This window comes from Salvia splendens, chromosome 10 (genome assembly GCF_004379255.2).
Source record: "Salvia splendens isolate huo1 chromosome 10, SspV2, whole genome shotgun sequence".
Lineage (NCBI taxonomy): Eukaryota > Viridiplantae > Streptophyta > Magnoliopsida > Lamiales > Lamiaceae > Salvia > Salvia splendens.
This window is the reverse complement of record NC_056041.1, coordinates 15,658,268-15,728,669: the sequence shown is the minus strand read 5'-3', so window position 1 is coordinate 15,728,669 and position 70,402 is coordinate 15,658,268. Positions and strand designations below refer to the sequence as shown.

At 38.0% G+C, this 70,402-nt stretch overlaps 7 protein-coding genes and 2 long non-coding RNA genes across 12 annotated transcripts in view; 2 read left to right on the top strand and 7 right to left on the bottom strand.

Moving 5' to 3' along the window:
• Positions 1 to 405: 405 nt before the first annotated feature.
• Positions 406 to 1,517, bottom strand: LOC121752930. 2 transcript variants are annotated; one of them, XR_006040325.1, is made up of 2 exons: positions 884 to 1,517; positions 406 to 793 (listed from the first exon to the last, which is right to left on the bottom strand). XR_006040325.1 is itself a non-coding variant. In XM_042148034.1 (2 exons), the coding sequence occupies exons 1-2, from the start codon at positions 1,323 to 1,325 to the stop codon at positions 694 to 696; spliced, it is 537 nt and encodes a 178-aa protein (XP_042003968.1). In that variant the 5' UTR covers positions 1,326 to 1,517; the 3' UTR covers positions 406 to 693. The 2 variants fall into 2 exon arrangements, 1 of the variants encoding a protein (XP_042003968.1); XM_042148034.1 differs by having other exon boundaries at positions 889 to 1,517.
• An 840-nt stretch (positions 1,518 to 2,357) lies between these two features.
• On the top strand, positions 2,358 to 3,114 carry LOC121751652. Its single transcript, XR_006040138.1, has 2 exons — positions 2,358 to 2,432; positions 2,888 to 3,114. It is a non-coding gene; the product is annotated as an uncharacterized LOC121751652 (long non-coding RNA).
• Positions 3,115 to 5,768: 2,654 nt separating this feature from the next.
• Positions 5,769 to 10,025, bottom strand: LOC121752466. The gene is made up of 3 exons (XM_042147554.1): positions 9,090 to 10,025; positions 8,258 to 8,957; positions 5,769 to 6,956 (listed from the first exon to the last, which is right to left on the bottom strand). Exons 1-3 carry the CDS (start codon positions 9,659 to 9,661, stop codon positions 5,913 to 5,915), a joined length of 2,316 nt encoding a protein of 771 aa, XP_042003488.1. The 5' UTR covers positions 9,662 to 10,025; the 3' UTR covers positions 5,769 to 5,912.
• Positions 10,026 to 27,051: 17,026 nt separating this feature from the next.
• LOC121753174 (enoyl-[acyl-carrier-protein] reductase [NADH] 1, chloroplastic-like) lies at positions 27,052 to 30,352 on the bottom strand. The gene is made up of 13 exons (XM_042148374.1): positions 30,192 to 30,352; positions 29,188 to 29,484; positions 28,947 to 29,056; positions 28,802 to 28,857; positions 28,631 to 28,715; positions 28,499 to 28,546; positions 28,208 to 28,282; positions 28,010 to 28,121; positions 27,886 to 27,937; positions 27,752 to 27,803; positions 27,610 to 27,667; positions 27,420 to 27,518; positions 27,052 to 27,340 (listed from the first exon to the last, which is right to left on the bottom strand). The coding sequence occupies exons 2-13, from the start codon at positions 29,462 to 29,464 to the stop codon at positions 27,183 to 27,185; spliced, it is 1,182 nt and encodes a 393-aa protein (XP_042004308.1). The 5' UTR covers positions 29,465 to 29,484; positions 30,192 to 30,352; the 3' UTR covers positions 27,052 to 27,182.
• An 11,778-nt stretch (positions 30,353 to 42,130) lies between these two features.
• On the bottom strand, positions 42,131 to 43,365 carry LOC121752682. Its single transcript, XM_042147789.1, has 3 exons — positions 43,131 to 43,365; positions 42,657 to 43,003; positions 42,131 to 42,580 (listed from the first exon to the last, which is right to left on the bottom strand). Exons 1-3 carry the CDS (start codon positions 43,363 to 43,365, stop codon positions 42,131 to 42,133), a joined length of 1,032 nt encoding a protein of 343 aa, XP_042003723.1.
• A 999-nt stretch (positions 43,366 to 44,364) lies between these two features.
• Positions 44,365 to 46,884, bottom strand: LOC121750210 (probable plastid-lipid-associated protein 13, chloroplastic). The gene is made up of 7 exons (XM_042144700.1): positions 46,594 to 46,884; positions 45,990 to 46,111; positions 45,821 to 45,904; positions 45,612 to 45,708; positions 45,176 to 45,392; positions 44,950 to 45,002; positions 44,365 to 44,752 (listed from the first exon to the last, which is right to left on the bottom strand). Exons 1-7 carry the CDS (start codon positions 46,837 to 46,839, stop codon positions 44,657 to 44,659), a joined length of 915 nt encoding a protein of 304 aa, XP_042000634.1. The 5' UTR covers positions 46,840 to 46,884; the 3' UTR covers positions 44,365 to 44,656.
• Positions 46,885 to 49,800: 2,916 nt separating this feature from the next.
• LOC121750506 (nudix hydrolase 23, chloroplastic-like) lies at positions 49,801 to 52,245 on the bottom strand. Its single transcript, XM_042145052.1, has 7 exons — positions 51,909 to 52,245; positions 51,171 to 51,302; positions 50,872 to 50,948; positions 50,656 to 50,791; positions 50,405 to 50,545; positions 50,258 to 50,316; positions 49,801 to 50,064 (listed from the first exon to the last, which is right to left on the bottom strand). The coding sequence occupies exons 1-7, from the start codon at positions 52,170 to 52,172 to the stop codon at positions 50,004 to 50,006; spliced, it is 870 nt and encodes a 289-aa protein (XP_042000986.1). The 5' UTR covers positions 52,173 to 52,245; the 3' UTR covers positions 49,801 to 50,003.
• Positions 52,246 to 52,466: 221 nt separating this feature from the next.
• On the bottom strand, positions 52,467 to 54,152 carry LOC121753348. Its single transcript, XR_006040390.1, has 2 exons — positions 53,950 to 54,152; positions 52,467 to 53,478 (listed from the first exon to the last, which is right to left on the bottom strand). It is a non-coding gene; the product is annotated as an uncharacterized LOC121753348 (long non-coding RNA).
• Positions 54,153 to 64,932: 10,780 nt separating this feature from the next.
• Positions 64,933 to 70,402, top strand: part of LOC121752008 (actin-like) — a 6,254-nt gene continuing 784 nt past the window's right edge. Inside the window, exons 1-4 of one of the 3 annotated variants that reach the window (XM_042146870.1) lie at positions 64,933 to 65,083; positions 69,315 to 69,385; positions 69,480 to 69,873; positions 70,227 to 70,402. The exon at positions 70,227 to 70,402 is cut by the window's right edge and continues 438 nt beyond it. In XM_042146870.1, the coding sequence (XP_042002804.1) occupies positions 69,326 to 69,385; positions 69,480 to 69,873; positions 70,227 to 70,402 (630 nt within the window). In that variant the 5' untranslated portion in view covers positions 64,933 to 65,083; positions 69,315 to 69,325. Of the gene's footprint in view, positions 65,084 to 65,115; positions 67,847 to 68,561; positions 68,746 to 69,314; positions 69,386 to 69,479; positions 69,874 to 70,226 lie in introns of those variants that run through there. The other 2 variants (XM_042146871.1, XM_042146872.1) reach the window with 2 other exon arrangements.

Genomic DNA, 70,402 nt, shown 5'->3' with positions numbered 1-70,402 from the left:
ATAGAAAGACACCATGCCAAAAGAGGCAAAGGCAGCCTGCATTCTCCTCTTCCCTCCACACCTGTAAAACCAACAAATAACATAAATGCAATAGTCCTTATCTCCCAGTACACTACCAAATTGCAGTTAAAGTTGCTGCAGGATAAAAAAAAGGAGGATTTGATGCAGGAAGAGAACAAAGTAATACAACAGCCCCAATTAAGGCCTCACGAGTACACACTCTTGCCTATAAAAATCCCCTCCACACCACCTATGAACACTTCCACGCACCTTAAGATTTTCCAGCAACATAACAAGTTTGAGAAGTAAAGAGGGCTGAGGTTTAGGGACTGATTTCAAAACAACTGCAGCTTTCAGCAGGTAATTTCTCCAATAATCTAAATTCATGCCCATATAGCATATAGATTCATATATATACCGCAAGCATAATTAGAACACCACCATCTCAGAACGTAACAACATGATAACATAATGGAAGAACAAGTAAACACACTAGCACACCCCCTGCCTCGTTGTGAACATCATGCTTAGGATAAGGAATTTACAGCTTTAGTACATTTCTTTTATGCAACACCAAAACACAACGCAACATACTAGAGTCCTAAATTACACCAACAAGTAAGATAATTACTCAAAGTCTTCAAATCTATGTAATAGACAAACTAAAGAAAGCACAAGTTAGGGAAACTTATCTCATGGGTATGAATCTGCCGGAAACAGATTCACGGCAGCCCAGAGACGAGGAGGGCAGCCCCACACCCTAGCGACTGACAATATCACAACCTTGACCAATCTACAATTAAAAACACCAAACTCTTAAATCCAAGATTTAATCTTTTGAAAATAACAAAGGGGAAAAGTGATAAATATAAAATTGGCCTACCTTACCTGTCGGAGAATGGCGAGTCGCGGAGGAGAGGCGGCGAAGCCGCTGCCTGTGCATGCACAGCAGCGACAGTCAGCCGCCGCGCACGCACAGCAGCGGTGTTGGCGCGCCTCGAATCACGCCCGGACAACAACATCGACAAGGGAGACGCGGAGCAAGGATGGCTCCCCGCTGGACTTCGGCGGCGGCTACTAGTCGAGCGTCTGGAAACGGTCTCGCCGGAGAAGAAGAGAAAACAGGCGCTAGTGACGGCGGTTCCACCGTAAGGGCGACGCCCCCTTCTCTGCTTCGATGGTGCCGAGACGGCAAGGGAGGCGGCAAACGGAGGCGTCGGCGGGGATTGGCCAACTCCGAGTCTAGCTCGACGGAGGGAGACCCGACGGAGGCGGCTACACAGTCGCGGCGTCGGTTGGAGACGGAGGCAGCACCGGCTTCGCATTAGCAGGCCGCACCCAACGCGAGACGCCGAGGGGAAGAATCGGAGAAAGGTAGGGAGAGAGATGGCGGCCGTGCAGCGGCGAAGTGCGCCGAGGAAGGAGGGAGAGGGGCTAGGGTTTGGTAAATTCTCAATTTGGGGATTTGTTTGATGAAGAAAAGTGAGAGAGAGGGGCCGACGATTTGGTGGGAGGGGGGTTTCTTTCTTGAATAATGCTATGCGGCCACATTATGGCCAGCCATAAATTAATTAATTAACAAAAAAATTAATTTTTTTTTCAATTTTTTGATTTAATACTACTTGATTTTACTTTTATATCATCTTCATTATATGTTGCTCAACATGTTAGTGTTGCTCTTTCGTAGTTTTTACTCAACTTATTACTACTGTCAAAGATAAGTATCAACTCACAAGTCCATTCACACACATATAAGTTTATATCGGTAATTCTAATTTTTTTATACATGTAAATGGACTAAATTAACTCTTTATGGCCGGCCACATTATGGCCATTTAGCATCACTCTTCTTTCTTTTTGTTTTGTTTTTCTTTAATTGGGCCTAGTTCATTCTTTTTCATTTGGGCCTTGTTCTTTCTTTCCTTTTTGCTTGGGCCTAGAGGAATTTTGGGGAAGAAAAGAATAATAAATCATTTGGGCTGGCTGGTTGAAGACATTTTGGGCTATGAATTAGTTGGAGAAATGGACTGCCTTATAGAGATTTAATCATGGAGTGGGCTGCCAATTAAAATACTAGTATGACAAAAAAATAATTCTAATTTAGTTAATTGGCACTCCTAATGTTTTACCGATTAAATAATGGATAGCCGCTACGGACATTAAATTTAAATTTCCAGAATGTAACTAATTCTAGAATAATTTTGCAAATTCCCAAATAAATTAAATCGTTTGATTTAATAAATACTTAAGGACTTTCTATGGATAAAGAAACGGAAAATAAAAAAAATGATCACACGCTTAGGAATGCATACACGTTAAGTATTTAGCTTCTTAAGCCCAATCTAAGTATACTTTATTTTCTATAGGGGGCGTCGTCGCACGTCAAGTAAGACCAAGTCGAGGGACTTTCAACTAAGGAATTATGCTCTGAGGTGGGCATTCTTTTCAAAACGCGATTTTTACATGAATATGTGAATCTTTTCTAATATGTTTGTCATGCCATGTTTTGCTTTTATGATGACCTATCTGCTTGGCTATGCTAATCATGTTAAATCGAATTCGGGTCCCAGTAGGGCCGCAAACCCTACTTGGACTAGTGTACACCTATGGGGACCGTGTGCTAGCTTTCAAGTTGGTCGGTCCAGTGACCGTCGTGGAATGTGGCCACATTCCCGATTCACATACGTTCAGATATGGTATTTATGTATGTATGTGATTGCGCAATCAATTTTACGAAATGAAGGGAATTTAGTGACTCGGGCCTTTTTAAATAAAAACCCCGTGTTCACTCAACTATGACTGACAAATTAAAAATAACTGTTTTTGTCACTGTGCTCACTGAGTATATCAAGTACTCAGCCCTGCATGTTTCTTTTCTAACGTGCAGGTTGAACGTGATTGAGGCGACGAAGGTGTTGGGAAGAGGCTGTTAATAAGTAGTTAGGTAGCCCAAAGTAGTATGTCTTCATACATACTATTTTGTCTTGGAACCTTCCGCTGCATTTAAATGTTGTTCTTGGAAAACTATGAATTTGGTTTCGATACTCTGATTATGACTTGACTTTGTACTCATTCGCCTTGGAGACTATTCCCTCGAGTTAATTATTTCTTTTATGATGAGTTTAGAGCATCCGCAATGGGGAGGATGATAGGCCGCCCGATGCCTCAAGCACGCCATCGTCCGACCACTGTGAGTGCGCGGACGATGCCCGATGCATCGTCCGCGGACGATAGGGCATCGTCCGCCCACTGTGGGCGACGAGGACGATGCAAGGCGTTTTATTTTTTTTATATTTTAATTCTAAAAAATTTATTTATATAAATACCCCCTACCCCACCTTCATTTGTAACCTTTCCATTCACTTTTTCACACTCAAATTACACTATAAAATGGATTCCGGTGAATATCCAAGTCCGAATAGTCCGATGTTTTGGGGTGGTGCACGTTGGCCGGGTACAGACCCTGGTGAATATCGGTCGTTTTTGTAGAGTAGTCAAATTTTTTTTCATTTCTAACTCGTGTAAAATGTTTTTTAATCAATGTCGGATTTGTCGTTTTTAATTAATCGTGGTATTTTTTAATTATTTTGCATTAACATATTTGAAACATTTAAATTAATTAACAAAACAATAGTGAAACCTATAGGGCGGCCTTTAGGGCGGCTTCCTTAGGGCGCCCCACTGCTAATGCTCTCATGATTGATGAGATTATTTTAATTGCGAAATAGCTACGCTCATTAGTACTAGGAAGTTGTGGTCGTGACAGAATATCAAGTTGGGACATATAAAACTCGATACTCATTTCGACATTCCTACCTACATTTAGAAATGACTAAGGGGATATGATATAAGTACGATAGTATCACACTCCTAAGTCTTAATTATAAGTATTTGATAAAATTTACTAGCTCATTAACCAACAAAGAAAATTTATGAATGAAAAATAGATTAAAATTAAATGTTTATTGGGTTAAAACATAGTTCAAACTTCAAATTCATTGTAAAATTTGGCACACCTCTTAGTAGGGATGCTAGTGCAGCCCGCAACCAGTGGGCTGGCCCGAATAACCCGTCAAATTTACAGGGTTATGGCTGTAAATTTCTAGCCCGATAAAATTACAACCCGACTAACCTGCAACCCGTTAGGGCCAGAGCCGAAAACCCGAGGGGCTGGCCCGAAGACCCGATAAAAATTCTATAATTCTATTTGTTTGACTTATAATTCAACACTTCATTGATTATTTTTATAATATAGATAACTAAAAAACATATCTTTCAATTTTGTATTAAATATACAAATTATATATTAAAATTTTATTAATATAATAATAGATTAATAAGTTAGAAACCTCAAATTCATTAAAAAATATTTAAATTTCGATAACATTCTTTAAAATTTCTTGAAATATGTTTATATTTCATTTTGCATAAATCTCAAATATTAGGATTATGTTTGAGTTTAAACATATATCTCAAATTTATCATAATTAAATATTTTACCTCTATAAATATAACTAATTTTCATAATTATTGATTAGATTGATCACATGTGAATTTCATCGACAGCAACCCGATTAACCCGTTGGGCTAGCCCGAAACCCGAGTTTTCAGGTGAATTTTCACAACACGAAAAAAATTCACAGCCCGATTAGCCCGCACCCGATTGACCCATAACCCGAGCAGGGTTGGCCCGGATTGACATCCCTACCTCTTAGTAGGTATGATATTTTGACTATTTTCTTTTCTAATCTATATACTTATATAAAATATATATTTAATTGTTTAAAATTGTGTAAAAAATGATTTGATATAAAGTTTGTTCAAAAAATATACTACCTTAAAAATAGACTAATTCTATTTAAAATATAAAAAAATTGTTAGGTCCATTATCCACTAATAAACTTTTCATCACTTTTTCTTTCTATTTCTATTTTATTCTACCAATTGTGCATTAAAACTCGTGTTGTTTCAAATGTTGTCTATTTATTAGGGACGGAGAGAGTATTTATATTTATTATATATAGAGAGAGAATTCTTTAAATTTATATTGGTATTTAAAAATATAATCTCTCTCTAAAATTTATATTGGTACTTAAATACGCGTGAGGGCCATTTTATTACTAATTTCTTATAAGTGGAGTACTATTATTGTTAACAATATTGACCAAAGTGCTACAGTTGCTAGCAACATTGTGGGCACCAAGCATTATAGTTATACTAGCAAATTTAAATCCTGGCTTTTGCAACATTCAAATATTAAAATATACACCCTTGATTAATGTGTTATATACACCCTTGATTAATGTGTTATATACACCCCCTTCATTCAATAGCATGACATTCCAGTCGGTGGGCGTGTATATGGTTTATCACACTAAAAAACAATACACTTCTTACCTCCACATGAAGCGTTTATTCTTTGTTTTTTTCTTTTTTTAAGAATATTAAGATAGTAAGTTGAATAATAATACTCCAGAGAGATTAAATATGTTGGATTTTGTAAAAAATAGAAATAACTCATATATAATGAAACAGAGAAAATATTAATTATATTTAGAGTCCCCTCTTGTAAATATACTAGCCGAAATCCTTTTAGGATAAACATTGGAGCAGTTCAATAAATAGATTTCGATACTTGACCTAATGATAAACAAATTCAGTTTAGCCGAGTATCGTATTCTACATTCGATGAATACCCCCCCTACTTTGGTATATGTAAATTAAGAATTTGAACTATAGTCTATCACGTTTGCCTTAAATAGAAGTCATTGAAACCTCCTCTAACTTTGGCCTAGCTTTCCATTAGACAAAATACAAACACACTTGCCGCAAAAGTGAAAACAGAGGGAGATCTATAAAAACAAAGAACCAAGAATCCTTACCGCTACGTACAAATGTGCCCTATCCCTTACCTACAACTTCCTCGCCCTTTTCTTGGGCTGTTTTGAAGCTTCCGGCTCACCTCTGTCCCTACCGCGTTTCCCGGCAGCCGGGGGTGCTGCAGCCGCTGCCCTCTTTGGCGGCCGTCCCACGTTCCTCTTTCCCGGGCTGCTCTTCTCCTTCGTTTGCCTCCTCTCCGCGCCCCTCCTAGTAGCCACCGGCTCCTTCTTTTCTCCTCTCTTCGCAGTCTCGCTCTTCTTCCCGGCGGCGCTCTCGCTAGTCAACGGCGTGTTCTTCAACGCATCAAGCAACAAGCCATTGTTTGACGACGGCGTGCCTTGCTTCATCCTACTCAAGAAGCCAGCCGCGCCTCGTTTCTTAGAGTCTGACATCGACTGGGTCTTCTTGCCGTCGCTCTTCCCCTCCGCTTGCGAGGAAGACGAGCCTCCTCCTTTCCCCTGCTTCACTGTTTCAGCCGGGGAGGTCTTGCTGACATTGGCGTTGGCTTGACTCTTGCCGTTTTTCTTCGAGTTGGCTGAGGACGCTGCAGGAAACCGATCCCGTGTTCGTTTCTTGGTGATTTTGGGCTCTTCAGCATCACCAGACCGCTGCTGTTTAGAGTCCTTGTCATCAGCCGGCGACTGAACCAGCTCTTTCTTCTTGTCCGTCCCCGAGGATGAGGCCGTGGCCGTGGCCTTGGTAATGGAGCTGCGTTTTCGACAAACGATCAATGAGCCGGATAGTCTCTGCTTCAAGATCAACGAGGGCGAAGGGGAAGCCTCGGCATCGTCTTTCTTGGGCATGGACAGAGACTGCAAAGAGACCTGCTTTCCAGACGAAGAATCGGACTTGGCGTGTTTGTGAGAGAACTCCTTGGAGATGAGGCGTCGGATCTCAAGGGCAGCAGTCGCCTCGGAGGAGTTGTTGGTGAAGAAGACGAGGGCGTTGTTGACGAGCAGCAAGAGATCGCGGTAGAACTTGGTGCGGGACCTTGTGTAGAAGCCTTCCTTCAATCTGGTTTCGATTGTTTCGAGATCCATGTGCTGATGGATCAGTTTCTGATACTTGGGCGTCTCCTGCGAAAACGAAACACATTTATTTACCATTACTTGCAAAAAAAAGAGTTGATTTATATGCGGCTTAGATGTATCTACGAAATGATGAGTAAAGTCGACAGATTCTTGTGCGAATATGCTACAAGTAACCGTAGCCAATTCAGCGATGCACCAAAGAATCACTCCTCAATTAATCAGTCAAACAAGGGATATAAATCAACTTTTTTTGTAAAAAGAAGTGTCTTTAAAGAAATAACTTCAGACTGAATGCGTTTTTCAAAAAAAGATTCATAATTAGGAACAAAATATGATTAAACCTTTAATCAATGTAACCAAATTAGGCAGACCGTATTTATCACGTTAATAAGCTGTCCGACAGCAAAACACAACTCAAATAATATTAAGAAAATCATAAATTTCAAAAATAAGGTCATCGTTCCACTTATGAAAATAATAGTCAAATAATAAAATGTTTGGGAAAAAAAACCACCCTTACTTTATTTTAGGGGATGTGAGTGGGTTTCCTTTTTAGCCATTCTTGATTTGTTTTATCAAAAGAAAACAAAAATTGTGGGATTGGCCAACTCAATATAATAATAAAATAATTAAATAATATAATAATAATAATAATAATAATAATAATATAATAATAAGATAATAATAAATAATAATAATAATAATAATAATAATAAGTAATAATAATAATAATAATAATAATAATAATAATAATAATAATAATAATAATAATAATAATAATAATAATATATAATAATAATAATAATAATAATAATAATAATAATAATAATAATAATAATATAATAATAATAATATAATAATAATAATAATAATAATAATAATAAGTAATAATAATAATAATAATAATAATAATAATAATAATAATAATAATAATAATAATAATAAAATAATAATAATAATAAAATAATATATTAATAATAATAATAATAATAATAATAATAATAATAATAATAATAATAATAATAATAATAATAATAATAATAATAATAAATGACAATTGGAGAATTGACTGATTGATAAAAAAAGAGTTTCTAAATAAGCCTTAAAATAAACAGATAACAGAAAACCGAGGATCTAATTCGATTCAAATAAGAATATTTTGATTCATTTGTTCATATTTGAATAAATTCGACATTGAATAATTTAGTATATATTCTAGTAATCTGTTTAAGTAAAAGGAACTTACCAAAAATTTATTTAATAAATAAAATTCGACGCCTTAAAATCGTCGAAAATATTAAAAGAGAGCAATAAATCGGAAAAAGAAAAATTAAAATATTAATCACCTGGCTCCGAAGCCGCCGTTCGAAGATGGAGCCGATCTTCGGCGCGCGAATAGATTGTAGAAAGTCAACCAACGGCTGCGATTCGGCGGACAATTCTTTCACGGCACGAGATTGATCCTCGTGTTCACGCTCATCGCCACTCATGCTCCCGCGCCGCACCTTATCACTTCCCTCCTCCTTTCTCGATCTGCTTGCGGAGCTCTGCACATCCGAGTTCTCCTTCATCGCACCCGCGCCTCCGCCGTCGGACTCGGCCTCCGACTCGGCCAGCTCGGTCGACCTGACCACCGGTTCGGCTTTCGCCTTCCGGTCTGGCTCATCTATACTATTCGAACTCCCGTTGCACGAATCCTCCCGCACCGATTTGTGATCCGGTTCTGGTTTCATCTCAGCCGGCTCGCCGCTAGTCTGTCCGGGTCGATTGTTTCTCACCTCATCTCCTCCGGTTCCGGCCGGTTCACAAGCCTCCTCGCCGGCTCTCAACTTTTCCGCTCCCGGATCTGTCGAGTTCGATTCGTTCACCGACAACCGATCCTTCTCCACATCTCCAATAACCGCCGGTTCTCCTCCGGCAGCCGGCGCCGCCACCGGTTCGCAATCTCCCTCCTTGGCGTTATTCTCTAGATCCGCCTCGCTCTCCTCTCTCCTGACGCCTTTTTCCCTCTCCTCTTCCATCCTCTTCATCTTCAACTCCAGCGACCTGCACAAACACACCAGATCAGGGAACACGAAATCGCCTCGCCTCATTCAAACAAATAAAATTACAAATCCGCGACGTTCAGATCTCTCAACAATTCATTCAATCGTGTATACGAAAACCATAAAGGAGTACTCGATGTTGAGATCGTAACGTTGCACTTCTCGCCGGAGCTCCGCGACGCGCAATTTCCTGAGCTCCTCCAGCAACGGCGCGGACTCCTCGACGTTGGATTTTTCCTCCCCCTCCAAATCGCCATTTCTGACGACAAAACGCCGCTTTAGGTCGAGATACCTTGACCTGCAGTTATGCGCGGTGAGGCATAGGTTAGGGTCCGATGTCCTCTTCTGAAGTTCGGAAGCTATGGAATCCCAGGCGGCGGTGCCGTGGCGGTTGACGGCGAAGGCGAGGAGGAGCTCCTCCCAAGTCCCCCAGGCGGCGGGGGAAACGTCGTCGTTTGTCGTTTCCGGCGCGAGGCCGTCCGGTTTGGTCATGAGAGAAGGTGGGTGTGGTAGGGTACGGTGCGGTGCGTACAGTTTGAATTTAGTTTCCCGTAAATTTATGACTTTATTCCATAAATTTTTAAATAAAATTTCATCAAAGAATGGTGTTACAGATTTATATTTATACAGGCGATACCAAAGGTCTAGGGTTGTTATTTCAAAGAGAAAAAACACACACACACACACCACACCAAAATGTTTCATTTCCTAAATATTTATTATGAATCCAATTTATAGTTTTTGTCGTCGTGGGCTTCTTCTTGGCTCGTCGTTGTAGCGGCGTTGCCTCTTTCGGCTCAATGTATTTTATTTTTATTTTTATTTTTATTTTTATTTTCTTTTTCTATTTAACTTTTTTGGATTTCATAATTAGCCACGTTTAGGGTTTCTTAATTGGGCCTCTTTCCATGTTCGATTTTGTGTATGTCGATAATTCTAATGTTTTGGTTGTGAATTAATGTGTTTTGACTGTTTCTTTTTAATATTGGAATTGTTTGTAGGATCATCTACTGTTTATTCTTTAAGGAATAGTTACCGTGAATATCATTTTGAAATTAATTGTATTATAAACGGAATTCGTAGTAAATATTTGTGATAGTAGAGATCTAATTTATGATTGAGACACTTAACTTATCATTATTTAAGCATATAGGAAATACTCCTATATACGAACTTTTTTTTCTTTTAAGTAATTTATCATAATGATTTATGCATAGTATATACAAACATTTTTTTCTTTTTCTTGCGGTTTTCCTCTCAATTATTTAAATATTTTTTTACTTGAATTTAATATTTTCTTCTTATAGTCTGGGTATTGTTTAAATTCATAAATTATACTATATCATGTCTAGAAATATGTTTTATGTGGACATCGTTCTCGTTCAAAAGCAAAGCCACCTTATTATATTAGGTGCCGCAAATAACCCTCCTTATATATCTTGACATATGAGTATTAATTTATTTTACAGTTCTGCAAAATTTCCCTAATCGAATTCTCAAATTCTTCTCACATAGTATAATTTGCCACTTTTCATTTATGTTCATGGCTACGCACATGTTCTTGTTTAGTAATAGTACTGTAAATTAAGATTAGAGCATCCACAACCGTGCTCTTGCCAGCGGCACGGTTGTGGGCCCAACCCCACTTTTTCTGCCTGCTCTCTGGCAAGAGCACAACACCCACAGTTGTGTTCTTCTGCAAGGACGAACACAATTCAATTTAAAATTCAATTAAACAAAAACATTTCCATAATATGAAAATTTATTAAAAAAACCGAAATAACATTACAAATAAATTTAAAAAGACATAATTAAAAGCCTAAAATTAAAAATTACATAATTAAAATCCTAAAAATTAAAAAACCACTACTCGTTGCCGAATAATATTACAAATTATAAAAATAATAAAAATTGCATAATTAAACTCCTAAAAAATAAAAATTACATAATTAGACTCCTAAAATTTTAAAATTACATAATTAAAATCCTAAAATTTGAGACTGAGAGAGTTGTTTGGTATAGTGTCATTTTTTGTGTTTGAAATGAGAGTATTTATAGATGAAAGTGTGAATTTTGGGGTAAAAATAATGAAAAAAAATAAATTAAAAGTGTGGAAAAAATGGATATATTTTATTAGGAAGTGGGAAAATATTTTTTTTTATTAATTTTGAAATTTTCAGATTTTTTAGATTTAAAAAAAATAATAAAAAATAATAAATCAACGGGCCAATTAGAGCATGCCACGTCGCCTCCCAAGCGGCAAGAGCGCAGCGGCGGCGGAGCGTGTCCTTGCCAGTGGCACGGACGGACGGTGAGCACAAGCTCACCATTGTGGATGCTCTTAATACCATTAAATATTATTGGTGTCATTAGTTTTATAAATTACATACAAGAGCAAATTGAGTTTTGATTTTGATGAAACTTGTAAAATTAACGGCGACAATAATTATTGATAAGATATAAAAATCAAACTAAGTTTATATAGGCTGAGCCTCTTTTTCAAAGAAATATGGAATAACACGAATATCTAAATATGTTTGATTTTTCATTAGCATCCACAATAGCGCCTAGCGCACCGCCTAGCCGAGCGCCGGCGCTAGGCGGTGCGCTAGGCGATCTATTGCAACCGCCTAGCGGATTTCGCGATAAAATACCGCCTAGCGCTCGGCGGTTCCGCGGCGCTTGGCGGTGCGCTAGGCGATCCGCTATGCGCTATTGCAGCGTCCGGATCGCCTAGCGCACCGCCTAGCGCGAATTTTTATTTTTTTATTTTTTATTCCGAAACACTATATATACGCGACTTGCCTGTCATTTTCATTCGCACCACTTGTATTAACGAGTACTCTCTCTATCTAAATTTCTAAACAAGATCAACAACGGTAAATGGATCTCAACAACGAGCCTACTTCAGGGAGTAGCGGATCTCAAACTCCCCCGATCCCCGTGGGAGGTGGATGGAGTCAGATGCACCCGAGTCAGATACACCCATACTACAACATGAACCTGTGGCAGCAGATGATGCCCAGGATACCAGCGGGGGGGAGTCCGCCGGGGGCGTTTCCGGCGATGTCGGGGTGGGCACCCAGTGTCCAGATGCCGGGGTGGGCACCCGGAATGCAGATGATGCCCGGGGGGTACCGGCGACGCAGGGGACGTCTATCGCCCCAGTGTTGATTTTTCGACTGGTTCGTCGCACACATCGACGCCAACGGAGGCTGCGCCTCCGGCCCAGTTTGACACTTTCTCCTTCGATGACTTGGGGATAGATCTTTCCGGTATTCCGGATGCTCCCGTTCAAACGGGGGGCGCAGGGCGGGGTCGGGGCGCCCCAAAGAAGAAAGGCAAGGGGAAAAGGGTCGGTGAGTCCTCACAGTCGGGTGAGGACGACAACACGGTACGGAGGAGGTGGACGGACGCGGAGAACGTCGCGCTATCCAAGGCGTGGGTGAGTGTTTGCGACGATCCTCTCGTTTCGAACAACCAGAGGATCGTCAACTTGTGGGGCAAGATAGCAGCAGCCTACCAGAGGTTTTGCCCGGAGGGGAGGCCACGCAATGGGGAGGATTGCCGGAACCCGGAAGGCGTGGGACCGAATCAGGGTTGCGGTCTCCCGATTTTCGGGCTTGTACACCAACGCCCTCCGCATGATGAGCAATGGGCAAACTGAGGACGACTGCAGGAGGATAGCGGAGAAAGCCTTCCCCCAGAAGGGGGTGTACAAGGACTTCACCTACTGGAACTGCTATCTTGTGCTGAACGACTCCGAGAAGTTCCGAGTAGGTGTCGACTCTGGCTGGCCGAAGAAGCAACGGCTGAACTATTCCGGTGATTTCAGCGGCAGTAGCGGTGGTTCCCACGACCTCCCTGAGACGGCCCAGGAGGTCCCGACCCCTCGTTCGTTTGCTCGCCGTACTCGCCCGGTTGGGCACATGCGGGCTCAACGGGAGGCGATGGGGGTCGCCGGGGGTTCACAGGAGGTCCAGTCGGCATCCCCCCTTGGCCAATCCACAGCGGATCTCAAATTCTTCGCGCGAAAACAAACGCGCGCTCAGATGGTAAAGACGATGGCCGAATGGCGGGCGGCGGTGGACCCCGTGGAGAAGAGTTTGCTTCAAACATTGCTCCTGAGCATGCAGGAGGATTTGGATGCGGCACAGAGGGAAGCTGACGGGAGTAGAGGCGGCGGCGACGGAGGCGGAGGCGATGGTGCAGGAGACGACGACGGCGACGAGGAGTGAATTATTGTACTTTTTAAAAAATTATTGTACTTTTTTTTATTTATTGTAATATTTTTAAATTATTGTACTTTTTAAATTTTTCATAGTATTATTAATGTTTCCCGTATATGTCTCGTAAATTAAATTCCGTATATTGTGTGATTGTTAATTATTTCATTTTATATAATTGTTATTAGTGATGTGGCTATTGATGTGGCTGGGCTATTTATGATGTGGCTAGGCTATGGCTGGCCTATTTATGATGTGACAGGAGGATTTTTAGTGCTGATGATGTGGCAGTGGCTAGGCTATGGCTGGGCTATTGCTGAGCATCTCCAGTGGGCGGACATCCCACTAGGACATCCACTAGGACATCCCAAAAACACCTCCTGCCACGTCACTAGGACTTCCCATCCCACTGCCACGTCACTAGGACATCCCCTCCTATGTCCGCCCTTCCCACTAGGACATCCCGCAATAAAAAAAATCACAATAATTTAATTACGTAAAAACGGAAATATAATTTTGACACGGAATACGGGACGTCCGACCCTTGCCACAGTGGCGGACGTCCGCCCGCCCGTCGCAGGGACGTCCGAGGACACCCGACGTCCTCACGGGACGTCCGTATCCGACCCCAAACGCCACAATGGCGGACGTCCGGGTCGCCCGTCGCGACGTCCGACCGGATGTCCGACCGGACGTCCGCCACTGGAGATGCTCTTAGGCCAACTTTTCTAATTGTAAAATGAAAACACTAATTCTAACATAAACAAAATAGGAACGTTAGTCCCATATAATGCTTACACATGAATAACATGAATGTGAACAACTCTAGTCTATCTATATAAACCTCATTTATTTCATTTTATATACTTAGTTTAGTAATAATATCTTAAAATTTATATTTGGCATTATATTTGTACAAATACATAAATTCCAAAGTTCATTTTTTTTCTTTTAATGGTTTGTTTAAAGTTATAGAGATGTACGTAATTTGTAAAATTAATGGTGTCGAGTTGTTTGAATCAACATAAATATATAAAATAAACAAATAATGCTAATATGACCTAAACTAAAACGATGAAGTTTGAGATTACCCCATGACTGACTGTATACTAGGTTCTGTTTTCAGGTTTCAATACCTTTTCTTATTAGTATTTTAATTTTCAAAAATAGCTTTATAAAAGAAAGGTGCCCACGTAAACCGGCGGTTCCGATTTTTAGAAAGGCGGAACCGGAACCGAACCGTGAGGCTATTTCACAGTTCCGGTTCCGGTTCACGTTCGAAAACCGGCGGTTCCGATTCCGGTTCCGAACCGCCGGTTTTCGGACGGTTTTCACGGTTCCGGTTCGAAAACCTGCGGTTTTCGCGGTTCTTTTTTTTTGCTATGTAATTTGAAATTTGGACTTATACAATAAATTGGAACAAGATAATAGATAATTTAAATTGAAATAAGACGAATAAGGTGAAAATTATATCAATTTTATTGAATTTGAGTTGTAACGGACAACGATACATAACAATTTACAATACATATACAACATACAACAATCGTATCCACAATTTTATTGAGGAATCAAAGCTCACGTAGTTCTCTTACCTTGCTTACCTTTTTGGTCGGCCGTGCTCGCCATTCACCGCCCCCCGTCATTGTTATTGTTGAGCGCCCTCGCTTCCGACCTCGTCATCGCCATCGGTGGAAAAGTCACTCTCTACACGGAAGTCGAAATCCGGCTCTTGTGCTCTCATGTCTGCCTTTGCTCAATCATCAAGTAACATAGTGGCTTCCATGTTTTTGGCGGAGAGATTGCTCCTTTTGTCGCCTAGGACACAACCGCCGACACTAAAAGCTTGCTCAACGGCGACGGTGGAAGCGGGAACGACGAAAATCTCCTTAGCCATTATCGAGAGTATCGGAAACTCTTTGCCATTTGTTCCCCACCAATTAAGGACGTCAATTTGTTGAGTAGGAGGACCTGCATCTTGAAAAATAGAGCGCGATTCCAAATATATATCTAACTCACTAGTAGCTCTAGTCCTATTGGTTGTAGCACCGTTTATATCTTGCAATTGTGATACTACGTCTGGATCAATCATGACATTGCTATAGTTCCCGCCACCAAAATCAAATGTAGAAGGACTAGGAGGAGCACGTACCTGGTGAGTGGTGTTATACTGCATTTCATATTCCTCGTAGAGAGCACGAAGTGCAATATCTAACCTTAGTTTGATTTCATCAACATTCGAAAGACTTAGTTTGAAGCATTCTCCTCTTGTCAAGCCCATTTCGCGAAGTTGAGAAAAATCCAAATCGTGCAAACAACCATAGTACATGTCTAAAATTTTATGAACACCATGCAACTTCCACTTTGGATCCAAGCATTTTGCAATCAAAAACACATTTGGAATACGCGCAAAATATTTTAACCATTTTTCAACCATATAAAACATAATAGCCTTCAACTCTATGAATTGAGTATTTTTCATACATGTCTTAAAACCAATTGCCACATACATGCAATGCTCCAAAACACGCACAGAAGTAGGATAATAAACACCGAATAACTCAACAGTGGCATTTTTGAAAGCTTGGAATAATTGAAACAAATCCATGTTGTGGTCCCAACAAGAGGGTATCAAAAGCAAATCAAAAGGAACATGTGGGCAAGTTCTAAAAAATCACATAAATATTCAATGTGGTTCAAGGTCGACTTCAACATATCGTACATCGAGTTCCAACGAGTTGAAACATCCAAACGAAAATTGGTGTACCTGCACTGCTTGCTATGACAATATTTCTTCCAAGCTCTACCAATAGGAGCTTTGTTATGAATCAACTTAACAGCAGTTCTAATAGGATCAACATACTTTTGCCACAAATCGATCGCATCTTGAACACACAAATTCAAAATATGGGCAATACATCGCACATGAAAATATTTGACATCAATAACAGGAAAACATGCACTAATGAGTTCATCTATACTAGCAGTGTTAGCGTTTGCATTATCAAAACCAACGGAAAAAAATTTATTGATCAATTGAAATTCATTCAAAACTTGAATGATCAATTGAGCAATTGCTTGTGCAGTGTGTGGTGCGGAAAATTCTCGAAATGCAATCAAACGTTTGTTTAAAGTCCAACTGTGATCAACGAAATGCACAGTGAGGCCCATATATGAATTTTTGCAAAAACAATCAGTTCACACATCAGAGCAAATCGAAACTTTATGACCCAAGTTAACAATAAACGTACCTAATTGCGCCTTCTTTTCCATGCATTGTCTAACAACAGCTCGAGTCATAGAAGTTCGACTCAATTTTCTTGCAGCGGCATTATAAACTTGTCGCATGCTCGACTCAAACGCATCGTTATCAAAAGCATTGAATGGAAAATATTTCATCACGGCAAATCTAGACATCACATTAAGAGCATTTTTGTGATCATATTTTAAAAGAGTATTGCTACACATACCTGATGTTTGGGATGAACCGGTCCCACTCCCGGTCCCGACTCCATGTTGAAAGTTGAGTTGAGTTTGGGTTGGAGCGATACCAAACTCGACCGGATGCGCTTTCTCCATGTGACGGGTAAATGTACCATATCCTCCACCCTTTCGGAATGTATATACGTTTTCGCAATAGTTGCAATACACATTATAAGTGTCCGGATCGGTACTATCTCGTACCTTCTTGAAATGTTTCACCGTGATGTTTGAGGTTAAAGACCTTTCAATTGGTTTAGGAGGTTGAGGAGGGTGTCCACGACCACGACCACGACCACGACGACTCCGTGGTGGTGGTGGTAATTTGTTGAGAATAGGAGTTTGTTGAGAATAGGCACCGGGACCGGGAGCACCACTACCGGTACCAAAATAAGCATCGCCGCCACCACCATATCTGTAGGAAAAACATGTGGGAAATTAGAAGGGTCTCAAAACCTTTCATTTTCCTAAGTCTTTTGGCTTTTCAACCTCCAAGTGTTTATGAGGTGCCTTAATGCCGAGACCTCTCATGTGGCCACTCCTATCCTATAAATAGGTGTGGATTTGAGAGATATATATACAAACACCAACAATCATTCTCCCTTTCTCTAGTCTCAAGCATTCTAGTGTGCATCTTAGGAGCATTGTCTAGCTCGATTCTCGGAACTCCATCAAGTTCGCCGGTGCCTAGCGGGTTTGAGGTGCTTCTACACGCTAGGAGGAAGTCGTTTTATCTTTGGGGGCAGTACGCCATTCCGTGAGCACTAGCCGGGGCGTAATTTGTCTTGCAGAAAGAGGGCTTTCCTCGACTCGACTTATAAATTTAGTTTGCTTTATTTCCGTTGTAATTTTCATTACTCTTTTTGTTGCAAGTTTCCTTTTGATTGTAATAGTTAGAGTACCGCCTGTACACGGCTTGGGAATTTCTTCCCACTATTTCTAACAATCGCAAGACAAATTACGCCCCGACTAGTGCTCACGGAATGGCGTATTGCCCCCAAAGATAAAACGACTTCCTCCTAGCGTGTAGAAGCACCTCAAACCCGCTAGGCACCGGCGAACTTGATGGAGTTCCGAGAATCGAGCTAGACAATGCTCCTAAGATGCACACTAGAATGCTTGAGACTAGAGAAAGGGAGAATGATTGTTGGTGTTTGTATATATATCTCTCAAATCCACACCTATTTATAGGATAGGAGTGGCCACATGAGAGGTCTCGGCATTAAGGCACCTCATAAACACTTGGAGGTTGAAAAGCCAAAAGACTTAGGAAAATGAAAGGTTTTGAGACCTTTCTAATTTCCCACATGTTTTTCCTACAATCTTTGGTGCTCATGTTTCCTCCAACTTCAATTGGTATTGAGAGCGAGAGAGAGCAATAGCATTGGCCATATCTTGCTCTTCTCGAATCTACAAAATAATATTTGTATTGTAAATATCAAATAGAATTATGAACAATAATGTAATGTAATTCATAATTAATAATATTAGTAGATAATAATTATTAACTTGTCACACATCCATGTTCATTTGAGAAATCTCATCAACAACGGATTTTCGACTTGGCCTCTTGGACTTTCCCTTTCCCTTATCAACACGACCTTCTCGGGATGAAGACATCTTGATAGTAACAAATTATTTAGTAGAAATATGGAATAATGTATATATTTTTTGTTTTAGCAATTGAGAAAGACAACTTATAGAAATAGAACTACGGAACAAGTATAAGTGTATAAGTATAACAATGCGTAATATAAGAGTAGCACTTGAATAATTCAAATGTAAGCACAATAGCACAAATGAGAAATGAGAGACAAAGAGAGAGAATTGGGAGATAGAAGAGAGAAACTCTTGTTAACACAAGAATGGGGTGAATGTAAGTGAGGATAGAAGGGGGTATTTATAGATAAAAATGGGGGGAAATAGATTAATTTGAATTCAAAATCAGAATTAAATTTTTTTTTTGAAAATCCGACGAAATCGGCGGTTTTGGTGTAAAACCGCCTGAAAAAGCTGCCACCACCTGACGCATCGGATGTCTCGCCGGAACCATGAAACCGCCGGTTAACCGGTGGTTCGGAACCGTCCGGAACCGGCGGTTCGGTGACGGTTTCGGTTCGAAAAATCTTGAACTGGAACCGGAACCGGACCGCGGTTCCAAATAAGACGGTTCCGGTTCAAAAAAATTGTCGCGGTTTCGGTTCGGCGATTAACTGCCGGAACCGGAAACCGTGGGCATGTCTAGGTACAATACATGGACTTTCATTATTAGAATTTTTTTAATTGAGGTAATCTGTCGTTGTTTTTAATATGTTGCAATGGGGAAACAACTGGACTTTTATGTGTTTTTCTACAAGTCATGATATTATTGTAAGAAATATTAAAAATTAAACCATAGAATAATAAAAATCATGTATCCGAGATTATTGACAGAAAATTGAATATTTCATAACATTGATTAATAGTACTACTAACTACTAGCAGTGAAGATTTTGAAGGAGAAAAGGTGAACAACAGCTATGAACACACCAGAATAATGATTATCTTATTTGAATTTCTAGGGCCAATTGAGAGGTAGAAAACAAACAAAAAGTATGTTGTCGTTTCTAATTTAATTTGAAGGTTTTATGAGTTTCATAGAAATTATATAAAATGATTTAGTGTTACATGGTACAAAGCGTTTGCACAATTTAATTATTGGAACATATGACCTGAATTATAATATTGCTAATGTTAGTGAGTTTATTAACTGATTAGCTTGTTTTTTTAGCATGGAGTACTACAAGTTTAATCTTGAATAAAAGCTTCATTATTCTCCTTTAAAACATCATGATCGAATGTTGGAGTTATTTATAAGGGCAAATTGTCAGTCACTATATTTGGTTAAATTTAGGTCAATTTTAAAATTTTAAAAATACTATTAAGCTAATTATACTATAACTTTTATATCAATAGTCCCACTTGTTTATATTTAAAGGAAAATATGTATAACGTGGATGTTGAAATCCATAGTTTTTTTTTACAATTTTGTTACTCAAAAATCAATTTATTTCGATATGAAAATATAGAAAACTAAATATTAGGCTTAAATAATTTCGCTTCCAAATAATACAAAATTTCCCCATAAGTAATTGGCTATGTTTTAAAATTGTGGGATTAACTATAATTTGATCGAAGTTTGTAATTTTTCTGACAATTTACCATATTTATTATGCTTAATGTGGAATTAAAAAAAATAAACATAAGAATTGGAGTGACGATCATGTGAATCTGTGAAAGAAGAAAACAAAATTAAATTTCACCATAACTGGATGTTTTGTCACACTTCCATGGGAATCGTTCACAGATTTAATATTTCACCATATTGTCTATATCGAGATGTAACATCAATATTTGAATCGAGTGGATTAGAATATGAATTGTGTAAACTTGTCAAGGCTAGTCATCACCTACATTAATCTATACAGAGTAGTATTTTTTTAGTAATTATTGAAGACTAGGAACCTGCTTTTTTATCATAGAAAAAGTCCCATAAAAAATTGTCTAAATTGTTTGGTTGGTTCAACCTGCTTTATCATAGAAGATGAGTGCAAGCAAAAGGTTTTGCTCTCAAAAGTCTTTCATTATCCACGTGGAAATTATAAACAATTACCACCAAAAGAAATGCATTGAAAGTGCATAATATATGCATGAAACTTTTATTTTTTTAGATTTAGTGCAAATGTGCAATGAACGTTGCAGCTCATTATATATAGAGCATGCGTTACATGCCTACATAGAAACCATAAGTGGGCAAAACATTTAATGCAATAGCATTTTCTTAATTTTTAAAATGGACCAATCTAGCTTCGAAAATCCAATAAAATGAGGAATTTCTTAATTTACTAATATTCCCTCGCTCCAATTTAACATTGTTCATTGCTGGCTGCGCTTATTAAGAAATTTAGGTTTTATGATTATAAATTAAAAAGGTCATCACTTAGTTTAGTTATAAGTCACTTTTTAGATACCTTTTTTGATTTTGGAGCTATTATAAATGGAATAATTCGAAATAAATTTTAAAATATGTACTATGGAGAATAGTATCCCTTATTTTCGTTTTTCTAAGTAAGAACTCATGTGTATCCACACTCAACGCACCGAATAAACACGTCCAAAATCATACACATTAAATGACAGAAATAGATAGAGCGATAATGGTCTTACTAATTAAATTCCACACACTATCACAAAATATTGTTGAATACATAATCACTCAAAATAAGCCATTATTTTTCCATTTTTCCAATACTACTTCTTATGTTGTCCATCAATAAAAAATTCATTTCAGTTTTACTATAACATAAAAGTAAGTATCACACTATCACATTTCTATTTACTCACAACGCTCATATTTCTTTATAAAAAAGTAAGACTTATATCTCAGCAAAAAATTTCAAATCACATTTCTTCAAAACTATTTTTATAGGAGTATTAGTTTAATTATAAAATGAATTTTGAAGAAATGTGATTTGGAATGGGAAGGAAACTCAAACACCATATACAATAAGATGCGCGAAAATTGAACCAAAATCATTCTCAAAGCATAGAAATTTACACAATCACATACCACCACAAAAAAAAACTAGCACGCTGGCACGGACGTAAGAGCACGTCCGTGCCAGCGAGCAGGGCGACGTGGCGCGTTTCTATTGGCCGTTGGTATTTTATTTTTTCTTTTTTTTAAAAATTGAAAATAATACCAAAAATTAAAATATATATATTTTCGGATTCCCAAAAATATACAGATTTTATTACCATTTTTTGGAATTTTTTTTGAAATTTTTTTTAAAAACTTTAATCTCAAAATCATCTATAAATACACACATTCATCATCCATTTGTGCGAAATTCGGCCACGAGTAGTGTGTTTTTTTAATTTTATGAATTTAATTATGTAATTTTTAATTTTTAAGACTTTAATTATGTAATTTCTAGGATTTTAATTATGTAATTTTTATTTTTTTTAGTAATTTATAATATTATTTCGGTTATTTTTAATGAATTTTAATTTTGTGGAAATGTTTTTATTTAAATTGAATAATGGAATGGTGAGGCCCTTGTGCTCGTCCTTGCGGAAGAGCACAGCTGTGGGTGTTGTGCTCTTGCCTAAGAGCAGGCAGAAAAAGTGGGGCCGGGCCCACAACCGTGCTCATTGGCAAGAGCACGGTTTAGGATGCTCTTATGATTTTTTCAATAAAAGTGAAAATACAATGAACAACCTTAATCAAACCAAACACCACATCTAACAAGATTATGCAACCTTCAATCCTTCATAGACTTCACCAAAACCCTTCCCCTCCGGCGATCTCTTATCGCCTCTCCGATCAGCCCCGCCACCCGAGATCATTGAACTCCGGTTGCTTTCGGGCTCGATTTCCATTTTCCCGGCGGCTAAATCCGATCTCAAATCGGTCAACGCCTTATTCAACGACCCATTCTCCGCGTGATTCACATCTAGCTGTCTCTTCACCTCCAAACACGCCCCTGCCAGCTGGCCGAACTAGTCCGATTTCTCCGCCTTGGAATCCGCTTTCGCCACGTGTTCGATCCCAATTTTGTCCATCACCAGCTGCGGCACCCTATACCCACCCGCCGCCCGGTCAGTCTGTTGCCGCCGTGTCGTAATCACCCGCCGCCGCACCGCTTTTTGGAACCCTAAGCCCCCACCAGAAATTAACCAACGCGCAATCTCGCAGCGGGAGCGCCGTTGTGGCGGTCAGGTCCGTGCCCCTGACTATTCCGTTCACCATCCACCCCGCCCTCGATTCTAGCTTGCAGCAGTGGCTTCCGCTCCTCCCTAAATTTTATTGCTCTCTCTCTCTCCCCCTCCCCTGACTATAACGGGAATGACTGCTTTGCCCTTGCGATTTATGTCATTGATTATAAGAGTTTTGGGGCGAAGTTGGAATTTCAGGACCTTAATCTTTAAATATTGGATAAACTGTCTCTAAAATCGTCAACTTTCACCATTCAAAGTTTTTTTTAAATGAACTCCTATATAAGAGAGGAAATTACAAATAAACTCATATACTATAGATAAGAGGAAATTAAAACAAATAAACTCATATACTATAGATAAGAGGAAATTAAAACTGATGTCAAGAGGGCTCAAACTCGGCACCTCATGCAATAATGTCTAAGCTCCTTACCGCTAGGACAAAGGCTATACCATTCAAAGTTGAAATGACTATTGTTTCAGTTTTCATGTGCCTACCTTACAATACTAGCTTAAGCAGCACAGAACTAAGATGATTCAGAGCAACTTATCAAACTTATAGCAACTTTATAGATGGAATTGAAAATTTCACAGCAAAAACTTTTCTAAAAATTTCCCCCTAAATAAATGCAAGAACAAGAATAAACATACAAATCGAATAGAACCTTACATCGATTTCAGTCAAGTGACAAATTGAATAGAACCCTAAATCGATTTGAACTCACAATTCGAATAGATTCCTAAATCGATTTGAACCCACAATTCGAAATAGAACCCTAAATCGATTTCCATAAAAGTAGAATCAATGCAATTCGAAATAAACCCTAAATCGAATCAATGCAATTCGAAATAAACCCTAAATCGAATCTGACTTTCAAGAAATCTAACCTCGTTTTTGTCGAAATTGTTTGGATGGTGATGTTCGGATGGTGATGTTCGATTTAGTTCGGATGGTGATGTTCTCTCGATGCAGATTCAGAGAGATTAGCGCGAAGCGATTTTCTCTCTAGGCAGATAGAAATTTTAATTTTTTTCCCTCAAGAGGGAAACATATACGTAGTGAAATCTGAGTTTTTTTAATCATTTTTTTTAGCATAACACAAAACGACGTAGTTTTGTGTTCCGACTGCCTAGTCACGTTTCCGGTTGCCACATAAGATAAGTTTATGCCGGAAAATTTCAGGATCGGGTCATTAGGGAAATTTGCACAAACCCGCAAAGTTCATGATTTTTTACACAACTTTTGTGAAAATTGATGATTTTAGACACAGTTTACCTTAAATATTTATAGGTATAAAATTTTGAATTTGTTTGATTGAGCCAATTCCGATTCAAAATATTTTGGATCCATTTGATCTAGTATATGGTTAAATTTTAAAAATTGTAACATACACTATATAAATTATAGTACCTTGTATGCCGCTTATTGTTTGAATTTCTTGGATAAATTTTGAAATGCACACGGAAAAGATTATTTCCATCCTTCCAAAAGTGCAAAGATAAATTATTTATGCTCAATTTTTAGATTTTTTTTAGGAAATATGTCGTACACTTTTTAGTTTAGTATCATATGGTAGTAATTTCTAAGAAAATAAATATAGTTAAACTTGTATAGAGTATACCCGTATTGTACTCTTGTACTCCATATTTCAAAAATAAAATAAAATAGCGTAAATTTAACACTCCGTAAGTCGTAATGGTAGTATAACTGGTTAAAATTTGAAAATTTGTAACATTACATATTTTTATTATACATACCTTGTATGCCACTTATTGTTCGAATTTTTTATTAAGATTTGAAATGCATATGAAACGATTACTTCCATTCTTCCGAAACTGCAAAAATAAATTATTTATTCTCAGTTCCGAAAATAAAATAAGAAAAACATGTCTGTTAGCTCACATAATCCATCTCACACTGTTTAGTTGAGGAGTATCATATAGCAAGCAGTCATTTTAAAGAAAAAATGTAGTGAAAAATCTTGTATAAAAAGTATGTACTATCGTGGTAGTATAAGGCCATCTACATCCGTGTCTCAATACCGTCTCTTAACCGTCTCATCCCTTCATTATTAATGGGCTCCACTGCACTTTTTTCTCAATCTCTTAACTAAGAGACAACACATGCATCCCTCCATCTCTTAACTATCTCATCCCTTAACTTTTCATTCAATTCCATTTTTAATTTTTATTTCCAACAAATTCAATTAATAAAAACACACTTCATTAAATAAAAGGAAATTATAATTTAAAATCCTAAAAAAATAAAAAAGACATAATTTAAAATACTAGAAATTAAAAATTGCACCCTTCAATTATAAAAACTACTCCGCCGGCGAATCATCCCCCGAAGGCGGTGGCGGTGCCCTCAAGCTAGGTGGAGGCAGAATACCAAGTTGATTTGTCTGATACTCAATGCCGGCAAGATGTGCTTGATATTGGGGAGGCGTAATGCGGGAAGTGTAAGCCATCGTGGAGGTGAAGTACATGGACATTAGGGAGGACGGCGGCCCTTGGGAGCCCGCCTGGCTTGATTCGTCTCGGCCCCTCCCCCTCCCTCTAGCCGCCTTCGCCGCCTTGTTCCCTTGCGGCCGACGTATTGTACTGGAGGAGCCCCCTGCATCGGATGTCGAGAACTCAACCTCTTGTGAGCAGTGGCGGATCCATGATTTTTTATTCGGGGGGTACGACAAATAATTAGTAGTTTTGAAATCCTTACATTCTTTTTCATTCGCTTGGTTACGTTATGAATTTTTATATAGAATGCAAACATAATGACTAACGAGAAATCATATAGTGTAAAAATATCTATTGTGGAATAACTTTTAATTATTTGAAAACAAAACATGAAAAAAGATAAACAAATTGTTTTAACAAAATAAAACAGAAAAATATTAAATAAAAATATCTATCGTGGAGTAACTTTTAATTGTTTGATAAAACTAAACATGAAAAAAGTTAAACAAATTTAATTGTTTTATAAAACTGAACATGAAAAGAGTTAAACAAATTGTTTTAACAAAATAAAGCAGAAAAAAAATTAAAATAATATAGTAGAATTTTCAATTGTTAGAACATAATAAAAGCTTCAAAATAGACAAAGGAACCAAAAATGTAGTGAAAGGGGTTCGAACTCGGAACCTCCGTGTTAAAAGCAACTCATAAAACCATCATGCCAATGATACTTATTTGTAAGCAAATCTCTATAACATGTATTTAGCCGTTTTTTTGGGGGTACAATGGTACCCCCTTGTTATGAGTTGGCTCCGCCAGTGCTTATGAGGCGTTGGCTTCCCCGCCCTGACTAGACGAGTATTGGCCACTAGCCGTATGCTTGGTGCGTTTCGAGCTCGAGCCCGTGGAGGAATCGACACCGCCAGCCCACCTATCAAGATGTTTGACCGTCTCCCAAACATCGGGAAATTTGAAATCTTTGCCGGTGTCGGATTTGAAGATTCGCAAAGCCGCTCTCAGAATGTCGGATCAACTGGCTCCGCTTTGGTATTGCTCCGCTTTCCTCTTTAGATCCCACAAAATCTTTTGACATCTCTATCGGCTCACTCAAAATGAGCGCGAAGCATCTTCAGGTTGCAGCAGAAGGCCCCCTCGGCTTATTTGCATTGTATACGATGGTGACCTTATCCCAAAAAACCTTGCGGTTTTGTTGATTCCCGAGGATGGGATCGTTCGACATACTGATCCAAGCGTCGAACATAGCCATCGTCTCCGCTTGTGTGCATGGATGACGGCCGCCGTCGTCTCCGCTTGTATGTATGGATGACGGCCGCCGTCGTGTCCGTCCGGCACCGCCTCCGGAGTGGGTTCCTCTGGAATATCCTCCCTAATTTGGGATAATCTCTGCGTTTGCTAGCTCCTCAGACCCAAAGGAGGGGGAGGACGATAGTATGCATCAACTAGAAAAGATGGTGTTTGGCGACGAACCGGAACCGGAAGCACCCAAAACATTGTACATGCCCCCGCAATCGGCAAACGCGTTCAAGTCTTAGCCGCCGCCCTCGTCGTCGGAGTTTCCGTCATCGGACATTTTTGCAGAAATTGGAGAGGAAAGAGAGATGGTGTTTGTGAGGGTATAGTGTTAGTGTGTGGAAAAAATGGTGGGGGAATTGTGTGTGTGTAGTGTTATTTATACATGAATGTGGGGGGAAACGGTAAAAAAAACGGGTAGAAAAAAATGGTAAATTTTTTGTATTCAGAATTTTAAAAAAAAAAATAAAAAAATATCAAAAAATCGACACCCACACGCGTGCCAGAGCTCGCCAGTGGCGCCGGCGCGTGGCGGGCTGTCCCAACATCCCTCCCCCTCCCCACGAGACCCAGCCCGCACGATACCCAGCCCGCAACGAGACGCCGCTGCGAATGCTCTAAGGTATATTCCATAGCTAAAATTTCAAAAAATCTAATGTAAATTTAATGTGTCGAAATGGTATTATAATTGGTAGGTTTTTTTTTATTTTTTATTTTTTATTTTTAATTGGTAGGTTATTGGAATATATATTACCAGAGACGTTTATTTTTCTTTTCATTCAATTGCATTAACATTTTGGATTTCTCAATATTTTTATTAGTACTATGTTATTGTGTTTCCATATCTTGTCTCTCTATAACACTATCTGAAGACTGAAACAGTGAAACTGACAATAAAGTTGAAGCCCCCTACAGTTATTTGAAGATCAAAAGTCAAAAATAAAAATCAAGTCGTTTTAATGTCACAGTGCTGAATGAATGTAGGTCTCTCACTCTCTTCAATTCTTTGGGGCTCTTGGAATATCAAGATCCCGGAAGACGGGGCTGTCGACTCCAACACCCATCGCGTTAAGTCCATTGTCGACATAGACAACAGCTCCAGTGATGGCCGATGCCAGAGGAGACGACAGAAAAGCAGCAGTGTTTCCGACCTCATCTGTTCCATTCAAACCAAACACAAGAATTAGAGGCCTGACGCCATGTCTCTCGTTTCTCGGTACAAGAAAGTAACTCACCGGCAGTAAGCTCCTTCTGCAAGGGCGCGTTCTCTAATGAGTAGTTGATCATCATGTCAATAAAACCGATGGCTTTTGCAGCCCGGCTTCCTAATGGGCCTGAAACATCTCAATAACAACGAGTAAGTATACAATGCACCAACAGATTGCGACACTCCTCGACAAAATCAGATAGATCTCAATTCAATACCTGCGGATATGGTGTTCACTCTCACGTTGTGTTTTCTCCCAGCTTCAAAAGCAAGTACCTAATCCAAGTGAATGGTTGTCATGAAATCATGATGCTGTAAGTCGAAACGAATAAGACAAGATTAGGAGTTTGGAGAACTAACTTGTGTGTCACTCTCGAGAGCAGCCTTAGCAGAGCTCATGCCACCGCCGTATCTGTAAGAAAGGCACAATGTAATCCAACAATCCGAGTCATTGAGAGACCATGTTACAGTCGGAAGTCAAGGGTTATACTTACCCTGGTATTATCCTCTCAGATGCAATGTAAGTCAAAGAAATCGTGGCGCCACCTGCCAACGGGATAAAAATCAGTAACAGTAATGAAACAAGTCAAAGAAATATGGGCTAAAGATGTGGCATACCCGGATTTATGATGGAAAGAAAATGTTTGAGAAGGGAAACAAAGGAATAACTAGATGCAGATATGGCCGCAAGATAGCCGTTTCTTGATGTCTCAAGAAGAGGCTTAGTAACCTACACGACGTATTAAGATAAACAGTAATTTCAAGAAAGGAAAAATAGAATAAAAGACGGAAAAAGGAGGGCTAAGAGATAATCACCTCGGGGCCATTGGCAAGCGAATGCACAAGAATATCAATGGAGCCGAAATCCTGTTTCACTGACTCGGCAACTTCCTGCAAGACAATTCCAATTTAATCGAGTGAACTAAGCAACTCATAAAATGAGACAAAACTCGAACTTCTTGTTAATAGTATCGAGAACCATGACAAAAAGGTCACGAGGTAAGGACAAAGAGTACAGGTTCAAAATAGCACCAAATAAATAATTGTTAGTGATACGTAATTATTTATGGTAAAACCAAAGATGAAGAAAATGCAATGGAGCTAAACCTTCACGGTCCAATTAGAAGAGCCAGCATAGCGCTTATTTGCTTTGATCTGCACCATGGTAGAACTATATTAGTACATACGAGAATTCCATCACGTTTAACTCAAAAGTACCACAGATAAAATTATTCTTACATCTTCAGGAACATCCTCAGGAGAGTCAAAGACAGCATCCAGTGGGTAGACTTTAGCAATTTCCATCAGAGAACCATCCGGCAGCCTAAAATAAAATATCCCCGAAAGGGTCAATAGACAAAGCAAAGGAAGATAAGCATTTCTTGACCGACATAGGAGATCATTTCTTACACGCGCGATTCATCAAACTTTCCACGCCGTAGGCTGGTCTCAAAAATATTTAGTGCCTAAAATATTCAGTGATCATTAGTAGTAGTAATAAACTTTAATTTCAGAGAGTAAAAACAACGCTGAAACACTAAGTCGAAATACTTACTGGAACCCATGTCCCGACAAGAATTTCAGCACCTGCAGCAGCAAGAGATTTTGCAATCGCCCATCCATACCCGTTATCATCAGCTATGCCAGCAATAAACGCCCTCTTCCCTGCAAACAATGCAACATATGTTAGCAACTAACCTAATTTGCTAGCTTGAATCATTCGTAGATGAATACAAAGAGAATCCATCAATATGAGACCCCAAAGGGAAAACAGTCGATTCAAAACAAGGTTCAACCTCTCAGATCAATGGGCAATCCTGGCAAAGATTGTTTATCACCTCCAGCAGCCATTGCTTTTACAGCATGCCTTTTGGAATTTGAAGCATTGCTGTGGCAGGTTTGGTAGAAGGTGTGTGTAGCAGGTAAAAACGACGAACTCCTAAGCTTTGTCCAAGACGCGCCCTTGGTCTCATTGCCAAAACATGGTATGCTCGATCTAGAAGTTTGGTGGGAAGCGGAAACGCAGGGCTTTGCAACCAAAAGTTGCGTGATCCGAGTTGCTGCTGCAGCCATGTCCTTCTAAGTTAGAGATGCTGCAAATGATTTTCACAAAGTCAGCTTAACTTTGCATTACGTCAACATCAATGTCGACAGCAAAACCAAACTGAGGGTAAGCTTTCTAATGTAATCAAATCTCATCAGCAATACATTCATAGCTCATTTCAGACAACATCTTGTAGCATTTTTTTTTGACAATACAAAATTACCTTTCTATAAACAATATCAACCTCAAAATCAAATTGAGAGTAGGATTTCTAATCTCATTAAATTTCATCAAAAATACATCCATAGCTCATTTAGGATACAAAAAACATCTTATAGCATTTTATAATCTTCAAAATTTCCCAAATTAAATTAATCTATCAATATCCTTACTTTCCACAAACAAAACCTCGCCCTTCAACTGAAACTTCATAAACGAATTGAACTCTGGATTATTGCATCGATCAATCAGAAAAAAAAAAAAAAAAAAAAACTCACACATTCGCGGATTCAACGGCCAAATCACAGCACACATTTTGTACTAAAATCAACAAATAGCTAGTCTTCCTCAGTTAACCTTTAACATTAGGCAAAAAAACACAAAAAACTATCACTAACAATCAATGAAAGAAACGAGAGATGTCCAAAAAAAGACAGAAAACAAACAAAGTCCAAGAAATGCAGATTCACAGTGCGAAAAAACAGATCAATTTTACAGAGCATAAGCCACATTCTACGAGCCCATTTTCTCACTCACCTCTCTTGAAATGCAATGGGAGAGGGAAAAAAAATCCTTTCTTGCGCTGCGCGATGTGTGAAATGTGTTGGTAATTAAGCGTGAGGGTTCGATGAAAACTATGTAGTATAGTTGAGGCTGTTGAGAAGCTTTGACAGTGCCGCCGCTGAGTGTGAGTAAGTGAGTGAGCTGTCTCACTTCTCCTGACCTCTTGAATTACCATTCTACCCTTGCTCATAATAATACTCCCTCAGTCATCCAAAGAGTATGAGTTCTGTTACATAGAAATAAATCACCTGGGCAATGTCCGGTTGACAGGAAAATAAAGTTGGAAAATATCTTTACTTTCTTGTGTTTGGAAAATATCAAGATTTGAAAATATATATTAGATTTAAGCACTTTACTAAAAATATACTTATCATTTTTTATTTATAAAAAATAATAATACATATTATTTAATAAATTATTAATTACAAATGATAATAATTATATTATTTTATTTATTATTACGATGGATAGTTTAAATATGGATTATACATCATAATATATAATAATATAATAATAAATAAGATTATTATTATTATTATCATTATATTTACTTAATTTTTAATTGAATAAATTTTATAATTTAAAATTTCACTACAATTTTATTGTTAATTAATAATTTATAAATTAATAATTATTATATTTTTATATAATTATAATTATATTTAATTATTAAGTAAATTATTATTATTATTATGATAATAAAAATAAAAATAAATATTAATAATATAGTTATAATTATGATAATTTGAATTATAGTTATTTATTATCCTGAAATTAAGTATGGTTTATACTTTTAAATTATTTTTAAAACATTGTAATAAATAATAACAATAATAATGATGATGATAATGATAATAATAATAATAATAATAATAATAATAATAATAACAATAATAATAATAATAATAATAATAATAAACTGTACTATATTGCATTAAATATGTAAGAATCCTAAAACTGGGAAAATGAATACCTAAGAAAAATTAGGATTCAGAATCTTGGAAAGTTGTACTAACTTTCCTTGTTTCATGATTTTGATTACTTTCCCAGTTTGATTAAAAACGGAAACAAACACAGGAATTTAAAATTTAAGGAATCAGATTACTTTCCCAGACAGAATCCTGGCAACCAAACATGGTCTTGAGGATAACATAGTTTTAATCAATGTTTTAAAAACCAGACCGGCCGGTGAACCGGCGAGGCTACTGGTTCACGGTTCAACCGATCCGACCGGTTCAATTACTGGTCGAACCGTTTTACCTTGCAAATATAAAATTAAATATACTCTTACAAAATATAATTAAATTTAGTGAGTAATATATTATAATTAATAGTAACATATAACAAAAACATATATTAAACATTTTAAGTAAATTAAATATTAAGAGTATTTAAAATAAGTGAATGGTAAAATTTAAATAATTATTAAATACATAAATTTATAATTAGTGTAACCAAAAAAATATATATTTTACATATATAAATAGATAAAATTCATATTATCTCAAAAACATTTATGTGGTGACATAATATTATAGACAATATATAAAACTAAACATGAATTTTTAGTTAATTTGGATAAATATATGCTATAATAGTATTATTAGTTAATACATAAAATTAAACTTGAATTATTAGTAAGTTTGGAGTAATATTTAATAAATATGGAGTAATAAACTATATTAATAATATATATAATATTAAACCTTAGGTAAAATTATTTATATATATATATATATTATACTAATAAAAATAAAATTTAGTGGCTGATAATTAAAATTAAACATATCACAACTAACAATCATTTAAAAGTATAAAACTAAACACAAATTATTAATTTGTGTGGACAAAAAATTATAGATTTAATGTATAACAATAATTAATGTTCACAATATTTCATTCAAGATCATGTGGTGGAGTGGCAGAGATGTTGGTATTTTACCTAGAGGTCTAGGGTTCAATCCCCTCTAGTCTCGCATTTTAAACATAAAAATCGGTTCCCGGTTTCTGGTTCAACTGGTCTGACCGGCCAGTTCCGACGGTTCAAGGCGGCCTAACATACTAACGGTTTTTGGGCCGAACCGAACTGGACCAGGTGCCGATTCGCTGTCCGACCGGTCGAACCGGCTGGTCCGATCCGGTTTTTAAAACACTGGTTTAATGCTACTATTTGTTAAGTAAGAGAGAATAAAAATAGTTGAAATAATATAGTAGATGATGAAATCAGAAATAATAGAGTAAAAAATGAGGAAATATTTGCATAAATAAATATAGACTGTTTTTGTGGGACAGATGAAAAATGAAATTAATCTATTTTAATAGGACGAAGGGAGTACTACTACGTGACTCCATCCGTCATTTATAATCTTATTTTGACTTATCATGGTTTTAAGAACTTGTTTGACTTTATTAAAAAAAATGGAGAAATGAGTTATTCGGTGCTCTCTCTGTTGGCGATTAGGGTTTTCTCCCCTTCTATCTAGAACACCTTCGCTCTCTATTCTCCGAGCGTCATCTCCGACCGTTCTTCTCTTCTTTTGTGAGTTCAGAACAATGATATCTCTAGCAGAGGGAACCTCTTCAGTTTCTTTGCAAAGTCCGGTGCTGGATTGGACTATTTGTTTGTCTGATCTGCTATATAAGTCGGAGGAGATCTAGTCGTTTTCTTCTGAGATTCTAGCATCTATGAGTTTGATTGTAGTTTCCAAGCAATCTAGTGTTTAGTTTTTCTCCATCAGCGGTAATCATTGAAACTAGGTTTCTGGGTTCGGGCACTTCCGAGTTACTCATCTTGTAATTGTCTTTGTTGGATGAGGATCTTGGCACTGTTGCAGTTGTTGTGCAACCTTAACAATTGTTTCTTCAATATTACTAACTTTGTTGTGTTCTATATCTTTTGTACAAACTCCATCATTTATGATATGGTATTTTATGTTACTAATGTCTCTATTGAGTGCGCAAGTGATACACAGTGAACGGTGAGGACTTGAATTGGTCAAGATTCAAGTATAGTTATGGTTCCTTTTGTATCTTATTGTACTCGAGTTAAGGTGTAACTGGTACTCTCTCCCCGTGCATAGGATTCCCGTTTTTTCATTCTGGTCCGTCAATAAATAGAAGTCCTGATTTATAATTATCATAAGGGATATTGGCCTCTAATATCATGGAACTTTCAAAAAGTTGGGTTTTCCCACAAACATTTAATTTGGCAAATAATATCACGAACTAAGGGTGAGCAAAAAAACCGGAAACCGAATATCCGACGGTGGTAGAATGACGAGTACGACGTGTCTCTATCGTCGGACTCGGACAACAATGATGATTGATCTCATTCTCATATTTCGTCTAGCACCGGCAAAAATGAGGACATGCCTCCCCCTCCACCCACTAAAAAAACATTGAAATCTGATATTTTTGTTAAACACTACAAGAAGGTCCCGATGGTAATTCCGAGTCCTAATGATCCGCTCTCTCAAGAAGAGACATCGGCGTTTCATGCATATTGTAACTATTGTGATAAAGTCTACAAATTTGCGAGTGGTGGGGGATATGGCACCCTCCGTCGTCGTTTGGTGACAAAGCATCCGGTAGAATGTGGCACTGCCTCTACCCAAACCCAACTAAACTTCTAACCCGGTGGCTCAGGTTCGTCAGGTACGCCTCTTTTAAAATATGATCCTAAAAATTTTGCTGACGTTATGACTAGATGGGCTGCAATGAAGCATTTTCCTTTTAATGTTAATGATTACAAAAAATTTAAGGTCACTATGCAAAGTGGTTTGAACGTAGCTGTCAAAAGAGTATGTCGAATGATCGTTCAACGATCTACCTTTCGACAATGTTTGGAGAAAAAAGTTAAATTATCTCGTTATTTACTCAACTTGGGACACAAAGTGAACATTTGCTCAGATTTATGGATTGATTATTTTAATAGACATTCATACATGGGCATTACGGTTCACTTTGTGGACAATAGTTGGACTTTGAACTAGCGTTTGATTGGTTTTAAAGAATTTGAGACACCACACACTGCACCCGAAATTGCTTCTTTAATTATTCAAGTTTTGAATGAATTTCAATTATGCAATAAGATATTTTCTGTTGGTTTTGATAATACAACTGCTAACACTGCAAGTATTAATGACTTGATTGCGGCTTGTGCTCTGGTTATTGATAGTAAGTATTTTAATCAAAGATGCATATGCCATATTTTGAATTTATGTGTACAAGATGCGTTTGAATTATGGCAAAAGCATGTTAGTCCTATTAGAACTGCAGTTAGATTAATTCATCAAAAGCCGCCTACTGCCAAAGCTTGGAAGAAGTATTGCCATCAAAAGAAGGTAAGATATACGAATTTTACCATGGATGTGTCTCATAGATGGAATTCGACATATGATTGTCTGAATTCTACTTTGACGCATAAAGATTCTTTGTGTGATTTTTTAGAACCTATCCCATTTCTGATTTATATCTGTCGCATAGTTATTGGGATCATAGCGTGACTTTATTTAAATTGTTCAAATATTTCAAAAATGCGACTGTTGAATTATCGGGTATTTATTATTGCACTGATGTTCGTGTTTTAGAGCAAGGCATGTATATATCACTTGGTTTTAAAACTGCGATGAAAAATGCTTCCTCTTCTCCTGAATAGATGTGTGTTTTATATTATATGATTGAAAAATGGCTTAAGTATTTCAGTGAGATTCCAACGGTGTTTTTGATTGCAAAGGTCTTGGATCCAAAATGGAAATTAGCCGGTACCTCCAGGATTTTATATTTTTATTATAACAATTTGAGTTCTATTGATCTTGTTCCACTTCAAGCATTGCAAGTGGATACCAATGACCAATGGGGAGTAAACCTAACCGAAACATTTCAAATAAACCTCCCGGACCGGTCAATTATCCAACAAACCTTCGAGTTTAACTTGCGTGCTCTCTACACCGAATATGAAACCAAGTATAACAGTACCCACCAAGTCAGAAGACCTACCCCTCCTCAACAACAGAACTTTGGCTTCGTATTTCAATCCGATTATGATGACCCCGACGCGCAATCCCAATTAGCCGACCTATACAGCTACAGCACCGGCGGAAGGTCGTCCTCAGGTATGGTAAGTGAGTTAGATTTATATTTCGATTCACTCTTTTCCTTTGGTGATGAAGTTCCTACTCCTCCCGCCCAAATAGACGTCCTCGATTGGTGGGGAACACACGAGAAAGATTTTCTCATACTTGCGTCAATGGCCAAGGAGATTTTTTCGGTTCCGGCTTCCACTGTCGCCGTCGAGTCCGCTTTCAGTGTTGGATCACGTGTGTTGGATGAATCAAGAAGTAAGCTCTCCGTGAAAAATATGGAAGTCGCGATGTCACTTGATGATTGGGCCAAAGCTGACGTCAGAGAACAAGAAAACGATTGGGATGATCGTCAGGAGGAATCACAAGAAGAATTCACCGGGGATGAATCGTAGGCCAACCGTCAACCGCCGGCCAACCCAAATAGGTAAGTAAGGTAAGAGAACTATGTGGGCTTTGATTCCCTAATGCAAATGAGCATTTGGGATACGTGGGCACCTCAACTTAAATTTTAAATTTAAGTTGAGCTCAAGTCCTTTTTCCTTTATTTCTTTTTTTTCATTTGTTTCTACTTTAAAAATATGCAAATACAATTAAATAATTGTATTTGTATATACTCTAGTCGGTGAAATAGATTTCTCTATAAGGCTAAATCTGGGAAACTTTTGACTATTCTACTATAATTGTTGATTGTTAGACTAAACACAACATTTAAGGTTGAATTGCTAAAGGTGTCCTCAATTTAGTTATGTAGAAACATCTCCTTCGCCGACTAAGAGTATATATACTTATAAATTTATTGTTCAAAACTTCAAGTCTTTTTTGTAATTTGTAATTAGCTTCGTTGTAGGCTAGTAGTCTCGTTGTATTAATTTGTAATTAGCTTCGTTGTAAACTAGTAGTCTCGTTGTATTTAAATTTTTTGTTTAAGACTTCAAGACTTCAAGTTTTTTGTGATTTGTAATTGTTATAACTTGTAATCTCAATAAAATTGTTATTTTCATCTATTTACGCACATTTCATAGATAAATAAATAAAAAATATAAAAAATAAAAAATTACGAACCGCCGAACCGGCAGTTTTGAACCGCCGCCGAAACCGCCGGTTTTTTAACCGGAACCGGAACCGGAACCGCCGGGGACCTTGGCGGGCCGGTTCAGGTTCAAGGAAATCTTGAGCCGTGAACCGCCGGTTCCGGTTCGGATCCGGCAGTTTTCGAACCGTGTGCATGCCTAGCTCCAGCCATCCACGCCTCCAGAAGAGGGTAATAACTCAAACCCATATAAAACCGGATATGGCGGTTTTCGAACCGTGTGCATGCCTAGCTCCAGCCATCTACGCCTCCAGAAGAGGGTAATAACTCAAACCCATATATTTTCCATCACTAACTCTCAAGTAATAACTCAAACCCATATATTTTCCATCACTAACTCTCAATTATTGTTCAAATTTATAATATTTCCGAAGTGTTTGTGTTTAGGCATTAGTGTGCAAGTTAGTATTATTCTTGATATAATGAGCTTATATATTCGGTTAAATTTCTAAAGTGTTTGTGATTGTTCAGTATCCCGCCTACAATGCCAGTTCGTTTTGAAATCACAATTACATCTCTAACTTGGTTGGTGTTGCGATATTTGATATGTAAATTAGAACATGTATTTTAATATAAAAATTATTCGAGATCTATAGTGTAATAATAATATTATAACTATTTTGCTAATTTTATTTGTAGTGATAAAAGTGTTTGTAAAGAGGAACACATGATCGATTATGTAATTTGGTACTCCATCCGTCTCAAAAAAATAAGAATATTTAGAATGACACGAGAATTAATGCATAATTGGTAAAGTAAGAGAGATTGAGAGAATAATAGTAAAATAGTATTAGTGGATAGTAAGACTCATATTATTATTAGTGTTTAATAGTGAGTCTTAATGGTATAAGTTGTAAATAAATTGATTTATATGTGTAACGAGTTTTGAAAAACTTTCTATAAATGAAAATGAGATAATTTGATGGGAATGGAAGAAAAAGGAGATTGTGTGCTTATTTTTATGGGACGGATGGAGTACGTTATTTTAATCCGTACAATCTAATCTCAAATTAAAGAGATATTGGGATAATATTAAGAATTCCCCGCAAAAATGTAAAGGAAATTAAACCATAAAACTGGTTGATTACAATCATCGGAATGGAAAAGAAATTAAACTATAGTAATAACCCATTCTCTATGTTCAAGGTTCAACACACAAGAAATTAAAAATTTCAATCCAGTTTAATTGAGGATTTGGGGCAGGCCAATTTATCACGAGTGAGCCCATTTGTCAAATATCAAGCCTAGTTATAGCCCATCTATATAAGCCTGAATCCTGATGGGGAGCACGTGTTCATTCGGTGAGAAATGCCAATGTTCCTGCTCTCCAAATCTCAAAGCTTGAATCGATGAAGCCAGCGAAAATTCATAGCAACTCCAACAACTCATCTTGTGTTAATGCATCATTCTCTTCAGTAACGTTACAAACACACCACTTGTTAACATGTCGCTATAATTTTAATTTTAAATCACCTTAAAACATTCTCTAATTTTTTTCATTGCATTTGCTATGTTCTCTCTCCGCAATTTGAGTATCAAATACTATTACTTTTTTAAATCATATTCCAACACAGAGCCCTCAACCTCAACTACTAACTACGACTACGAGTATATAAGTACTAATTAATTTGTTTGATACAGGATTATTTGATGTTGAACCGGCTAAATTTTAAAAATTAAAAGTTAAATGAAACAAAAATAAAATAAAAATACTCCATAAGAAAGAGAAATAAATTTTGTTTCTTTTGTAGTCGGCGGAGCAGATCCCCAGGCCTATTCGACGTCGGACATTTGTCCGCCGCGAACACGCCGTATCTCACGAACGCCTATTTGCAGACTATTTTGCCGAGCAACCACGGTGGGGCACGACTGTTTTTCACCGCCGGTTTAGAATGCATCGTTATCTTTTTCTCAGCATTGTCCAGACGTTGGAAACACGTGATGAATACTTCCAGTATCAGGAAGATGGCCTCGGTAGACCCGGACTTACGCCGTTGCAGAAGTGCACGGTTGCACTCCGGCAGTTGGCCTACGGCACCACGGCGGACATGTTCGACGAGTACCTTCACGTCGGGGAGACAACTGGCCGCGAGTGCCTGAAGAGATTTTGTAGGGGAGTTGTGGAGGCTTACAGCGACACATATTTGTGAAAGCCGACTGCTGTGGATTGCCAGGGCCTGATGAAGATGCACGAGATGGCGCACGGCTTTCCTGGGATGCTAGGGAGCATCGACTGTATGCACTGGGAGTGGAAGAATTGTCCAAGGGCGTGGAGAGGCCAATTTACTAGTGGATACAATGCCAGCCACCCGATGATGATCCTCGAAGCCGTCGCTGACTATCGGCTCTGGATCTGGCATGCTTACTTCGGTGTAGCGGGGTCGAACAACAACATCAACGTCCTCAACTCATCCACCCTCTTCACCGAGCAATGCAATGGCAACGGCCCGGCCATCGAGTTCACTGCCAACATGCGCCAATATCACATGGGATACTACTTGGCCGATGACATATACCCAAGGTGGCCTGTTTTTCTGAAGACGATCAGCTGTCCAATTGGTGAGAAGAGAGTTTTATTTGCGCAAAAGCAGGAGGCGGCGCGGAAGGATATGGAACGGGCATTTGGTGTGCTCCAATCACGGTGGGCAATAGTGAAAGGGTCGGCGCATCTCTGGTTCAAGGAAGTCATCGCCGATGTCATGTATGCGTGCATAATCTTGTACAACATGATAGTCGAACACGAAGGTGGAAACGTCACTGATTTGGCCGATGATAAAGGTGGATCTAGCTCCAGCACGGCGACCGCGCCCCACGCTCGAGGATTACCGACGGGCTTCAATGGGGTTCTGTCTAGACATGCCTCAATGCGCAACCAACAAAACCATGCTCAGCTCATGAACGACATGGTTGAAGAAGTTTGGGCCCGTAATCGCCGTCGTTGAGAATGCGTATTTTTTTTTAATTCGTATTGTAATGTATTAATTTTAAATGAATGAAGGGTTTTTTTCCAATTTTTGTAGTTATTTAAATATTCAAATAAAGAAAATGCTTAGAGCAGCCTTTAGGGCGGCTTATAGGGCTCCCCACTGCAGGTGGAAGGGTAGGAGGATAAAATGCTGACGTGGCGGTGCATAGGGCGGGCTTTAGGGCGTCCCTTAGGGCGTCCCTTAGGGCGTCCCATTGCTAATGCTCTAAGTTTCTTTCATCGACAACAAAGTGACGACCAAACCCCTATTTACTTTCTTTTTGGCATCTATATTTCTTACTCACGGATTTCTACAAAAACGGCCTGGAGGTCCCATCAAAACAAATTTCAATCCTATGTCGATTTCATAAATTCTTTCTCACGTACTAGTAAATATTTAGTCCTCACAAATTCTTCCTACTCGCATTAAATCTACCGCTATGCCTATTAGATAGGAGTATCATATTTATAATATCTTACTATATCTCAGCATGGTTTGCAGTTTTGTTACACTAATTCAACTAATCCAGATGAAAAAATGGCACCAGATGAGAATGGAGCATAAATATATAAAATGGAAGGGAGAATTCATTGCAAATCAACATACATCGAAAATACAAGGAGTGTGTTGAGATAGACACATTCACCCATTTATTACAAGATAGATGTACAATACTACTACTAGTATTTAATAAGTGTTGCCGGTTCCAAAGCCAGTCCCAGTGGTGTCAGCGCCAGTGTTGCAGTGCTGAGCCTGGGCTTCGCGCTTGCGGAGCTCAGCCTCATCGATCCTCGCATCTTTCTTCTCTGTCGCCATCTCCTTCTAGAGCGGATCGCGGGTCGTCATCCTCTCACCCTATACGTATAATTCATACTCATTCTTATCCAACTCTTAATTCTGTAACATATCATCAAAAGAGAGACATGTCATACCTTTTCTTGGAGTGTGGCCTTGGTTTTCTCCATGCCAACTTTGGCTGAGGCTGCCATGTCCTTTGCAGATTGCATCTTTTCTTCTCTTTCCTTTTTGGTTTCTGATTACTTTTGGTTTTGGTTTGAGATTGAGATTGAGGTGTTGGAAGGGAAGGTGGCTTTGATTTAAAAGGTGGCTTTGGCGGTTAAAGGTAGTTGAGTAGCCAACACGTAGCGCCCTTAGCTACTTTAGGCTAACACGTGTCACCTAGGTATCACATTTATTCTTAATATCACCATTTTTCGATCATTATTACTCCATCTGTCCGACAATAGGAGTCCCGTTTTTCCATTTCGTGACGTTCGCGAATAGGAGTCCCGGTTCCCTTACCAATTTGGAAATAATACAAATTAATATACTATCCACCCCACCAAACCCACCCCTATCGAATACACCTCACTCTCACTCTCTCTATCCTCTCACTCTCTCAAACCCTAATCGCCGTCGATTCCTCATCCTCAAACCCTAATCGTCGTCGCCTAGATCTGTCAATGGACTCGTATTCCCAACCAGTTTCTACTATCTCTCTCTCGGAGACCCCTAATCCCCTTCCATTTCCTCCTCCACAAATCCTAATCATCGCCGCCTCGCCTCACTCCCAGGAATGGGAAATCGACCTCTCAGAGGCGTCGATTCTGACCCCAATCGTGACCCACTACTCTCCAATCCCAACATACTCGTGGGAGAACACCGCCTACATGTATGCAACCGTTGTTCCTGAGACGTCGATGGATGAAGACCTACTCCCTGAAACTCTGGTGACTATGTCGCCTGAGTTTAATTGCATGTCTACTGTTGTCCCTTAGACGCTGATGGACGAAGCCCTACTCCCTGAAACTTCGGTGACTGAGTTTGATTGCATGTCTACTTTTGTCCCTCAAACGCCAGCGGTCAGGCGAGCAAGAAAACGCCCCATTGAGGAGAAGGAGTGGTTCAAGGAAATTTTGGTGATACTCTTGCCAGACATGGCAGATCTACTCTAAATATGTGAGTCTTTCTGTCAATTTTGCCTTAGAACCACCCCCTACATTCATAGGATTTGGAGGTTCATAGGGTTGGGGATTTATGGGTTTCCGAGGGGGTTGGGGATATCTGACTCTATGATGAAGGGTTTAGAATTGTTGGGTTTAGCCACCCCCGATGTTGGGTTTGGAGGTTGAGTATAGACTGCCCTATGATGATATTTTTCCGAGGGTAATTGGGGTCCTTTGATTGGTTACTGCATTCTGCTATGTCTGTGGATTGATGGTTCTGATTGGTTCTAATGGTGTTGCTATTGTGTTGGTGGTGCTTGGCTTGTCTCTGCCTTGTTGTTAAATTGAGTTCAGCCACCCCTTTAGAGGTTTGGAGGCTGAGTATAGACTTCCCTATGTTGATATTTTTCTGAGGGTAATTGGGGTTCCTTGATTGGTTACTGCTTCATGCTATGTCTGTGGATTGATTGTTCTGATTGGTTCTAATGGTATTGTTGGTTGTGTTGGTGGTGATTGGTTTGTCTCTGACTTCTTGTTAAATTGAGTTCAGCCACCCCTTTAGAGGTTTGGAGGCTGATATGTCCTGCCCCATAATGATATTTTTTGAGGGCTTTGAAATAAACTTCAGTAAATATGTGCATTACATGTTCTTTGCACTACATAAAAAAAAACAAAATATCAAACCTTACTGACCAAAAACATGAAGGCCTTACTACCAAAACACTTCCACTATCTATCTAGAATCCAAAAGCAGTAGCCAAAGCCCAAATGTCATATCCACAACCTGCATTGTTCTCCGGTTGCTGTAAGTACTCCAACACATCTCTCACAAGCTCCTCATCCACATCCAGTGCATTGGGTAGTCCCACAGTTCTTTCCAATTGTCCTTGTTAATGTGAGGGACCTTGTAATTGTTCCCACCCCTAAATGCCATGATCTGTGTGAGGCAAGCCTGCAATGAGAGGAATACCCTGTTTAGGGTTTGTGGTGACAACTCTGCATAAGAGCTACACACATTCTCCAACAATGTGTCAACACTATTGTATGGTTTCTCATGCTGCAGTGTTTGAATAGCCCTGAAAAATCCTAGGTCTAAAATGTTGGTGTCAGGTGAATTGAGTGGTTGACAATTCAGATGGATTTTAAATCCATCTGATTTGGCAACAGCCTCAAATTCAGTATCCAAGCCATTTATGTGGGGTGTGGCATTGTCTTGCTGGATGTAGATCTCTTTGCTTGCCCACTCAGGCCACTTGGCCTTAATTGCTGGTACAATCTGTAAAGCACAAAAAAAACCTACATGATGATGTTTATAAACAATATGATCTGATAGGTTGAGAAAAATAGCATACCCTGTGGATAATGGAGTCCCTCATCACACTCTTATTGACTGACTGGATTGGTTTAGTCTCAAGTGTGCTTTTAAGCCTATTCTTGGATTTCCTTTTTGCTGCAACCACTTCTGTAAAAGGGAAAATGCCCAACTTTCCATCAAATTTGGTTTGGCCATCCAAGCCAAACACAGGCCTACTTACAACACACATGAACATCACTTTGGTGATGAACCTCTTTGACTTGCATGCCCTATATGGCTCATCCTCATCCGGCAAGAGGTAATACCTGTCTGATGACTTGGTCATATAGAACCATTTTTCATCAACATGCACAACATTGTGCATGCTTTCAAACTGAACTCTACCTGCATTTATAGTTGGCTGAAGTTTACTAAGGCACCATTTCAACCTAGCTAACTTAATTCGCATCAGTTAGGGTAGGTTTGATAGCATTTGTATGTGGCCTTAATTTGTTCTCCTTAATCCACTGACCAAGTGTGCTTTTGCTAACAGACAATTTGTGTGCAATTTTTCTAATTGAAGACCTTTCAAGTGTGGATAAAATTCCGACCTTTTCTTCATCTAGAATTAACTTGTCTGAATGATTATAGCCTTTAATCTTGCCTTCCATGATTGCAGGTTCTCCCATTTGCATCTGCTGTTTTGCTTTCTTCCACAGCCTATAAACTGTTTTCTTGATTATGTCATACTCCTCTGTTGCCTCCATTACTGCCCCTCTTGTGAGCACTCCATCGATGATGTGCTTCAGTAGGAACTGCACCACCAAGTTCTTCCTCCTGCTGCTTAAGAACAGTGTTGTTCTTGGCTCTTCCTCTATCCCAATGATGAACTTTTTCTGAGGGAGTATGAAAATTTTCTTCCCACTGTTGTTGGATTTTTTGTTTTTTTTGGGAGGTTGGTGGAGGTGTGTTAAATGCAGTCTGTTAGTGTATTTATAGGAGGCTACAAAATCTGAATTTTAAGTGCCAATTTGTGTTTAAATTTCCCTCTAAAATGTTTAAGTGGGAAACATTAAATTTTTTGGTCACCTCTTGTACTATGTGAACAGATTTCGGTCAATTTATGAATGGAAGGCAGATTTGGGATTCACTTTTTGGTCAATTTATGCTTATTTCAATTTTTTTGAAATTTAAATTAGGAATACTAAAATCCAATGCTTAAATCAGTAATTAAATTCAAAATAAAAAATAATCTTTCTTCCACACTCAAATTATTAAAATTTGGTCATCTATGTCTTTTATGAATTCAACCAACATTTTAAGTGGGATCCAAATTTCACTATCACACTCCATTTATTACACACTCAAACTCTTTCTTAAAACTCGCGCCACTTGTGAATGGGACTGCTATTGTTGGACGGAAGGGAGTATCTATTAACGGATAGAACAACTGCTTCATTTTATACAAATAAATACATTTCTGTTTTGAACTTCAAACCAATCGTAATTAAGGGGGTGAGGGGGCTCTTGAAACTTGTGTTCTTTTTATTAAAATATCGTTAATGTAACTTATAAATAGATTGTTCTCATAATAGAAGTAATAGTTTGCTTTGTTTATAATATAATGTAATGAAAATATATGTTTTGTGTAGCATTTTTATAGTTTTATACTCCACTTCGTTTATTTTTAATAGTATAAAAATTTCAGGTAAGATCACAGTGCGAAGATATGGGCTTGATCCTACTGCAGCCCATTAAAGTTATAGTAGTTCGTAAATATGACATGAAGCTAGAAAATGTAGCACAATTATATCTAAAAAAAGTAACAACAACATATGAACTAATGTGTTTAACAAAAAGGTTTTGAATACTATCTATTCACTTAATGTCAACAAATGGGCAAGTGTACATGGTGCTCACTTCATCATTTACATCAGCAAGGAAACGAGACGAGAGAGGCGTCGCTTGAGCTTCGTTCATTCTTGTCATGTCGTTAGGGTGCAACTGTCGGAGTTTGTAGTGTACAGAAAATATAGCAACAGTTGAGGCTACTTCATTTCAACTCTCGTATTCGGTTGTTGGCTCAGCCAATGGCGATGGACCGGGATCTAATCTTGTGAGAACTTCGGGAACTCCACCAGCATCCCGTATTATCTGCATATATAGATGCAAAACGCGACTCAAGAACTTGTGTAAGCAGTTTCACTGGTCAAATAATCAGATTCAAGCTCGTACTCAATGGCATATTTGTAAATTTTTTCGGGTTCTATAGCGATTGGACTCTGTTCATGGACCATCTATAACAAGAACTCAACTCAAAAGGGACGCATTTAGTAGCTGGGAGCACTTACCAGGATTTCATCATCGAGATACGAGATCATGAAGAACCTCTCGAAAGATCCACCTGCAATTGTAAGCAAACGAGATAGTGATTCCAGCAACCAAGATTTGATATAAAACCATGTACGTATAGATCCAAATGTAGAACGGGAAAAGATCAAACGGGCTTTGCTGCCTCTAGTGTTCGTATTGATTAACTATTTGAATGCATAGTTTCACGAAACTAGAAATGCTCACCGAGAGGAATCCTGATTCCACCGGACACAGTATCCCTAATAAGAGCAGGAAGCTGTTGAGCAGCGTTCGTTGCCTGGGCAAGAGCGCCTCTTAGCTGCTGAGGAATAGATTCTTCATTAACTTTTGGGGACTCTAACAATCCTTCAAGGAATTCCTGCTTCATCCGGAGCGGCCCCTCCACAGTTAACTTGCTCGAGATAATGAACTTGCTTTCTATCTGCATTTTAGGAACATAGATGACAAGAAAATGAGAAAAAAACAAGACTAGCAGCAAAAGTGTTTTAAAAACGCATCTTTCACAATTTCTCTATGTATTGTATAACAACGAGACACTTCCGAACAAGACTATGTATCTGTGTCGACATCTCTTGATCAGAAAAACATGAAGGAGAATCATGTAGTGTGGCGATACAAGATTCAATTTTGAGTGCATTACCGAATTAAGGAATTTCAAACTTGCTGAATTTTTTGCATACAAATCCTTGATCACCACATCAAGTCTCGACAAATTTGCCAGCTCCGGGGGGAACCTCCTGCAAGATCACCACAACTACCATCAACATCAAATTGTATCGAGCATCACAAATAGGCTAAACAAAAGAGCTATATATCATAGTTACGACACGAAAATGAGACGAAACTCACTCAAACAAAGACCTAGCAGCAACGAGTCCTGAGCTTCCCGATCCAAACCACTCGAAATTCCATTTTCCTTCCAAATAAGGAGACCTGAAATCTGGCAAAAAAGAAATGAAAACCTCAAACAGAAACTGATCTCATAATCAACTTCACTTCAACAAAATAGAGACATTACGTTGTTGGCCTAGGCGTAGGATTCAGCCGTTCAAGGCTAACAATTCTCTCGTTCACATCAATGCTTTGCAAAGTCTTCGTTTTTCCAGTAACCAGTGCCTCAAATCCTCCAGCATCTTTGAACTGAAACACCATCCAAGCACTATCATTCAGTTAACAATAATCAAGAACTTTCATATGTAGTGCTTCTGTCTAGATTCATACAAGAACTCTTTGACTTTTCAAGATTTGATATGCATCATTATTAACACTAATAAGATAGCTAATCAATTACTATTAATGGGAACATAACAGAATCAACAATAACAATTAGCACATTCTTCGAAATCAAGGTACAATCCTTCAAGCAGCTAGTGCACCTGAAAATGATTAGCTTTAAAATGGCATAAAAACAAACTAACTTCTTCAGCAGGCAACTAATAAAGCAAATAAATCCCTCATTTTGGGCTAATTACGTTAACAATTTGGCTAATCACGACCATAAACCTTAGATTAAAAGTAAACAAATCAAACCCATCACAGAGAATATCCCCAAGGAATCACCAAACAGCTGACAAATTCACAAAAAAAGGGAAAATTTAAGCAAGTTAGAATCATAATCGTACTGAAAGAAGAAGAGATTCTTTAGCAGATAATCTCTCGATTTCCTTGGCATAAGCAGCTGAAGGCCCTTGCACGGTTTGCTGCATAGCCACTCTGAAATTTTTCCTTTTCCCGATTTGAAACTTCGCAGAGCTCTCATTTTTGCAGCTATTTTCGAGAAAATAAGATTCTGTAGAAGATGGGAAATATGAAGACTGGAATTTACAAGACAATATTGGGCTCCGTACTGAAATTGATGAAGCCATCATTGAAACTATTTCGGAAGCTATGAAATGATTTGACGATTAAAAGTATTTTTTTGTTGCCTCCCAAATTTGAGAAATTTATTTAATTTAATGTTTTTGCGCAAAAAATAAGTGGTTAGCTAGCTTTGGCGAAACATCATTGTTCATTTGATATTCTTTTATATTCCTGATATATTTAGTGTAATGTATTTAAAATAGTTCTACAAAATATAGCATCTTCGTGCTAAATAGAACATAGTGAACTACAAAATTAGCCCATGTGTATAGCTAATCGAACGCAGAAGGTACTCATGTTTAAAAAAATGCATCAGACGCCTCTACGTATAGGTATAATATCATTTGAAGTCATTTTTCACTATTTATGGTCTTTCATGCCCTTCTCACTCTCATTTCTTTTTTCAAAATGTCACCCAAGGGCATTCCGGTATTTCCATTATTTAACACTTTTGAGAAGTTGAAAATAGTTTGAAAATGGGGATTGTTGCAATCTTCTCCCTCTTGCCGTTAGCCATTTTTAGTGATGATAATATTATAATAATAAGAATTTTTATATATTCCTAGTATAAATTAGTTTTAAAAGAGTGTGGGGAAAATAATTTTTGTACTCCCTCCGTCCCATGCTACTCGCACTTTTCATTTTAGGCCGTAAATTTGGGATTGTTTTTTTTGTGTAATTAACAAAGAATTTTAGGTGTAATGAGACATCACTTAATAAAAGAGCTCTTAACTTAAACTAACATATTAATTAAATGCATTAATTCTAACTTAAATTATAAATAGTGTAAGGACTTTGTGACGAGCCGAAAAGCAAACGTGCGAGTAGCACGGGACGGAGGGAGTATATTAGTAGTATGAGTTGTGATCAATGTCGAACCCTTCTTAAAGACCGAACTACAGACCAAATCTCATCCACCTATTAATCACATCTAATGGTTATTAATAATCACATAATATCTGATTTTTTATTGATAAAAGGGTAATTTTGGAAGATCAAATCTCTCTGTCTCCATCCTTCCTTCATCTCACCGCTGCCTTCCCTTTGCGACGTCGCTGCTGTCTCGGAGAAGGTCTCGCTGCCGCTGCTGTTGGCGTTCAGTCGCCATCGCTGTTCAGTTTGTGGAACATCCAACAGTCTGTACTCCGTCGCCTCGCTCCAGGCTGTTCGTCACTGAGCAGCACTCAGCGCCACTGCTGTCACGGTGTAGTCAGCGGTGTTGCTGCCAGTTACCTTAGCGGCTCAACCTGCTACTTCCAGTGCCGCCGTCCAGGCTGTCAGGTTCACGCTGCTGCCAACGAAACCCACCGCTGTTGTTGTTGTGATCTTGATCAGCCGCTGCCGTCGATTCTTGCTGCTGCCGGAGGGGCGCTGTTGTTTCCCGCATGCGCCTCTGTCATTGGGTATTGCTATGCTGCCACTTTGGTGATTGAATTATGCAATTCCCTTGGTGTACAAAATAGGTAGTTGTCTCTTCCTTGGTGATTGCTATGCAGTTATTTTATTCAACTTGTACTATTATTGGCTACAAATTTGGAGAAGAAAAAGTATAAAAATCATGGTTATTTAGATTTCTATATTACTTCATTTAACTAGACTATTACTTCATTCAATTACATTATTATTTCATTCACCAAGATTATTACTACTTCATTATTTAACTATCTATATTACTTCATTTGACTAGATCACTACTTCATTTTATTCTCTTCTATTACTTCACTCAAATAGTTTTATCACTTCATTCGACTAGGTTATTACTTTAAAGGATTATTGAGCATATGGGGAAGAGTGATCACTACTTCATTCATATGTGCATTTATTTCATTCAACAAGTATACTGCATCACAATAGGATTTTACTTCATTGAACTTCAATTGGGTTATTACTTCAGTCCATTACCTTATTAAATGAGGTTATAACTTCATCAACATTGACATACATCATAATAAAGAATAAATACTTCATTTTGAATTCGTTTTAAATTTTGTAAAAAGGTTAAACAAATTCAAATTCAAAGTGGAATGAAGTAATAATCTACTGCAATGAAGTAATTAACTATTGGAATGAAGTAATAAAGAATAAATACTTCAATTTGAAAACACTTCACACAGTCTATTCGCTTTAAATTTTGTAAAAAGGTTAAACAAATTCAAATTCAAAGTGGAATGAAGTAATAATCTACTGGATGAAGTAATAGATTATAAATATAATTTGACAAAAATACCATCGGTTGAAGTAATTTGGCTACCTAATGAATGCGAAAATTTTCACTACATCATCTCATCTCATCTCATCCATTAAAAACTAAATCTAAGGGCCTTAATTTGGTCTCTAGTTCGATCTTTAAGACTAAATTTGTGAATAATGAGAATCTTAGTAGTATACTTTAATCTTTATTATTATTTCTTAAGGAAAATAATTTGGGAATAAAATATATTTAATTACCATTAAATCATTCGATTAATGTGTATTATATTTCTAGTATTTATAATTTATTGGTATTATGTTTATATAAAAATTAATATTTTAATAATTTATTTTATAATATTCTTATAATTCATATTTATTTATATTAATGAAATGTAATGATGAATGATTGGAAATGCCAAAATGCCCTTAGTGGCATTTTGAAAAAAAAGGAGGATGAGAAGGACATGGAAGACCATAAATAGTGAAAAGGGACTTCAAATGATATTATACCCACACGTAGAGACGTCTGGTGCATGTTTTGAAACATGAGTACCTCCAGCGTTCGATCAGCCATACGTAGGGGCTAATTTTGTAGTTCACTCAATTGAATAACCCGAGCCACAAATTTTGAACAATTTAAGGAAACTTGCATTGTTTTTTCATCATTTAAAAAAGAACATATCATGTTATTTATAATTCGTATAGCTAATTAGCATTTTCTGAAACGTATTAATAACCATATTTCGATAAATATTTCCCAATATTTACTAGAGTGGTTGAATAGATAATCCACTTGATTGTAATTGATATTCATCAATCAAACACATGAGGAACAAAGTGACAAAAAATGTGAAGAATACAAATCATCAAACAGGAAGATCGTCTGTGCACTAGACAAGCATACATGATATACAAGAATGAACTAAGTACCTTCCTACAATAAACTTTACATTCCACCCTTCTCTGCACGGGCCCGTTTTCAACACCTCATATGGCTATCCAGAGTGTACTCACGAATCTCAGACGGGCTCGTACCAGGCCTGTCGACAATCATCTGCCGGTTAGGGATGACAATTTTCAAGACAAGAGTGATATGTGAATTTATTTGAGAATGGTTGTTTCTTGGAGGAAATGAAGACAAGGACATTGAGACTTTTCTGCGTAAGAGCCCATGAATAGTGAAGGGAAAAGATGAATAAGACGGCTTTGTTGCATAGGCTTAAAGGGTATTACCGTTTGTTTATGATGCCGTAGTGAAACTTGGCTCGGCCCATTTTCTTATCTTCCATGTACTGTAAAAACCATCATAGATGAATCAAGTATTAGGTAATTTAGAAGGGATGATGGTGGTTCTTCGAGATAATCTGTAGGCGTACGCACCAAGTTTAAGGTGACCAGCATCGAAGAAAATGCCAGAGAATCGAATGGAATATCCTCAAATGCGAAAAGCTTGCATTCTGATGACTCTGGACCCGGTGAGAAGTGAGGTCTCTTCAACTTCGCCAGGAATATAACATAAGTCTGTCAACACAACCATAAACACGAAGAATGCAGATAAGTAGCATAGCACGCGCTATAGACACAAAGAATAAGTGATGTACATAATTCATAGTATCAAGAATACTCCTTACCTGGCCAATAAGAGGGATGTCCAGCTGGGCGAACGGTGAAAGGATCTCGACTTCTGCATTCGCCTCCTCCCACGTTTCCCTAATTGCCCCTTCAGCGGCAGACTCCCCAATCTCCATGTAACCAGCAGGAAGAGTCCTTCATGTGCAGTAAACATAGCACCTTGACATAATCTATGATGATACGTTAAAAGGGAAATTTCGTGCTGAAAAGCATACCAGAGGCCATGAGACGGTTGGATATTCCGTTTACACAACAGTATCTTGTTTTCATGCTCAATGAGGCAACCCACAACCTATTAATCCAGAAAAAGGATACTACTGTGATCAAGAAAAATTCTCAGCTCTCAATTTCCACATCAGATAATCAATATAGATGGTGTTGCCATCCTAAACACGAAAGCTAAACAAGGGCTATAGCAATCTGGAATTTCACTAGTCAATGGAATCGAAGGAAATAACACATTTTCACATCGACTATCTGTTTAATGTATTGCCAAACATTCGTTTCTTCTTACCATTTTGGGATTCTCATAGGAAATTTTCCCACACCGTGTGCAGATAGCTCTCATCTTTTCCTCTCCATCAGGCACCTCGTGCTTGGTTGGGCCACCGCACAATTGACAGAAATTGATCTTCTTAGTAAAGCCCTGCTAATGTGAAGAACCAATATTAGCTCAAATCTACCTCGTTCCTCAATATGCCAATCGAAGTCATTAGTCAGCAGCACGACCAATCATTTTCCAACCGAGTTGAGTAAAATATATTGCCAAAAAGGTAAAAACTAAGAGCCCACAGCTCACCAAGCACTTAAAGATCAGTATGCCATTCAACTTATTCCACATTTACTCTATATTGAATATTCTATTGAATTCTTGTAGCAACCATCGGCATTTATCTTATACGCCCCGATCAATTAATTGAAGTACAAACTAAACTAGATGCATCAATCTTCACATCAAAACCAAGTGTATACAGCTTAAGCTAAGCCAATGCAGCATCATAAGATAGGATTAAACAAAGTATAATGCCCTGGACTGTTATCACCACCTAACTAATTCAACAAACAAAATCACCAAAATTAAAACTTACAACTGTGGATTAGCAAAATTAAAAAACAACAACTGGAAATTCCCCAATTTACAAAACATGGTAGAAGCAGTGGTGTAACCAAAAACCCACCAAATAACAAGAAAACTATCCATAAAAGGAAAAATCAATTGAAAATAAAAGAAATACTAACAATGAAAACTCACAGCTGAGTGAACTGCAGTAGACGGTGAGGATGAAGGGGGCGATGGCCCCCCATCTGGGGTCGACTCGGAATGAGTGTGCGACATTTCAAAAGCTCTAAAAAAGCGACCTTTTCGAATTTGGAAAGCGCAAAAGTGTGATTTGGGGGATTTCAAAACCGCTGATAAAATGGGATTTCTTGAAATCAAATTGAAATTCGAATTTAATCTGTGGGGTAGAGAAAAACATCCAGACGAAGAACCAAGAATTTGTATGGTTTTCATCATTATTGAAGTTTCCCAATTAATATTTGGTTGACTTTGTCTAGTATTTTTCCTTGCGTAGTTTTCAACTGTTCAAAGGTAGCTGCATTTAATCCATTTGATATTTTATCGATTCGGGAAATCCCAACAGTAAGGATTTATTCTATTTTGGTATAAATAAAGAATTGGCATGGAATTGTATTATAATTCCTAATCCCTTGTTTGGTAACTCAAAATAAAGGATTTGGAATTGAACTAATATTCAAAATTTTAAAATTTACTATCCTTTGATAAATATTAAATTTTACTCTTGTCACACGCTCTAAAATTCAAAATTTTCATTACAATAATTATATCACAAAAGCAAATACTACTATAATTTTTATTATCAACATACAAAATAGTTATATATATGGAGGAACCGATTAATATCCCTAACCATAATCTCTCGATATGCAAACTTGGGACATGAACTTGGTGAATGAGTGACAATCTTCGCACAACATCAGATTCTTGCTAAACCTTATGGTCTCTCCTCTACTGCAATTTCTCACTGTGCCCCAACAGCACCCGTTGTTTCTCCTCAGTATCAAGCTCGTACAGCACCGCTTTTATCTCCGGCACATACCACTGCTCCATCATCTCCTCCAACAGCTTCACAACCAAACCATGGATCTTGATTTGAGGATTCAGCTTGTCCAAAGACCTAATCGAGTACACCATCAATCCAGCAGCATCTGGTACAATCAGCAGCCCCTTCTCAACAGCTTCTTTACTCTCTTCACATCTTCCCCTCTGCATATATCTCAACAAGAAGCACATAGTTCCCCACATTTGTGGGCTCAAGCTCAAGCTCAAACAACATCCTGCTCGCCCGTTCTACAAGTTCTAGAATCAGATATAGGAATTTAACCAAAGATTCTAGCTAATCCTCATCATTTCCAAACACCCATGATGCAGACTCCCAAAGCTTCATCCAGATCAATTTTGCAGTGTTTATGTGTGTTACTCTTTCTGCTCACATCGACACTCTGAAACAAGGAGACACTCTGAACACATCCTTTCAACTGGATTCACCCAACGACCTCTTCACCCTACGCTTCTACACCCCTGAATTCAATCAATCCACAGACAACATTTACATAGCAATCGTGTTCAACCGCGGTGCGTCCACTCCTGTCAATCACAATGAAGTGTGGATTGCCAACCGGGACGACCCTGTCCTTAAAAACTCCAATCCCAGGCTGACCCTCGGCACCAGAGGCGAGCTCACCATCACCCGCGATGGCCTGATCCACTTCTAGAATTTTCCTTGGTTAAATTCCTATGTCTGATAATGTTTCATGTGATCAGATCATACAATTTACAAACCGAAGAAAATTCAACATCTTGAAATATGAATATATGAATGATGAACAACAGTTAGTTATACCTTGTTGAGGGGTAAATTCAGAGGTGGGCTCAGCAAAGAAGCCATGGTGTCTGATTTTAAATTTTTTAACAAGATTTAAATCCTTGGCAATTGACACATACATAACCGTAGAGAATGTTGAAGTCTCTTTATTTACATAAACTCTATTAAGCCACAGGATACAAACACACCAATTTAATTTGAACTGAAACAGGAATTGGAAGATGAGCAAGGGAAAAGTGACAGCAACAGGGATTGTTCGAAAAAGGAGCTTACAAACACACCAAATCCAGAGTCAGATTTTTTGTTCGAAAAGAAGCTTACAAAAACCGAAGCAGCCACGGATGAACATCAAAAAATTATTCGTAACAAAATAATTTGGGACATTACCTGATTATCCATCAGCGGACACAACGCAATTATAGAGCTGCTAGGGCACGCGAAGAGAGAGCGTTCAATCGCAATTGCAGATGCAGAGTGAGAACGCAATTGCAGAGAGAGAGCGCGCGGCTAGGGCACGCGAAGAGGGAGAGGGGAAAAGAGAAACACACAGTAAGATTTTCCATTTTATATGACCCGTTTCTTCTTTTACCCGGAAAGGATCCGCGACTTTTTGAAATTTGACCCGACTCACCGTACAATTGGAATTAGAATTCTTTTGTATATGGAATCGAATTCAATTCCAAATCCCTATATTTTAATGGAATCGAATAGCGAAATTGGAATTCGAGGCTCCAATTCCAAGGCCCGAATTCCATATTACCGAAACGGGCCCTTAGAAAATTTAACTTGATAAATTTCGAAAAAAATGATTAATTTAGTTGACCTTTCAGAATTTGACATTCAATTCGCCGACCTTTCAGAATATGGGATCGAGGCATGCAAATTTTCACAAGGTATTTTTATTTTTTTTAAATCTTTTTTCTCTTCTTTTTTCCTATTATTTCCCTTTAAATATTTTTCAGTAGACCAAACTAACCAACTCAATTTTGGGAAAAACAATCGAAATTTCTGCCTCCTCCACTCCAGATGTGTCTCTTTCCCTACTCCACACCCGCCTCAACTGTATTAGGTCATCTCCAACCATTTGCACTAAGCTTAAACTCATTTTTCCAGTTCTGCCACGTCAAATAGTAATTCTACTCCAACCATTTACACCAAACTCAAAACCCAAATATTCCATATTCACCTACTTTTTTTTACATTTACAATCTTAACTACATATTTATTTAAATTACACATTCACCCCACAACACTTTGTCAATAATTTTCCAAATATAATTAAATAATTTGAAGTAAACATCTTTGACCGGACTCGTCTTTGGTCTGATGAAATAAACATCTTTGACCGGACTCGTCTTTGGTCTGATGAAATAAACATCTTTGACCGGACTCGTCTTTGGTCTGTGTTCTAATTTGGCGATTTTTGTCGCCGGGATCGAACTTTCCCTTGTCCTAATTCGGCGAGTTTTATCGCGTGGATCGGACTTTCCCAATTAACCGAAGTGGTCTTATGCAGTAAACCTCTTTGACTAGACATGGTCGTCCTCGGTCTTATGAGGTAAACTGCTTTGACCGAACTTGGTCGTCCTAATTCGGCGAGTTTTATCGCGTGGATTGGACTTTCCCTTGTCCTAATTCAGGCAAGTTTTATCGCGAGAATCGGACTTTTGTTGCAGTTCGTTTCAGACGAAGTGCTTGATTCTTAAGCAGAATTGTGGTCTTGTATCCTCTTTAGAAGCTTTGACACACAATCGTGGGCTTGTTGCAGCTCGTTTCAGACGAACTGCTTGTTTAAGCTGAATTGTGGTCTTGTATCCTCTTTAGAAGCTTTGACACACAATCGTGGGCTTGTTGCAGCTCGTTTCAGACGAACTGCTTGTTTAAGCTGAATTGTGGTCTTGTATCCTCTTTAGAAGCTTTGACACACAATCGTGGGCTTGTATGTTCTAAAAAGGGGATCAGCCTTTGAAGAACGAGATACCTCAGTTTTATTTGTAAGAGACGACACTCACATAGACAGACACAACGCACGTAGAGACAAGAACAAGTAAAAAACAAAGAAAACACATAAGACTGACTGACCGGACTGTCTCTTACAAATGGAACTTCTTGAGGTTGGAAACGTACCATGTTCGGGGTACTTGTGCTCCTGACACGAGTCAATTTGTAAGACCCTTTGCCGAGGACTTCTGACACCCGATATGGAACTTCCCACGTGGGTTCGAGTTCGCCCAGCTTTTCTGCTCGGCTTACTTCGTTGTTTCTCAAGATGAGATCTCCCACTTGAAATTGCAGCTTTTTCACCCTTTGGTTATAATACCGGGCTACTTGCTCCTTGTACTTGGCTGCTTTTATGCAGGCCAATTCTCTTCTTTCTTCGGCCAGATGTAGTTCGGCTCTTAGTCCGTCACCATTCATTTCTGAGGAGAAATTGAGTTCGGGGACTGGATATGCCGATCTCAACCGGAATCACGGCTTCAGTGCCGTACACCATCGAGTTCGGCTCCGGTGTGACTTCGGTCACTTCGCCGGCCTCTGATTCCGGCTGCTGTGATTGCTATGCTGGATGGTGCCGAACTGATTGCTCGGCACTTTTAAGCGCAATCTGCGAACACACTTGCTCTTTTTCGATCACCTCGGATGACCGCTATCTCTTCTTTAGTGGAGAAGGTGTTCGGCGAGGATGCCTCTGATCGCTATGACCGGGCTTCTTTTTGTCTTCTCTGGATGAGCTGTCTAAAGACCGTTTTCGACGGTCTGCCTCATCGGCACGAGAAAACTTGTCCGCAATGTCCCACATCTCTTGAGCTGTTTGCGGACCGCACTCCACGAGCTTTCTGTAGAGAGCTCCGGGCAGGATTCCATTTTGGAATGCCGAAATGACAAGTAGATCATTGAGATTATCTACTTGTAGGCATTCCTTGTGGAATCTCGTCATAAAATCGCTGATCTTTTCGTCGCGACCTTGACGTATAGAAAGCAGCTGAGCCGAAGTGATCCGGGCTTCCGCTTTCTGAAAGAACCTCCTGTGGAAAGCATCCATTAGATCTCGGTAGGATCTAATGCTGCCTTGGGGGAGGCTATCGAACCACCTTCTTGCGTTCCCGATAAGCAGCTCGGGAAACAGCTTGCACATGTGGACCTCGTTGAGACCCTGGTTCGCCATGTTATATTGATAGCGTCCCAAGAAATCATGAGGATCCACGAGTCCGTCATAGGTCATCGACGGAGTTCGGTAGTTCTGTGGTAGGGAAGTTCGGGTAATATCGTCCGAGAACGGAGTCCTCAATGCTCCGTACATGGCGAACCCGACATTTCTTTGGTATGGAGGAGATGGAGTTCTCCTGTGATTCCGGTACCGAGGATTCTTTCTTCTGGAAGACATGATACTACTGCGGTAGTGACTGTCTCGTATGGAGGGAGAGGGAGAATCCGCCGTTTTCGCCTCCGGCTGCTTTTGGCTTTTTTGCAGGAAGGTTAAGAATTCCTCCTGCTTTTCAGCCAAAAACAGCTTGACAGCCTCGTTCAAATCGGGCTGCTGGGAAGACTCGGTGTGACGGCTTTTGGAGCGGCTTGTTCCTCCGCCATGAGAACGGGTGGTAGATTTATCCCTAGGCCTTTTTCCAGACCTATGGGATGGATTGGCTTCCTCCTGGTTCTCCCGGGCAGGAATGCGGGTACTCTGCGATCTGGTATGCATTTTTTGGGTGGAAAAAATGGATCAAAAATTCGCTTTATCACAAATTTTGTTCTCTGTTTCCCACAGACGGCGCCAGTGATGATTCCGCGAATTTTTGATGATGATAAATGCTCGTAAAAATAAATTACGACACAGAGAATTTTACGTGGTTCGATTTACTGAGGTAAATCTACGTCCACGGGGAGAAATGGGGGCAGGTTTGTATTGCTTGATCTGCGAATTACAGCTTACAACACAGACTTGCTATATGATTGTTTCTCTAGAGAGATTCTAACCTCTTCTATCAGATCTAAGTTCTATTTATATAATGAACTCAGATCATGGCTTGCGTCACCACCCTAAGTCGTGGATGTCGTGTAGGTTATGGCCTAAGATCGTGGGTGAAGCGTAGGTCATGGCCTACGATCGTGGCCTGAACTGACATCACGTGGTAGTGGGTGTGTTGGACATCCGGTATGGGTCCACTAACTCCTTGTTCGGTCGAATACCGAGACCGAACTGCTTTGGTTGCCGATCTGAGAGTAGAGCTTGATGCCGACCTGAGAGCAGAGCTTGATTGGTTGGCTTTTACCGAGCTGTAGGCTGAGGCCGAACTCTTTGGTAATGCCGAACTGAACTCTTGGGCTTTGGGCTGGCCGAGCTGTCACTGCTATTGGGCTTGTTTAGTACGTACCCCATCACACACCAAATCCAGAGTCAGATTTTTTGTTCGAAAAGAAGCTTACAAAAACCGAAGCAGCCACGGATGAACATCAAAAAATTATTCGTAACAAAATAATTTGGGACATTACCTGATTATCCATCAGCGGACACAACGCAATTATAGAGCTGCTAGGGCACGCGAAGAGAGAGCGTTCAATCGCAATTGCAGATGCAGAGTGAGAACGCAATTGCAGAGAGAGAGCGCGCGGCTAGGGCACGCGAAGAGGGAGAGGGGAAAAGAGAAACACACAGTAAGATTTTCCATTTTATATGACCCGTTTCTTCTTTTACCCGGAAAGGATCCGCGACTTTTTGAAATTTGACCCGACTCACCGTACAATTGGAATTAGAATTCTTTTGTATATGGAATCGAATTCAATTCCAAATCCCTATATTTTAATGGAATCGAATAGCGAAATTGGAATTCGAGGCTCCAATTCCAAGGCCCGAATTCCATATTACCGAAACGGGCCCTTAGAAAATTTAACTTGATAAATTTCGAAAAAAATGATTAATTTAGTTGACCTTTCAGAATTTGACATTCAATTCGCCGACCTTTCAGAATATGGGATCGAGGCATGCAAATTTTCACAAGGTATTTTTATTTTTTTTAAATCTTTTTTCTCTTCTTTTTTCCTATTATTTCCCTTTAAATATTTTTCAGTAGACCAAACTAACCAACTCAATTTTGGGAAAAACAATCGAAATTTCTGCCTCCTCCACTCCAGATGTGTCTCTTTCCCTACTCCACACCCGCCTCAACTGTATTAGGTCATCTCCAACCATTTGCACTAAGCTTAAACTCATTTTTCCAGTTCTGCCACGTCAAATAGTAATTCTACTCCAACCATTTACACCAAACTCAAAACCCAAATATTCCATATTCACCTACTTTTTTTTACATTTACAATCTTAACTACATATTTATTTAAATTACACATTCACCCCACAACACTTTGTCAATAATTTTCCAAATATAATTAAATAATTTGAATACAATTATTTATGATAATATATTATATTTATATATATTAAATATATTATGCATTCCATAAAATAATTAATACTAATAATTTATATTAAATATAATTTCACAAATCATACCAATTAAATAATTAATACTAATAATTTATATAAAATAAAAAATATACTATCAACTGACTTTTTCAACTAAATATTAATGAAACCGTCTGTATCCTAAAACAAATAAATACTCTGAATCAATTATACATATGATAATTAATTAGCCCATCTCATATATGTAATTAATTAGTCAATCTCAAATTCAAAAACAAATACTACATATGTTTAATTAGCTCATGCCATTAACTATATTCTAACTACTAAACCTAATTTTCTCTCCCATCGCCGCTATCTTCTTCAATCTACCCCTTCTTTGTATTTTCGTTTAGTGGCTGCATCTCCAAATTTTCTTCTTCAATCTTCTCCTTCTCTGTATTTTCGTTTTCAGTGGCTGCATCTCCAAATTTTCTTCACAAGTTCTTAAACCATCTACAACTCTTTATAATCAGGTAAGTCGTTTCTTCATATAATTCTTCTTCTCCATTTTTCCGTTTCTGCGCATTACTCATCTCTCTGTCTTCTTCGAATATCATCAAAAAGGAAGGACTCAATTGCAATTTCGGATGAGTTTTGCGTCGTGCTACAGTGCTACTGCAAAGATGAAGTAATACTGTTCAAAAATGCAAAAAAGGGACGACTTGGGATGCGTTTTGGAGTATGATTGGAGATGTTTTTCACTGCAAAATTGTGTTTTGCCGTATCGTTGGAGATGCGCTTAGAAAGAGATATGCAGATTGTGGAGTAGAGTCCTGGAATAATTAATTTCTTTCTTTCTTGAAGAATTAAGACAAAACAAAATGCCTAATCCCATTTCCCTCATTCATTAATCTTGCACTAATCACATGTTCGCCACCACTACTTTAAATTCCACATCTCCGTCTTCTTCTCTTATTTTCATATTTCCATTATCAAAATTTCCACATTTCCTAGTCCAAGGAGGAGCTTCACAATACTTAAAAATTTCTATAATGGGAGCAAAATCATGTGCAAGTTTGAGTCTTGATGAAGTATCTTTGTCTGACTGGTGTAGCTGGTTCCTTAGGCCATCCGCAACGCTATCTCTTATCCGTCTCTTAACCGTCTCATCTCTTAACTATTCATGGGCCCCACTATACTTTTCACTGCATCTCTTAACTAAGAGACAGAACATGCAACCCTCCATCTCTTAACCATCTCTTAACCTACTATTCATTCAATTTCATTTTTTATTTTCATTTCCAACAAATTCAATTAATAAAAACACATTTCATTAAATAAAATAAAATTACAACATAAAATAATAATACAACTTAAAATTAAAAAAAACACTTAATTAAAATCCTAAAAAAATAAAAATTACATAATTTATTAAATTCAAAATTTTAAATTACACAAAAATTTTTTATTAAATTCATTTTTTTATAAATGATTTATTACGTCAGCGTGACGAAGCCCACTCGCGGGCCAACGAGTGGGCGTCACGCATGGCGCCGGAGCGCGCCACGTCGCGCGAGCGCGTGGCGAGACAACCCGCGATCCGTCTCGGTGGGATGAACATCTCGGTGAGACCGGGACAAGACGGGACGCTACAACGCGTCTCGCCGCCGTTTCGTCTCGGCGGGACGAGATACGAGCCACCCGCGGGACGCGTTGCGGGTGGCCTTATTCTCGTGGGGTTTTCGATTTCAGCAAAATATTAGCTGATTTTTTTATTTTTCCTTCTTCATTCGGTTGTGCTTCGTTAAAAAATTATAATTTTTTAAAATTTAAGTCTAATTTTTCATTCGGTAGCAATTTCGATTGTTTCTTTAAAATTTAAGTCTAAATTTGAGTTGGATAGTTTGGTGATTTGATAAATGTTGGAAGGGAAATAATAAGAGAAAAAGAGAAAAAAAATAAATATAAAAATCTCTTATTCTGAAAAAATCGCATGTCTCGATCTCATATTCTGAAAGGTCAGCGAATTGAATGTCAAATTTTGAAAGGTCAGCGAAATTAATCTCTTTTTCCGAAATTTCTCCACTTAATCTGGAGAACAAAAAATGATGGACAAGTTTCAAGATTTGGGTTTGAGTTAGTGTCACAACACTTTATTCGTCTTTTAACAATAAAAACTTTTAAAATGGTAGTATGAATTTTAATGCACTAATTTATAGCAAGAGATACAAAAAGAAAAAAAATGAATGTATTGTTTATGATTTATAGAGAAAAATCAATATAATTTCTATTTTTAAAAGAGGTGGGAATCAATATTGTTTTATGGGATATTGTCCATAATCACTTAAACTTTTAAAAAGTTAAGTTTTTCCCATGAATTTTCAACTTGACAAATAATATCACGAACTTTACTTGAATTTGTTACTCCTACCAACAAAAAAGTTTCGAGTATATTAAAGGATTGAATAACAATTTTGGAGGACTTCGCTTAAAAAAAACTATTCTCAAAGATTGAAGAATTTGGAGCTCTCGAAGTTGTTGTCGAGAAATTATGAAAAAAATCTGTATCTAGATATTATTTAACGGATTTTTTCACCAGTGATAAATAACAAACTAGGGTAAAGTTCGTGATATTTTTGTTAAGTTGAAAGTTCATAGGGAAAATACAACTTTTTAAAAGTTCGATGATACTATAATAAAATATATACTATGAAATCTTTAGTTATATGTGTGGATTATGATTTTTCCTTCAATTGACCCAATGTTTTTTCGGCTGAATATGTGTATCCAATTAAAATTGACAGTTGCATAGCACACTGGGATGAAAATGAATTAAAACCCAAGATTCAATCATATAACATTATTGCAAAATAGAAAATGGGGGATATCCAAATCTTATAAGGCAAGAAAAACAACAATAATTGACATAATGAAGTAAAATATTGAAGTACAATCTTAAAATAGAAACCATAGCTTTTGAAGCACATGACCATGGTTTCTAGATAAAAGATGCAAAGCATATGTATCTAGGTATGCATCACATGTTTTCCATCAAAGCAAGTTATATTATTTTGTTGTTCTTCCTCTTTATCTAAAGTTGGATCCAAAAGATCTTTATACAGTTCGTGTAATCACTTCTTTATGAGACATCAAAGTTGGTTATCAATAAGCGGCCACTTGGTATTTGGTTTCCGTATATATCATACCTATAACATACCTATTGCTTTTATACAAGTATATATGATTATATTATTCAAATTTGTGCAATCTCATAAAAAATGACCAACTATTAAGCCTGATAGATAAAACAAAACTTAATTAATATTATGTTTTTCTCAGGTTGAGAGTTCAATTATAAAATTTAATCATAAAATGAAGATCTCTAACCATATACATTAAATTCAAGCTTATTTTTAGTGTAAATATCACATCAAATAGTGATTTTACTTCAATCATCTACACACTTTTTATCCTGTATCTATTCTTGCATACAAAAAAAGTGATTTGAGTTTGCGAATCCAAAAATAGGTACTCCTACTAATCTATTTTACTCAAAAAATAAGATTAATTTTAAAATACTATTGAAGCTAATTGCCTACTCCATTTCGTATCTTAGAGTATCGTTATAAGTGGTATAAGTAATCATTTTCACTCAAAATGTTATTTCGAGCATGACCCATCCATATACATACTACTCCCTCCGTTCCATAGTAATGGAGACGTTTCTTTTAGGCATGGAGATTAAGAAAATTGTGTTAGGTGAGTTAAATAAAGAGAGAATAAAGTGGAAAATGAAAAAGGTAGAGAGATGAAGAGAGAATAAAGTAAGAGAGAGTAAAGTAGATGTGGAGAAATGTGTTGACTTTTACTAAAAAAGGGAAATGACTCTATTACTATGGAATGTACCAAAATGACAAAATGACTCTATTACTATGAAACATATGGAGTATTTAAATAACGGGGATTGACTAGAAATAACAATACATAAATAACTAAAACTCTAAAAGAGATGAACCTTTTGAAGTAATACCTAAAAAAATTGTAGATACATATATTCATTTTATATTGATGTTTGACAGACAACGAAATTAAAACAAATGATCGTTTTTTAATTTCTTAAAATAAGTTTTACTCTATAATATTGATACGGAATTCAGCATAGTCAAAGAAATACATAATTAAAAAAAAAAGAAGTTTGTACCATTCATAGACAAAAATGAACTTAAAATTCTTATTAGACCTTTACGATATGATAAACTAAAGTTGTAAAGGGAGGCAAATTAAATATTCGATTTTTTGTAACTTGACATATTGTTCGATGATACGTCAAAAAGAAATAAAACAAAAAATTTGAGAAACGCAGACAAAATGATGAATTTGAGTATGGCTTTAGAGCATCCGCATCGTCGTCTCGATGCGGGCTCGGACTCGTCTCAGCGAGACGAGCCAGCATCGAGATAGCGATGCAGCCATCCCGTCGCGTCGCGTGTCCCTCCGCCTCGATGAAGCTGGCGAGCTCTGACGCAAGGCGTGGCACCCACTCGTCGGCCCGCGAGTGGGCGTCGTCATGCTGACGCAATAAATATTTTTTAAAAAATCGATTTTCTGAAAAAAAATGAAATTAAATGATATTTTTTTATTTTTTTAAAGATTTTAATTATTAGGATTTTAAATTGTAATTTTCTTTTATTTAATGAAGTGTGTTTTTATTAATTGAATTTGTTGAAAATAAAAATAAAAAATGAAATTGAATGAATAGTTAAGGAATGAGATGGTTAAGAGATGACTGGTTACAAGAGTTGTCTCTTAGTTAAGAGATAAGGTAAAAAGTGCAGTGAGACCCATGAATAGCTAATGGATGAAACAGTATTGAGACGGTATTGAAACATGGATGTGGAGGTACTTAACCCTATTTTATAGTACTAGCTAATAGTTAAGATACAGAATAATGAAAGAGGTTGCAATTCAAGTTTTCATGCATTTTCTATTTATGTTAAATAACAACATATCTTTTCACGAGAGGTTGAAAAATACAAAATGAATCATCAATATTGTCGTCGGACTTTTGCTAGATTATATGTTAATTATTCAATTGTATTTTTTCGGTTACTCTAAACAATTGATTACTCTATTTTATTTGTAAAGAATGTTGGCATGAATGATGGTGATTGGGCACACCCCAATTTGCAAGTAGTTGATTATCATTGCTGATCCACTTACCCAATAAACAATTTAAATTCAATTAAGGAGAAACAAAGATTGGCATAAATTATTTTATAAATTTATCAGGCATTTAGGCAAATTTGCCCTCAACCACTATAATTATTGGACACGTTATACCCCTAGTGTCAAATTAGGAAGTACAGTACTTTAATAAAAATTCTGCAGCACTACTTATTTATGAAATATTATTGCGCTTCTCATATTAAATGCAAATTATGGATATTTGCAATTACACTCCCAACCGCATTTTCTTCCTCAGTTATTATTACTAACTAGAAAAAAATAGTACATGCAATAGATTTATTTATTATTTATTATTACTAACTAGAAAAAAATAGTACATGCAATATATTTATTTTGGAAAGTTCTAAATGAAAAAAATAATGTGGTTCACATACTTTTAAATATGATCCAAAAATGATAAAAATAACACGCACATGTAGGTAAATAGGAAATTTATTTTTGAATATTTACAACTTTTTGTGGACAATTCTATTGTTTGGAAAACAAATTAAAATTCTTGACTTATTTTGTGAGTCCAAAACTGTGTGTCCGAAATTGACCTCGAGAGACCCGGGTAGAAAACGCAGGAAGTGTTTTAAAATAGAGGGGTAAATCCGACATAAACGAATAGCTTGGAATGTATTGCTGTCGTTGGGCCCCACGCCCATTTTTGAATATCAACGGCTAAGATTAATCGAGGCGTGGATCTTGGGTTCATTAAAAGGGGAATTACATTCAATTCTGCAAACTCCATTTCCATTCTAATTTCAAGGAGAGGGGCGCCACTATTTCGGAGAAGGGGAAAACAGAGGTTATATTCTCTGCTGATAGAGAGAGAGAGATTCGAAGCTAGAGCAAGGAAGGAGGTGATTCATTTTCAGAGAGACTTCACAGGTATGGTTTTAGTTGTCCATTTGATTTCTGACTGGGTTTAATCCGTTAAAGGATTGTGAAGTGATTGGTTTTGAGGCGTTGGTGTTGTGTACCGTTTTTTGATTATTTTGATTTGTGAGGGGATGAGGTTTTGGTAATGAGATCTGTGATTTTTGCGCTGTTTTGTGGATTGTGATTTGTGGATCTGGAAATAGGGCTTATGAGATTTTGTTGGGGAATTGTTTGAGCTTCTGATTGACTGATTTTGACTTGACTGATCGTTTGATATGGTGGCAGCATTGTAAGATGTTTTTTTTTTGCGTGGACGCTTATTGTGGCCGCAAGTTTTAGTTTTTATTTATAAAAATAGATTAATTTCTAAAAAATCCATTGTTATTTGGAGTATAATTATTTTTTTTAAAGTTAATAATGCCCAAACTTTTAAAAATGACTTAATTTCTTTTATATTCTCTTTTTACGATGAAAATTTATATTGCACTCAGTTTTGGAGGCTGTATGATTATATAGTATAGAGCTTACATACATATATGAAGGATTGGATTCAGAATATGGAGTATTATTGATTGAAAAGTGGGTAATATTGTAGTTAAAATAAAAGGCAATAACGATAATGATTGACAGTCTCTGTGCATGCAAATTTGTTTTGTAGCTAAAAATATTATTTTCAGTGACCCAATTGATCTTAGTTATGTGTTTTGTATTCAACAATTTTTTTACTCCATTCTTATGATCTTGTTCACAGAAGTATCATAGTTTATATATGAATAAGTATTATACGATATATCTTGTTGCCAATTTTTTTTTCATATCTTGCATTTCATAACTGACTGAGCATTCTGAAATTTGTGCTAGTGTGACATATAGAATAAAAATGAATAAATCAGGTGACAAAAACGATGTTGGAGTACATATTAAGAACAAAAATATAGCCAATGAAAGTATTTAAGATTGAGTGGCTAAAAAATGCTATCTTGTCACAATAAAAAAACTCAACAATTGCACTATCGATTTTATGAAAAATTTCAGTATTTAATTATGTAATCTGGAAATTTAGTTAAGTATTTTTGATTTTTTAATTATTTATTTTCATTTTACAAATATCACAATTTAAGTTTATGTTCTTTTGTATTTACTTCATGTAATGTTACATATTTTCTTTATGTAATTTTCAAATTTTCAGTTTTTTATTTTGATTTTACAAATATTGTACACCTGTGCGGCACCGATACGGATACGTGTATCCGTATCCGAAGGATACGGATACGCGGGTACGGCTCTTTCCCAAACAACCTAATACGCGGATACGTTTTAACTATTTTTTTAATAAATAATAATAGTGCATAATAAATTACAAAATTGATATTCTAATTCAACATAGAGACATTAAAGGTCTATTACACTCAAAATAACATGATAGCAGCAGGTTCTAAATTAGGAAATAATTAAACGGGAGAGAACGATGTCATACTGCTGAAATTGAAAGCTCTAACAGGGGAAGTGTAACACCCCGACTTTTTCTACCATTTTTATTGTGTTTTTGAAATTACCGTCATTTGCGCATCTGAAAATATTTTGCCGTTGTTCTTTTGTCGAGAAAAAGATTTTACTCTTTGGACCAAATAATTATTCTTTCGTAGCTCAAGTTGAAAATGAGCCTAAAACATATATTTATTCTTTCTTTTGAGCCAATTTTGGGAAGCCCAATTTTTCCATGAGAATTCAACGGCCAACCCACAATTTTTGTTCCACAAAATCTGGCACTTAGCTCCACCAAATCCCAACAACGATTTGTTTAAATAAACTCTTCCCTCACTCTTCTTTCGCAACACAAAACTGACACCGTAACTTTCTCCACCACCCTCCAAAAGCTCAACAATTTATATATATACACAGCCCACAACTCCACGTTTCATATGATTCAACTAATTTAGCAACTATCACTACTTTGAGAAACCGATAGTTGAGCCGAAGAAAACACAAACTAGAAGGAAAACGCAGTCTGCAGAAAACATAATGGGTTAGAGAAGAAACCAATCAAGATCCAATGAACAATGGATGAATGTATGAAATAGAGAGAGAAAGGCATGACAGCAGCGGTGATGAGTTGTATTAACGAGAGGGAGGGGGTGCGGTGAATCGAGGAGAAGGCGAAGGACGACGTGCTGGCGGGGAGAGCAGCAACAGCAGCTGCTGCTCGGCAGCGATGACACAGACGGGCAGAGGCGACGTCGCTGCCTGTGCTTCTCCGACAGTAGCAGAGAGGGCGAGGAGCAGGGGCTGACCGCGACTTCGATGCGGTGACGGGCCGAACAGCGGTGGACAGCAGCGATGATGCTGGAGAATTTCACTGAGGGAGTGACAGCGGCGGTGCGAGAAAGGCATCGACGGAGACTCGCTGCGATTCAGATCTGAACGGCGGCGGGTAAGACCGCGAAAACTAACGGCGATGCAGTTTCGGCAGACTGAGCGACGACGGAGGCAGAGGCGGCTGCCACGGAGGGGCGGTGCTGTAGTGAGGTAGAAGGAGATGAGGAAAAGATAGGGATGGAAACGACGACGCGAGGGCGTGAGCTAGCAGAGAGAAACATAGATCATGGATTGGACTATGAATACAAGAATGATGGGGACATGAATAGACGGCCGGCGTCACCAGCGACGCCTCGGGCGGCCACAAAAATTTCGAAAGAGAAAAAGGACTAGCTCTGCGATACATTAAGGTCGAAGTACGGAAATCGGAGTTAAGCAAACTCTTAAGTGAACGAGGTGGGCTTTCTTTTTAAATAAGGGCAATGCCCTAAGTATATTTTTATGTGAAAATGATATGAATATTTGTCATGCCGTGTTTTGTTTTATCTATGGAACCTATCTGATGTGGCTTTTGCCATCAATGGATAATCGAATTCGGGTCTGTCTAGGGAGTGAGTCCCTATTCAGGCTAATGTACACCTACGGAGATCGTGAGCCGTCTTTTGGGTCGGCCGGTCTAGTGACATGGAATGTGGCCACATTCCTTGTCATCAATGGATCAGATATGGTAGACATCTATGGGAAAATGGTTGATCAACCGAATTTTACGATGGAAATGATTTTAGTGTCTCGGGCATTTTCAAAGTTAAACCCGAGGTCACTCAATGGTGGCATGATAAATACTTTTTATAAAATGATTTCGGCATGAGTCCACTGAGTGCATCAAGTACTCAGCCCTGCTTTTCTTTTAAAAATTGCAGGTTGAGCGTGACGGGTGCGGTGGGTGTTGAGCAAGACCGTTGAAGAAATTTAAGTGTGTAGAATGTGTCATGTCTTCACACGTGGCATATTCATTCTCTCAAATGCTTCCGCTAAGTAGTTGTTCTTCTTTTGAGTTCTTGTATAGTTGAGATAGTATTCATTTTTGAGTTGTTGATTGTTGAGATACTCTGATTTTATTCGAGCTATTCCCATTTGTTTCGAGCTATGGTCGATTTGTGTTGATTTCCCCCTTTCTTCCCCGCTTCTTTAATCCTTCCCTAGTCGCGATCAACCGTGTTTTCTATCCTTAGAAAATGCGGGCGTGACAGGAAGGGAGAGAACGATGTCAAGAACCTTGCTGCAACCGCGCGGGCGTGGGTCGTCGTCGTCGCAGTGGCGGCGCAAGCGCGAGTCGGGCGTGGGGACGAGCTGGGGTAGGGCAACACATTAGCCGCTGCTTATATACTCCTTTCAACAGGGCTCCTTTAGATGGGCTTTAAACTGGGCCGTATCCACCGAAGATACGTATCGAATCTGAGGTTTCCCGGCCCAATACGGCCCACCTCGCGGATACGCCCAGGATACGTATCGTCGGTGTATCCGTCGCGTATCAGTATCGGATACGTATCCGATACGCGATACGGCAACAGGGTGACGTATCGGTGCCGCATTGTTGTACACTAATAAACACATGAAATTGGAGAATAATAAAAAAATGAAAAATTGATTTGTTGTTGAATTTGAGGTTGGATTGTTGGTGCTGTGACTGAAAAGTTAAATGCGGATGTGACAACTGAAAAATACAGTTGTGCAAAAATAGGGATTGAGTTGTGGATGACCTAATGATCAAATTTAAATTTGATGAAATTGATAAATTTGTTATGTGGCCTGAATAACTGATCTTGGTGAGACCAGCATAGGACGCAAGAAGATGTCACATTGTGTTGTGTCAATGTAATAAAACAAGTTGAATAATAGTAGTTGTTATGTTGTTTATCCACAGAACAATAAGAAATGGCCGAAGCCGAGGATATTCAGCCCCTTGTCTGTGACAATGGAACCGGAATGGTCAAGGTAACCCTTATGATTGAACAAACGAAAAACTCATTTGATCAACATCTAGTCAATGTGCAAATGCTTAAATTTTAATTGATCTGAATATTGCCAGGCCGGATTTGCTGGAGATGATGCTCCGAGGGCTGTATTCCCCAGCATTGTTGGACGTCCTCGTCACACTGGTGTGATGGTTGGCATGGGCCAAAAAGATGCTTATGTTGGTGATGAGGCTCAATCCAAGAGAGGTATCTTGACATTGAAGTATCCAATTGAGCATGGAATTGTCAGCAACTGGGATGATATGGAGAAAATATGGCATCACACTTTCTACAATGAACTGCGTGTGGCCCCAGAAGAGCATCCGATTCTCTTGACAGAGGCCCCTCTTAACCCCAAGGCCAATCGTGAAAAGATGACTCAGATCATGTTCGAGACATTTAATGCCCCTGCCATGTATGTCGCCATTCAGGCAGTTCTCTCCCTTTATGCCAGTGGTCGTACAACTGGTAAGCAAATGCTAAACCATTTTATTTTTCCTGTTCATGACAAAATAGTTCCTTCCTATTCAAGAACTCTATAATTGTGTGGTCAGCCCTTAACTTAATAAAGTAAATTATCTTAGGTAAAGTAATTTTGTTGTAGCACTAGCATCAATGATTCACTGATAACAATTGCTGCATTGTTATCGAGTAACTTTAGATATACTCCTATGTTGGAAGCTGTATCAGTAGAGGAGGTATCTCGATTTAGTTCTATATTATGTAGTTTTCTTCAAGCATTTGCTTTCTAAGATCAAAGTTCCTGTTATAGTAAAACATAATAGAGGAAACATCTGATGTTATTGATGGATTGGTTGTAGGTATTGTTCTCGACTCTGGTGATGGTGTGAGCCATACAGTCCCCATCTACGAAGGTTATGCACTCCCTCATGCGATCCTCCGTCTTGATCTGGCTGGGCGCGATCTGACTGACCACCTCATGAAGATATTGACTGAGAGAGGCTACTCTTTCACCACCACTGCAGAGCGAGAAATT

Bases quoted from the DNA above. Each gene is read 5' to 3' on its own strand.
- LOC121752930 (XM_042148034.1), bottom strand. From the start codon at position 1,325: ATGCGAAGCCGGTGCTGCCTCCGTCTCCAACCGACGCCGCGACTGTGT. The intron at 794-888 runs GTAAGGTAGGCC...TTTTAATTGTAG, and splicing joins GACTCGCCATTCTCCGACAG to ATTGGTCAAGGTTGTGATAT.
- LOC121752466 (XM_042147554.1), bottom strand. From the start codon at position 9,661: ATGAAACATTTTGGTGTGGTGTGTGTGTGTGTGTTTTTTCTCTTTGAA. The intron at 8,958-9,089 runs GTACTCCTTTAT...GTGTTTGTGCAG, and splicing joins CGTTACGATCTCAACATCGA to GTCGCTGGAGTTGAAGATGA. The intron at 6,957-8,257 runs GTGATTAATATT...TCGTTTTCGCAG, and splicing joins AACGGCGGCTTCGGAGCCAG to GAGACGCCCAAGTATCAGAA.
- LOC121753174 (XM_042148374.1), bottom strand. From the start codon at position 29,464: ATGGCTGCAGCAGCAACTCGGATCACGCAACTTTTGGTTGCAAAGCCC. The intron at 27,938-28,009 runs GTATGCCACATC...TCCCGTTGGCAG, and splicing joins TCTTTCCATCATAAATCCGG to GTGGCGCCACGATTTCTTTG. The intron at 27,519-27,609 runs GTATTGAATTGA...GAGATGTTTCAG, and splicing joins AGTGAACACCATATCCGCAG to GCCCATTAGGAAGCCGGGCT.
- LOC121752682 (XM_042147789.1), bottom strand. From the start codon at position 43,365: ATGGAGGCAACAGAGGAGTATGACATAATCAAGAAAACAGTTTATAGG. The intron at 43,004-43,130 runs GTCAGTGGATTA...CTATAAATGCAG, and splicing joins TGTTAGCAAAAGCACACTTG to GTAGAGTTCAGTTTGAAAGC. The intron at 42,581-42,656 runs GTATGCTATTTT...TGTGCTTTACAG, and splicing joins GGGACTCCATTATCCACAGG to ATTGTACCAGCAATTAAGGC.
- LOC121750210 (XM_042144700.1), bottom strand. From the start codon at position 46,839: ATGATGGCTTCATCAATTTCAGTACGGAGCCCAATATTGTCTTGTAAA. The intron at 45,905-45,989 runs GTAATGTCTCTA...GCCAGATTTCAG, and splicing joins CCTACGCCTAGGCCAACAAC to GTCTCCTTATTTGGAAGGAA. The intron at 45,003-45,175 runs GTGAGCATTTCT...TTACAATTGCAG, and splicing joins TGGAATCAGGATTCCTCTCG to GTGGATCTTTCGAGAGGTTC.
- LOC121750506 (XM_042145052.1), bottom strand. From the start codon at position 52,172: ATGATGAAAACCATACAAATTCTTGGTTCTTCGTCTGGATGTTTTTCT. The intron at 51,303-51,908 runs GTGAGTTTTCAT...TCACATTAGCAG, and splicing joins CTACTGCAGTTCACTCAGCT to GGCTTTACTAAGAAGATCAA. The intron at 50,065-50,257 runs GTAATACCCTTT...GATTGTCGACAG, and splicing joins TACGGCATCATAAACAAACG to GCCTGGTACGAGCCCGTCTG.